This window comes from Cnephaeus nilssonii, assembly GCF_951640355.1.
Source record: "Cnephaeus nilssonii genome assembly, chromosome: 2".
NCBI classification, from domain to species: domain Eukaryota; kingdom Metazoa; phylum Chordata; class Mammalia; order Chiroptera; family Vespertilionidae; genus Cnephaeus; species Cnephaeus nilssonii.
Genome location: NC_137073.1, coordinates 15,376,800 through 15,444,704, shown reverse-complemented (window position 1 = coordinate 15,444,704; position 67,905 = coordinate 15,376,800). Strand labels below are relative to the sequence as shown.

Sequence of the window (67,905 nt, the reverse complement as noted above, 5' to 3'; positions counted from 1 at the left end):
ACCCAGGGGCCTCTTAGGGCGGGGCTGACGGGAAACCAAGGCTGTCTGCTCCACCTTGAGACTCCGCCTCATCCAAGCTGAGCACAGAAGCTCTCCCAGCGGAGACACTGCTGATCCTCACAGCCAATTGGCCTGGAGGTCAACTCCTCCCAGTGATACCAACAACAATCTAGGCTTAACTACAAGACTGTGCACACAGCCCATAAAGGGGTGCACCAAGAGTGTCCACCTCAGGTAACTGGGGAGGCTGAGCCACTGTGCCCTAGAGGACACCTAGCACACAAAGCTACCCTACCAACTCAGGGAAGCAGCGAAAATGCCGAGACAAAGAAACAGATCACAAATGAAAGAAATGGAGGAAAACAAATGACTGGACATAGAGTTCAAAACCACGGTTATAAGGTTTTTCAAGAATTTCCTAGAAAAGGCTGATAAATTTAGCGACACCCTCGAAGATATGAAAAAGGACCAACTAGAAATTAAGCATACACTGACTGAAATAAAAAATATTATACAGAGACCTAACAGCAGACTAGAGGACTACAAGAATCAAGTCAAAGATTTAAAATACAAAGAAGCAAAAAACACTCAACCGGAAAAGAAAAAAGAATCCAAAAATATGAAGATAGTGTAAAGAGCCTCTGGGACAACCTCAAGCGTACCAACATCCGAATTATGGGGGTGCCAGAAGAAGAGAGAGAGCAAGATACTGAAAACCTATTTGAAGAAATGATGACCGAAAACTTCCCCCACCTGGTGAAAGAAATAGACTTACAAGTCCAGGAAGCGCACAGAACCCCAAACAAAAGGAATCCAAAGAGGACCACACCAAGACACATCATAATTAAAATGCCAAGAGCAAAAAACAAAGAGAGAATCTTACAAGCAGCAAGAGAAAAACAGTTAGTTACCTACAAAGGAGCACCCATACGATTGTCAGCTGATTTCTCAACAGAAACTATGCAGGCCAGAAGGGAGTGGCAAGAAATATTCAAAGTGATGAACAGCAAGAACCTACAACCAAGATTACTCTACCCAGCAAAGCTATCATTCAGAATTGAAGGTCAGATAAAGAGCTTCACAGATAAGAAAAAGCTAAAGGAGTGCATCACCGCCAAACCAGTATTATATGAAATGCTGAAAGGTATTATTTAAGAAGAGGAAGAAGAAGAAAAAGGTAAAGATAAAAATTATGAACAACAAATACATGTCTATCAACAAGTGAATCTAAAAATGAAGTGAATAAAAAATCTGATGAACAGAATAAACTGGTGAATATAATAAAATCAGGGGCATAGAAAGGGAGTGGACTGACAATTCTTGGGGGAAAAGGGGTGTGGGAGGTGCGGGAAGAGACTGGACAAAAAGCATACTGTGGGGGCCAGAAGCAGTGGGGGCCATACATGGCGGGGATCTCCCTTTTCTGCGTCCGACACAAACCGGTTCTAAGTGGAGGCGGCCAGGGATTGAGAAATAATAGATATAAAGAAAACAAGACGCAGAAATAGATTCATAAAGCTGGGGCTAGGTGGACCGCCATTTTCTCTGATGGAGAGGCAGCATGACGACGACCCTGAGCCACAGCAGGTTTATTTTATATCCCAAAAATCCAGGAAGTAACACCAAAACTTAGCATCAAAGGAGCTTATTTGCATTCTTAACTAGGCCCTAGCATTACTGGATTTACATATCTAGACCCACCCCTGCTGACACCTGGGCTGCTATGAAGTCAGAACCGATTAACATGTCCAGCCTTATTGGGGAAGCATGTTCCCAGGGTGTGGCTCTGCCTACACCCTGAATTCAGATGATGACAATTAAAGAAATATGCCCATGTGTCTTCCCAGGCGGCCCTCTACAGCATACACCTATGGATGAGGACAGTGGGGGGGAGGTAAGGGCAGAGGGTGGGGTGGGAACTGGGTGGAGGGGAGCTATGGAGGGGAAAAAGAGGAACAATTGTAATAATCTGAACAATAAAGATTTATTAAATTAAAAAAAAAAAGTCATGACCTTGCCCTGGCTGATTTGGCTCAGAACATCGGCCTGCGTACTGAAGGGTCCCAGGTTCGATTCCGACCAAAAGCACATGCCTAGGTGTGCATCCCTTGGAATCAGATATTGGTGGATTTTGACAGGCTATGCCACAGGTTTCAAGTCAATCAGTACTGGGGCTTGGTCCTTGGCCAGGCCAGGGGGATTTCCTTCTGCCCAGAGCAGGGAATTCTTCCTCTAATCCAGGCTCTAATGGAGAGTCCTTTGACTGGGAGGTGTAAAGGCTCCATTCTTCCTCTCTGGCCTGGGTCCTTGTTGTTTCCCTTTCTTATCTGTCTGGGAGCTTGATTCCTTAATAGCCGCTGCTATCAAGGTTGCTTTCTTTTTCAATCTCTCCTCAGCTTCCTCCTTAGTTGCCCTGTCTCGGTTGATGAAAACCTTGTTTGCTATTTCTATCAGCTTGGTTGCATTTTCCCCCCTGCAAATCCTTTGAGCTTCTGTAGCTTTCTCCTTATATTGGGCTGAGCCTGACCTACAAGGCTGCATTGACCTTAGTTTGATTTTCTGGGGCTTCAGGGTCAAAAGGAGTGTAGATTCAATATGCCTCAAAGAGTCTCTCATAGAAGGCTGCTGGCCCTAGATGGTTTTTCTCAGTGGGTAGAGCATCAGCCTGTGAACTGAAAGGTCCAAGGTTCGATTCTGGTCAAGGGCACATGTAGAGAGCACCTAGGAAGGGACATGAGCATTTCTTTTCTTTTTTAAAAAAAATATATTTTATTGATTTTTTACAGAGAGGAAGGGAGAGGGACAGAGAGTTTCTAACTTGTCTTGAGAGTTTCTAACTTCTCCTTTGTCTTTTTTTTTTTAATATATTTTTATTGATTTCAGAGAGGAAGGAAGAGGGAGAGAGAGAGAGAGAGAGAGAAACATCAATGATGAGAGAGAGTCATTGATTGGCTGCCTCCTGCACAACCCCACTGGGGATCAAGCCCACAACCTGGGCATGTGCCCTTGACCGGAATTGAACCTGGGACCCTTCAGTCCGCAGGCTGATGCTCTATCCACTGAGCCAAACCAGGTAGGGCTTCTCCTTTGTCTTGACCTTTAGTAAAACTTCCTGTTTTTTTTCTGTATAAAATAAAATCAATGAGAGAGAAACATTGATCAGCTGCCTCTTGCACACCCCCTACTGGGAATGTGCCCGCAACCGAGGTACATGCCCTTGACCAGAATCGAACCTGGGACCCTTCAGTCCGCAGGCCAACACTCTATCTACTGAGCCAAACTGGTTAGGGCATGAGCATTTCTTTATTGTCAGCTGAATCCAGTGGTGTTGGCAAAGCCACATCCTGGAAACACGCTTTGCCAAAAGGCAGGAGTGTTGTCAGCTTGACCTTCAGCCCAGGTGCTAGGGGTTGGGTTTTGTTATTTAAATCCAGCCAAGCACCAGGAATGAATATGACTCTGGCCCACCCAAGAATGCAGGTAATCTCCTTTGTCATGACCTTTAGTAAAACTTCCTGTTTTTTTCTGTATAAAATAAACACACTGTATTGGCTCTGGGTCCCTGTCTCTCCATCAGAGGACAGCGTTCCCACCCAGCCCCAGCTTTTTCCTTCCATCTCTGTGTCTGTCTCTTTCTTTCATTTTCTCAATCCCCAACCACCCCTACTCAGGAACCGGACCACTCCTAGTTGCGTTGGACTCCGAGAAGAGAGAAATATTCACAGTCACATACTTGTGTTGCGGGCTCGATCCCCTGTAGGGGGCGTGCAGGAGACAGCCGATCAATGATTCTCTCTCATCATTGATGTTTCTATCGCTCTCTCCCTCTCCCTTCCTCTCTGAAATTATATATCCTATCTAATAAAAGAGTAATATGCAGATTGACCATCACTGCAACACACAATATAGCTGCCCCCATGTGGTCAAAGATCCTGCCCCCATGTGGACACAAGATGGCCACCACAAGATGGCCAGCAGGAGAGGGCAGTTGGGAGGCACTGGCCTGCAAGGGAAGGCAGTTGAGAAGGACCAGGCCTGCAAGGGAGGGCAGTTGAGAGGGACCAGGCCTGCAAGGGAGGGCAGTTGGAGGTGATCAACCCTGCAGGAGAGGGCAGTTAGGGGTGACCAGGTCGGCAGAGGAGGGAAGTTGGGGGCAAACAGGCTGGCAGCAGAGTGGTTAGGGGGTGATCAGGCTGTCAGGCAGAAGCAGTTAGGGGCAATCAGGAAGGCAGGCAGGCAAGCAGTTGGGAGCCAGCAGTCCTGGATTGTGAGAGGGATGTCCGACTAAACGGGCAGCCGGACATCCCTCAAGGGGTCCCATATTGGAGAGGGTACAGGCTGGGCTGAGGGACAACCCCCCCCCCCCGTGCACGAATTTCGTGCACCGGGCCTCTAGTATATATATATATATATATATATATATATATATATATATATATATATATTTAAATAAGGCTCCTGGACTTTCATCAGGTTTCTGGAAGACCTCAGAGGTCTTGGCCATGTTGGTGGGCTTCTTGGCTCTGGCCCTGAGCCCTTGGAGGAAGGCCAGTCGGTATCTCTCTAGCCTGGCCCTTCCATCTTCTGAGTTCAGGTCCCCTCTGGGCTCCTCATCTGGGAGGGCCTCCCTGGGCCCATCTGTCTGTGTCTAATATCCCTGGCGGGGCCTGGGTCTGGAGCCATTTCTGAGCTTCCATTACTATTCTCAAGCAGTCCTCAGTGTTAAAGAGCGTGAGAAGGAGTTGCTTGCAGTCAACCTAGGTGGGCTTATGGGTCTGGAAAATTGACTCTAGGAGGTCTACCATGGCCTGAGGTTTTTCAGAATAGGCAGGAGTGTGATGTTTCCAATTCAGGAGATCGGTCGTGGTAAAACGCTGGCAGTAAAGACCAATCCCCCCTCTTGTACGGCCCCATCTTCTCCAAGCACTTGGGGACCCCGAGTCTCCGGAAGAGGCGTCTGAAAAGCTGGAGGTGGCTTGGGTCTCTGATCATCTGAGAGGCTGGTTGGGGAGAGAGGGAGGAGGCGGTGTATCTAAGCTTCCCTGACCAGCAAAGGAGCACTGGGGCCACCTGAGGCCCATATGGAGGTGGTGACACTGGCGGGGCTTCCTCAGGGGGTTCCTGCAGGACAGGAGGCTTATCCTCCTCCTGAGGGGCCTGCTTCTCTTCTCCTGCTGCCTCGTTTTTTCTGCCCCTGAAACCTTACCCTGCCCCTTCTTACACACGCAGAGCCGCACCCAAGGTGGCTTGAGCTGAGCTATTTTCAGCCACTGATCTATGTAGGGAAACGGGTCGGGGTGACCTGGGTCTCCCGTTGTAACTCTGTAAACATTCCTGATTGTGGGGACATCCACTGTGCCCTCCGCTGGCCATCCTACCCCAAAAGATGGCCAGTCTATTTCACACATCTTTCTTAACTTCCAGGGAACTAACTTCACCCCATAATCCCCAGGAAACCTTCCTTAAAATTCTTTAACATACATTCTAAAACAGGGGGTTTGGAGGAACTACTTCCCATATTTGCAGTTAAACTGTGTAATCGCTCCCAGTTAACAGAGACACAGGACAAACACGAGGTAACTTTCGCTTCACACGGGCTCTTACATTCACACACCAGTCAGTCCGAGCTTTGACTTCCACCCACGGAAATGATGGGGAAAATAAGACATTTGGGGTGGGGTGGGAGGGGGGTAGCAATCTGAATTTGTGCTAGTAACCTAATGCACATTCTTGATAGCCTATAATTAAGTCACTGCCCCTTTCCTAGAATCTGGTCTTGCAAGACCTGAGGCCATAAACTGAACAACACACAGCCCTGGAGGGGGTTATCAGTGCTGACACCAGGCCAGGCCCGTAGGTGTGGTTTCACTGCCCCCATTCCAGCCCATGGGGCTTTTTGCAAAGCCCGTGAAAGGTCTGGAAGTCCCATTCCATATTTGGGGGACAAAGACACCACAAAGGTATAAAGAAGAGCTTCCACCATATTGGTTTGCTCAGACTTTGAGAGGCAACTCCTCTGAGACTGCCGGCGTAATAAACCTGTGTAACTCCATTTCTCTAAGAATGCTTGGGTTTCTTTGGTCTTCTAGAGCAAGTCCCTGAACTGAGGCAAATATTTTGCCTAAGTGGTGGTCAGCCGCTTTTTCTGTCCCGAAAGAGAGGCCTGAACTCGGACTGGTCCCCCGGGGGAAAACTCACCGGTCAGACGACTGGTTCCAGAAAGGGCTTTTCTGTCCTCCTTGGAGTCCACTGGGGCGCGAGCGGGGGTCCCGGTCACCCAGGCCCGATGAGGACTGGGATCTAGTAAATCACTGCAGGCGCACCGTTCCCGTCTTCAGGGGGGCCTGGGCGAATGGACCAGCCGTCGGCCTTTACCGGTGGTGCCCTAAGTAGGCAGCATGACTGGTATTTTCTCGGCCTATGCACCAAATTAATGTTGCAGATAAGCTGCCAGGCAGCGCAAGAGAATTAATCAGCCGGGCACTCAAGAGATTATTCAGAGGAGTAGCCTTTATTTGCAGATGCACTAGTGCTGTGACTCAGGGGAGTCGGTCTCCAAATCCTGAGTGATGAATATGGATGAAGCTTTCCCTTTATACCCTTAGTTCCTTTGTCCCCCAAATATGGGTCAGGCTTCCAGACTTTTCAGGGGCTTTGCAGCCTCCTGTGAGTTGGGATGGGGGAAGTGAGATTACACTCAGAGGCCTGTCTGGTGCCAGCGTTCGCCAACCCCCGTAGGGGGTTGTATATGGTTCATGGTTTATGGCCTCTGTACAATGGGAGTATTCTGGAAACAGGTTCTGCAAGGCAGGACAGATAAGAATGGAGTTTATCAGCAAGCAAGAGTGTGCATCACAATGCAGGTTACTGGCACAGATTCAGAGAGCTAGACCACCCCACCCCCCAATGTCTTATTTTCCCCTTCACTGGGACCGGAGAGTGGTCAGCATTCCTGAAAAAAACTCCCAGAATGGGTCAGGGTCAGGTTCAGGTGCAGCAACCATATCAAAACTTGTCATGAGTCTGTTCTCAAAATGTGTTTTTTTTTTTTCTTTGAGTAATGGGCCCATCTAGGCTCTGAGGTGTCTGGTCTTTCACAGGCCTGTTTCATCCTCCAGTTTCCAGGGTCTGTAAGAAAACTTCTCATGTATCATTCCTCAGACAACTGTGGCTCTATTCTTATTACATGCCCTTCCCCGCTAACACCAGGGCTGGAGGTAGTGGCGCTGGGTCTCAAGGACCCAGAATCCTGGGATAAAGAGTCTGGTTCTGGAAGAGTCAGGCACACAGTACACACTCAATAAATGTGTATTTAATTCATTTTTATTTTGCTCAAAAGTTGACTTTGTTGAGACTCAAAATATAAACTGTGTATAGCATGTTGCTTCACACATTGGCCAGGAAGGTGGAGCATTCTCCTTCCGGCCAGGAGATTGGAAAGGATTCCTGTCAATGCATTTTCTGGGTCTTGTTTTTGCTGGCCTGCAAAAGAAGGTGGGCGTGTCAGACAGGGCCCAGAGCTGACAATGGGAGGAGGGTATGGGCAGCCAGTTTAGAGGGGCTGCCAGACCTCCAGGCCAATGGAGGGCCCCACTACCTTCTGGGATCTGAACTGTGCCTCCTTCAAACCATCCCCAGCCCTCCCTCTTACTCATGTGCAGCCCCCATCCCCACCCCCAGCCAGCCCCAGACCTCCCCAGATGCTAATCCCAGGCTTGCTCTGACCTTATATCAGCATAATAGGCTGATTCCGCATAATAGTACTAAGCCCACGGATAGCACAAGGGCAGCATACCCGTTTGCCAGGACATTCAGAGTTACAGAACCCGTTACCTATATGGAGGAAGAAAGAGGCAGGTCATCCACAGAAATCTGCTCTGCGCCCCACCATAAGCCAGCTGCTTATATTGGGTAGAAGGACAAAGATTACAGGGGGAAGTAGGCAAGGGTATGCCAAATGGGCAGTTTACAGGTAATATTGCTGGAGATTTGCAAAGGCCTGTGGGTATGCAAAGGCTGGGGGGTTTTCAAAGGGCTGTGGTATGCAAAGGGCTACTAGGTTGTTAATCTTTCTGTGATAATAGGCAGCTCCCTGTAGTGAGCAACTGGGGGCCTCAAGGTGGCCCTTGGCCCTCTGGGTCCTGCCACCTCATAGGTCATGGGGGGGATGGGCTGCATTTCCAGGTGAACTCCCAGCCAGGCTAGAAGGTGCCTTCTTTCATCAGAACAAAACAATCACGGTTAACAGAGCATGATTAATATCTCTTACAGCCCTAGCTGGTTTGGCTCAGTGGATAGAGTGTGGGACTGCAGACTGAAAGGTCCCAGGTTCAATTCTGGTCAAGGACACATGCCTGAGTTGTGGCCTTGATCCTCAGTGTGGGGCGTGCAGGAGGCAGCCGATCAATGATTCTCTCTCATCATTGATGTTTCTACTTCTCTCTCTCTCCATCACTCTCTGAATTCAATAAAAATATTTTTTTAAAAGAAAAGAAATAGGGCTCTAACTTAGCAGAAACTAAGTTTGTTCTGCAAGCCTAAGCTTTGCAAAAACATATTCCCCTTGAGAATATCTTACAGGAACTTCTGAGACCACAACTCTTGCACAGCCCTGATACAGGGTCAACAGAAGCCGCCTGCCGCCCAGCCCAGATACTAGTGTCACCCGAAGCCACCTGCAGCTCTCCCTGAGCACATAAAAAGCCAGCGCCCTCCCCCATTCGCTGCTGACTTCTTTCTCAGACTCAGCCTCTCTGCACCCAGAGGCCTTGAATAAATATAATTTTGACTACACTGAGCCCTGAGTGGGTTCTGTGCGACCCTGGCCCAACTCGGAACCTTTCAACCCCCAATGTTCTATTTCTGCCCCTATCACCTGCGTCCTCTGAGAATTCCTGGCCTGTGGCTTGAGATGCCCCACCCCATGTGTCCTGGAGCCTTAGCCCAGGGGGAAGCACTGGGCCCCCTTATAGGCCCTCAGTTGTCCTGGGTGCACCCTCTCAGTGGGGGAAATGACCAGAGTCCTGTGTTTGTCCCAGTAACTGGTGGCTGGGCATGGCCAGGCCTGGCTGAATCTCACCAAATTGAAGGAGAATGTGGAACTTTCTTTTTCCGCCATCTTCTCAAAAAATCAGAGCTCACACCTGTGGGGAGAACACCCCAAGTCACCTTCCCACACACTTCAATTCCCCGAGAGCCTCTGGGATCTGCTCCTCCAAGGCGGAAGCCAGGTCCCAACCTCACAGGGATCCTGCCTAGAGGGGACCACCTGGCCAACAAGAGACCTGAGGGTTAATTGCCCTGGACCAGGGCCATTCTCTGGGGGTGGGGGGTTGTCTGTGGAGTCCCAGGGCCCCGACTTTGCCTTGGGCTCAGGAGTCTCCTCTGCAGGCCTGGGGGAAGAGCTCACCTACCCTCCCCCCATTGCCTCTAGGCTCCCCAGCCTGGGTGGGGCTTCCTGTTGTAGGAGACCTGGCCCTAGGGTACATCTTCATAGAAAAGAAACAGCATGTGGCCAGAGCAAACAGGATGTGGGAGGGGAGGTGGGGAGAGGATATGACAGCTGAGCTCCTGGCTTGGTAGCACATTTTCCAGGAAGATTCTCTAGACAAAGGGAGGTGGGGACCACTAGAAAAGGCCTCAGCCCTTAAAAAAACAAAACAAAACAAAAAAACAATAGGACACAATAAGACCTAGGGCTATGGGATAGTATGTAAACTCCATATACTCAGCCAAAGAGGAACTGGATGAGGGACTCTCACACAATAGGATAAACATTGCCTGTGCCAGCTAATTCAGGGGTGCCTGCACCAACAGACACCCGCTCTGGAGAAAGTTTTAAAGTCTCATTTTCGCCAGACTTCTGTCTCCGAGTCCGTTATTTGAATTCAGACAGGTGAGCCTTTCTCACACCGTCTCCCTACCCACCTTGGGAAACTGCTTTTTGAGGGAGCTCCTGTGAACACCAGCCCAGCTCTGCCCACCTCCTGCCCATCCTCTTCGCACCCTCCGGCTGTACCCCCCACACCTTGTAAACCCAGGCTTGGCTCCTGGGTCCCTGGGCCCCGCTCCTCTGCTCCCTGGGTCACATGGGGATACTCACCAGCAGCCCCGACCCCCTTCCCTGTCCACCAGGTATTTCATTTGGCTGCTCAGAATTCCTGACACCCCTCCTCCCCCAGCTCACCGCTCCCAGCAGGACACATGGGTCCTAAGAACCTGCCATGGGACAAATCTGGGGAGGACCTGAGGGGGGTGGTCATCTGACAGGTGATAGTGGGGTGAGTGGGTACAGAGAAAGGGACAGCTGGGGTCCTTGACCCACTGGCACTCCCTGCCCAACTCCCCCACACACATCCGAAGGCACACATTCCAAGGCCAGGCTCTCAAACTTTGTCCTCAGTCGCCCCTTCTGGAAGGAAGATCTGAGTCCTGCATGCAAATCACTTCCCTGCTGTATCTAGGCCTCCCTGGCTGAGGACCCCATTCCCTGAGGCTAAGCCGATAACGAACCCCTTGTTGGACTCCCACATCTTGGTGAGGCAGCTGTCCTACCCTGGTGCCCCTGCCCCTCACCCTGCTCTTACCTTCAGAAAGAGACCAACCGCTCTCCTCCTGCTCTAGCGGATCCAGACTCAGAAACAGCTGGACATTTAGTGCCAGGGTGTGGTAGGAAGTGAGGTCAAAGATTCCATAATTCTGAATCATTGAAGAGGACTGTGATTGGGTGTGTGAGGGGGCGTGTGTGTGTGTGTGTGTGTGTGTGTGTGTGTGTATGATAGAAAGACTGCTTTTACTTAACAGTTTACTTTTTATATTTATCTTCTTTGTGAAATGTTTACAGGATCTACTTTTCATCTGTTTGATAAACTGCAAAGACCTACACATGCAAAATTAAGGAGACTTCTTTTTGCCATTTTAACTATATTTAAGTGTGTGGTGTATAATTCAGTGGCACTAGTTACATTCTGTCAGAGCCAGCCAGAGCCCAACCGGGGCTCTGGAGCTCTGTGTTGTTCTGAGTCCATATAATTCTTCTAAATTCTTCCCGACTACGCCAGGGCAGGTTCCAGAACTGTTGGGAACGTAGTCCAAGTTCCTCCTTTATCCTCTGCTCATTAGTTACAGGTGGTGGGTCCGAGCCCCTCTGCCTAGGGACCGGACCTTCTTGGACGCCGGGTCTTAGACGGAGAAGCCATGAGAGGTTATGAGCATATTGCAGAAGCCAGCAGCCATATAGCCGTCAGACAAAACAGTTCTTCACAGCAAAGTTCAAACAGGCAGGCAGCCGGACAGCGGCTGGTTAACATGCACATCTCTCCCACAAAGCAGCATTAGTCTCTGTCCTCACAGCTATTATCTGAGCAGCCGCACGCTGCCTCCTACACTCACTGCCTCACATCGTAGCGGTCGGTACCTAAGCTCTCAGCCTCGGCAGCTTCTCCTGTCTCCCCTGCCCAGCACACTGGCTGTTCTCTGTAGCCTCACATAGTAACTACCTCTGAGCTTCCCTCCCAGCACACTGGCTGGTTAACCTGGTGGCCATATCTGAGCTCTCTATGAGCTCTCAGCCTTACATCGTGGCAGTACCAGCTCTCAGCTCCGTCTGAGCTCTCTAGCCTTTTCCCTTCCGAGCCTTCTCTTTCTCCCACTAGCTGGTCGGTGTGGACGAAAGGAGCCACATGCTAACCTGACAAGCTCAGGGGAGGCCTGCGTGGCAGTCTTGCAAACTCAGAGACCTGGAATAACCACAAAGGATGGTTTGAAAATTAAATATTTAACTACAAACAGGTTATAGTGGGTAGTCATGTCCTAGTCCGATATCTTCTCTGACAAAGATCAACTTAGATCTTCTTTACTGAGCCCATTTGCCTTTTTGCCTCTAAGATAACATATCTGTGAGATGTCTGTGAGATGTCTGGGTAACTTGTAACTTCCTTTACCCCGGACCCCTCAGGGCACAACAATGGCACCGGGACATTCCCTCATTGTTATCAAGTTAATTGTCAACTGTTAATTACGTTAAAGTATCCTGTATCCATCTCTGTAAGAGAAGCACATGTCCATCATTTCGCTTTTCACCCTATCCCAGAGGTTTCCCCGCTTTGCTTTGTCCCACCTCCCTAATCTGTCACCAATGGATTTCATGTAACTCACCTACGTCCCTTTCCTTTGATTTCAATGTATAAATATAGATGTAACCCTGCAGTCTACGGAGCATTATCTCAATTCATTGAGGTTTTGCTTCCCGGCATATGTCGACAGTTTGGCTCAAATAAACTCACAAAATTCTTTACAGGTTTCAATGTTGTTTTTTTTTCGTTAACATTACTTGGCGTAGTCGTGGCAGGATTCCAAAGAAAACTCACCCGGGATCATCCCTTGGACATGGACTTGGAGCTAGGATCCAGCAAAGGGCCCGTTGAAGCCCACCGGTCCTCCGCCCATTGGGTGAACGTGGGTGAGTCGTCTCTTGGATCCAGGACCTTCCCTTTGGTAGAGGGTCTGACTTTATTTGAGCTGTGTTTTAAAATCCTCGAGGTGGAACCAGGGTTGACAGAACCCAGGTTAAGGGTTGGCAGAACCCAGGCTAAGGCGGGACTGGAGGAAAAAAATGGGTGGCTGGTTTTGATTTTGGCTTTTTTAATTGGAATTGCTGAGAGTCTGAGCAAAAATAACCTTCGCCGTATAAATGAGCTGAACTCATTCAGCTCCGAAGATAAAGGGGCAACACTTGTTATTTTTAAAGAATAGTCCGATTCTGAGGTGTTCTTAGGTGACTAAGAATTTTGTGGAAGTGTCAGAAATGCAGGAGCCCCATCTGGAAGTTCCGACGCAACTGTAATTAACTAAATGGCTTTTCTAGGGGGCCACCATAAAGACTTGGTCTGCCCGGGCCCCAAAACTTTTTGTGGTTTTAGACAGCCGGGAGAGAAACTGAGGCCACATTTGACCCACTACATAACATATCTAAAGTTTGCTCAGACTACAGATATCCAAAAATAAAAAAAATTTAACATGGGAAATTGTGCCTCCAAGGCTAGAAACTCCCAAGACCCCAGCCCTCATTTAATACTCCTGATAAGAAGCCTTTACTTGCAAGTACTTAACAAATAATGAGTAAACTTAACTAGAAAATATTAACTGAGGAATGGCCAGAAAAAAAAAAAAAGGCAGTTTGTTTGGTGACCTATGTTAATATTTTGCATGCAGGAATTTAAAAAATGCCGGCTCTGAAATTAAAGTGAATGAGTATATGGGAAGCGTATCTTGATTTGGAAACTAGAAGCTTCTAAGAAAAAAAATTTTCTTCCAATAAGATGGAAATTAATAAAAAAGATTTTCAGAGACTGTTTCAGAACTATTTTGAAGTTAACAAATGTCTACATCCATTTTTGAATAGTCCTTTGGGAATGTACTGAAATTCTAGAGACGGGCAGTGCCCGAACCGGGGACAAAAGACACTGCTTTGGAAATGTTTAATGCTGGACATTCTCTGGTGTAAATTCTTAGTGTGTTTTCTGTGCGCCTGTATAAGAGTGTTGATGTTTTTGTGTCTCTTTGTTGTTGTTTAATTTGTTGAAAGGAGAGGCAAGTCCCGCTTTGGGGAAGCCTAGTTGTGTGTGGTGGGGTTGAAAGCGTGAGAGAGATTGCAAGAACGTCCCAGCAGCTGCCAAGAATTCTTATTAATCTTGGGGGCTCTTCTTGCTCTCCCTCTCAGGGTTCAGCCTCCAGAAACAGCTAGTGAGATTTGTGTCTGTTTGTCTGAAATATAATTGTGGCAGTCTATCTTTTAGGGATTTCGGTTTGCTCTTTCCTTATTTGTTGTGAGAATAAACAAATCATCTTCTCTGTCAAAGAATAGTTTAGACAGCCTCCATTTTGGACTGTGACTTGGCAGCCGCCATGTTGGCCGCATGGCTTGCTGCTCCCCTTGAAAGAGCAAGGGCCAACCCCTCCCTTTGAATTAGCCAATCGGGAAAGACCATGTGCCTGAGCTCCAATCAAGAGCAAGGACAGGTCACGTGCATCGTTAAGGCACTCTGCTTCAGAAAGAAACTTGCAAAGATTCTCAGCTAAGTTCAAACAGGAAACTTTAGGAGGGTAGCATGTGTCCAGCCAGGGACACTGGCAAGCCAAGGGTCATGATTCCCTGTGGGGGCGTCTGCCAGTGATACTCTGGGTATTTGCGTTTCACATATTGGGAGTTTATGTATTATTTTCAATGCTCAATACACTGCTTGCAATAAGCCATGTGCCTCATTTTAAACTCTTACATATTATTCTTTATATGTTGAAATTATAATTGAATCTAAAGGTATACAAATTTTATATTATTCTCTATGTCATTTTACAGGGATTATTACTTACCAAGAAGTTGTTGTCTTGGAATGTTATATTTTATAGAAAAGCAAAGTTTTTATCAAATCTATAACCATGCCACTTTTAAATTTTTGTCATTTGTGGACAGCTTTATTCTGATGCATTTGTAGGTATATATGTCTAGAAAAATCCATGAAAAGGACTCAGATTTACTCTAACTTGCAGGCTTCTAAGCAGGTCATATTTTGAACTGGATGAAGATTTATAGAACTTCAAGGAATAAATAAACAAAAACAACTATGGGACTAAGTGAATTGAAGATAATTATTCTTATGATTCTATTTAAAATATTGTTGACTCTTAAATCTCTTGTTTCCTGAATATAGGGAAAAGTAAAGAGCAGACATTCTGCATTATAGGAACTAACAAATTGGTAACAGATTCATTTCACAGTGCTCTCCCGGGAGACGAAGCGTTCAAAGATCATGGCTTACAACCAGGAGATTTGCTGTCTTGGAAAAGACACCAAATAAAAAACTCTCCAACCTCATTGGAGGGGACCTTACCAGGTATTACTAACTAACCCATGTGCAGCTAAGCTTAAAGGAGTTAGCTCATGGATTCACATTTCTCATTTAAAAAAGGCATCTGACTGTGAATGGACATCTACTCCCATCTCTGACACCATCTCCGTCTGCAGCGGAGATCACAGACTTTTCAAGGACGAGAAGTCGCTGACCACGGAGGCAGACAGCTATCCCAAGATGACGTCAACAAGGCCTGTATACTCACAAATTGATATTGCTTGTTTTATATCATCTGATTGATACTGATATTGATTGAATGTACATAAAATGATTTTCATATTATTATTATCCTTATGGTTCCCTAGTGGAAACAATGTCTACCTCCCCAGACCTCTTCCTTTATTAGATATGAAAAATTTAACTTAGATACCTGCTAACCTTTCCTACCTACTACGCAATGATGTTCTGGTTATCAGGTATGATAGTGAAATTAATGCCTTGTTAGCCACACATTGGTCTTCTGCTATCAATATAAGCTTTGGTTGTTGTTGTTGTTGTTTTCTGGCTCTATCTATTATAAAGGACCCACCTTAGGCAAATACCTCCAAGAATATCTCCCTGATAATTCCACTGGTAGAATTGTATATGGATGTAATCTGGATGAATATTGTATGGCTATAGAGATGGGTGATGAATAACTAAGAAAAACACCTGGATATGATGGCCAAAGGCTTGCAGCAGCCTGTGCTATCTGTCATAGCATTTCATGTCCTCAGACTCACCAGCCATGCTCTTATGGCTGGATGTCTGTGAAACAAGAGAGAATTCAATGGGTCCCCATTTCAGAAATTATTGACATCATTTGGTGGGTAGATATGTTTATAATTACCCCACTGTCCTTGTGTCCTGGATGTTTGAGGAGCCCTATGAATACTCAAACTCTAGCTCATTTGGGAGTCCCCTTCACCTATTTAACTATGGCATGGGAAACTCAACATTTTGGGCTCCACTCAGTATACCCTAACTGCTCCCAAGCCATAGCTACCCAATGGCAACAACATTCCTGGTGGATCCAACAACATTGGTCCCCTTAAAAGAAGCAAAAGGGGAATACTTAGAGCAGTAGGGGCTGGCCTTGGTATCCGGGACAAGCTGAACTTGTATGTAGCTAATGAAGAATGTCATTCATTAGAAAAAGATTTTTATCTCAAATAGGTCACATAGAGGGAATGCTGTTTCTGGAAGAAGGAAAAACAGTGGGAAGCAGCATGGAAAGATAATAAAGCCTTAGTTTAATGGATAGAACAGGCTCGACAGACTAAAAACTCATGCCCAAACCCAACAATGGGAACATGCTTGTGCCCTAATTCAACTGGGCCTGTTGTCTATGCTAATGCAAGGAATCTGAAGTGGCTATGAAACAATGGCCAACTATAATGGCTGCAGAAGCCCAGGCCAGACACTTATGGGACTCATATGGTTCCCCAGGCATTTGGAAAATTTTAAATGGGAAATGTGATCTACAATATTGTGTTTTTAAAAGCCCAGGTGAGAGTTAAATCCTAGGCTTAAATTCCCAGTAGTTCAACTGGCCGGCATAGGGACCATCCTCAATAATACTAGAATACTTCCAATGGGAAGTAGATGGGCCATATTTAAAAATAATAAACAATGTGAACCCATCTCACTGTCTGTGAAAATTGGAAAAGTGAATGGTTATGCCCTCAATCCATATGGAATACTGAATTTACCCAGTCCTGGCTTATTGTATCTACCCCAACAAATAACAATATAGTATATGGAAAAGGGGCGTTTTTGCTAGGAAGGGTTCAAAGCAATCTTTACTGTAATATCACCAAGTTTACATTAAATAATACTAGAATATGGTGTAATACTGAAATTATAGGCAGAATGACTTTGCCTGATGTTCATAAAATCTGTGATAATATTGATACTGAAAAAAAACCAATGCCCCTGGATCCGGGTGAGCCTGGCCCCGGGTCCGGGGGAGGCCGTGGGCCCCTGGATCCGGGTGAGCCTGGGCCCGAGTCTGGGTGAGGCCGTGGGCCCCTGGATCCGGGTGAGCCTGGCCCCGGGTCCGGGTGAGGCCGTGGGCCCCTGGATCCGGGTGAGCCTGGCCCCGGGTCCGGGTGAGGCCGTGGGCCCCAGGATCCGGGTGAGCCTGGGTCCCGGGTCCGGGTGAGGCCGTGGGCCCCTGGATCCGGGTGAGCCTGGCCCCGGGTCCGGGTGAGGCCGTGGGCCCCTGGATCCGGGTGAGCCTGGGTCCCGGGTCCGGGTGAGGCTGTGGGCCCCTGGATCCGGGTGAGGCCACGCGACCCTGGGTCTGGGAGATGCCACGCGTCCCTGGGTCCGGGTGAGGCCATGCGCCCCTGGGTCCAGATGAAGCTGAATCCTGGGTCTGGGAGAGGCCGTGTGCCCCTAGATCCGGGTGAGGCTGGATCCCGGGTCCGGGTGAGGCCGTGGGCCCCTGGATCCGGGTGAAGCCGTGCCCCTGGATCCGGCCGAGACCAAACCAGAGGGAGTCGGACCTGCATTACCACCATTTGTCCACCATACAGAGCTGAGGGGTCAGTGCCGACATGTACTCATAAGGAACTGGTGGACATTGATATTGGGTCTCAAAAGAACTGTTGGACCAGAAAGAAACTCACTACAGACTGATTCATTTGCCTGTCAGCATAACTATTATTGCTCGTCGCACATTCAATTCTTATAAGTATATCTCTAGTGACACATGATTTCGCTCATCTAGGGGAAATGATGAACAACATAGACTGATGAACAAGAACAGAACCAGAAACAAGGAGGCATCGATCGGACTATCGGGCCTCAGAGGGAGGATAGGGGAGGGTGGGGGGAGGGGGGAGAGATCAACCAAAGGTCTTATGTGCATGCATATGAGCCTAACCAATGCTTAAGTTCAACAGAGGGTTGGGGCATCCATGGGGAGGGGTGTGGGATGGGAATGGGGGGATGAGGACAAATATGTGACACCTTAATCAATAAAGAAATTAAAAAAAAAGAAAAAAAAAAGAAAAAAAACCAATGTATTGGGAAATTGAACTCCTCCCCATGAAGCCATTTTTATGGGAACTAATTGGCCAGAAGAAAATTAGAGCTTCTAGATAATGAAATAGTAGAGTCTTAATTCATTTGGCCAAACATATCACAAATGACAGTGGATGAAGGAGGAAAGCATAATTAGCTTAATAAAAAATTATGATAATACATGTAAAGGGTTTTTCGGTTGGCTGGGATGCTTGTTCCCCTTAGACTTTTCCTTGTCTAATATTAGACATTTTCTGTTCCTAATCACTGTTATTGGTTTACTATTGTTACTTTTGTTCTTGATATGTAAATGTTATATTAGATGCAGAAAAGCAAAACGTAAGACAAACAGCAAAAAGACTCGGATCATGGTGGCTCAAAATTAGAAATGATCCAGAATACTTTTTAACAAGGACATATAGGATTTGACTGCCTCCCATTTACCTGCCTTTTTAAAATATATAATTCGACCTTAAATGCCATCTAAGGTTATGGTCTTGCCCCATCCCCAGTGGTCCACCTGTTCAGCAAGACATGCTGACACTGAGACATCCTAGGAATGAGCCTTCCTAGCACCGTGGGACTCCATTATCCAACCAAAAGGTTGGTCATCAATGCATCCTTTGGATTGATTTATGACCAAAAGGGGAATGTGTGGACGAAAGGAGCCACATGCTAACCTGACAAGCTCAGGGGAGGCCTGCGTGGCAGTCTTGCAAACTCAGAGACCTGGAATAACCACAAAGGATGGTTTGAAAATTAAATATTTAACTACAAACAGGTTATAGTGGGCAGTCATTCCTAGGCTGCTATCTTCCCTGACAAAGATCAACTTGGATCTTCTTTACTGAGCCCATTTGCCTTTTTGTCTCTAAGATAACATATCTGTGAGATGTCTGGGTAACTTGTAACTTCCTTCTTTTGCTGGAGCCCCTGGGGCACAACCAAATGTGGTAGGCGCCAGGACAGATGCCTCAAATTCCTTCATTATCATGTTAACTGTTCCTGTACCCACCTAAGTATGTGTCCATCATTTTACTTTTTGTCCAATCCCAGGGGTTTCCCACCATTTGACTTTATCCAATGAATTTCATGTAGCCCACCTATGTCCCTCCTTTGATGGCAATGCATAAATACAGATGTAACCCACCATTCTTCGGAGCATAATCTCAATTCATTGAGGTTCTGCTTCCCGGCATATGTCGACAGTTTGGCTCAAATAAACTCACTAAAATTCTTTACAGGTTTCAATGGTTTTTTTTCGTTAACAACATTCAATAAATGTGTATTTAATTCATTTTTATTTTGCTCAAAAGTTGACTTTGTTGAGATTCAAAATATAAACTGTGTATAGCATGTTGCTTCACACATTCCCCAGGAAGGTGGAGCCTTCTCCTTCTGGCCAGGAGATTGGAAAGGATTCCTGTCAATACATTTTCTGGTCTTTTTCGCTGATCTGAAAAAGAAGGTGGGCGTGTCAGACAGGGCCCAGAGCTGACAATGGGAGGAGGGTATGGGCAGCCAGTTTGGAGGGGCTGCCAGACCTCCAGGCCAATGGAGGGCCCCACTACCTTCTGGGATCTGAACTGTGCCTCCTTCAAACGATCCCCAGACCTCCCTCTTACTCATGTGCAGCCCCCATCCCCACCCCCAGCCAGCCCCAGACCTCCCCAGATGTTAATCCCAAACTTGCTCTTACCATAATAAAGCAAAAGGTGCAGATTAATATTCCTATTACGATTCCTATTAATATGCCCTTGGCTAGTATACAGGACTCTCTTTCCTATATGGAGGAAGAAAGGGACAGGTCATCCACAGAAATCTGCTCTGCGCCCCACCATAAGCCAGCTGCTTATATTGGGTAGAAAGACAAAGATTACATGGGGAAGTAGGCAAGGGTATGCCAAATGGGCAGTTTACAGGTAATATCGCTGGAGATTTGCAAAGGCCTGCTGTATGCAAAGGCTGGGGGGTCTTCAAAGGGCTGTGGTATGCAAAGGGCTGGAGGCTCTGGTTTCTGCAAGTAGGTTGTTAATCTTTCCGTGATAATAGGCAGCTCCCTGTAGTGAGCAACTGGTGGCCTCAGGGTGGCCCTTGGCCCTCTGGGTCCTGCCACCTCATAGGTCATGGGGGGGATGGGCTGCATTTCCAGGTGAACTCCCAGCCTGGCTAGAAGGTGCCTTCTTTAATCAGAACAAAACAATCACGGTTAACAGAGCGTGATTAATATCTCTTACAGCCCTAGCTGGTTTGGCTCAGTGGATAGAGTGTGGGACTGCAGACTGAAGGGTCCCAGGTTCAGTTCTGGTCAAGGGCACATGCCTGGGTTGTGGCCTTGATCCTCAGTGTGGGGCATGCAGGAGGCAGCCGATCAATGATTCTCTCTCATCATTGATGTTTCTATCTCTCTCTCTCCATTACTCTCTGAAATCAATAAAAATATATTTTAAAAAGAAAAGAAATAGGGCTCTAACTTAGCAGAAACTAAGTTTGTTCTGTAAGCCTAAGCTTTACAAAAACATATTCCCTTGAGAATATCTTACAGGAACTTCTGAGACCAAAACTCTTGCACAGCCCTGATACAGGGTCAACAGAAGCTGCCTGCAGCCCAGCCCAGATGCTAGTGTCACCTGAAGCCACCTGCAGCTCTCCCTGAGCACATAAAAAGCCTGCTCCCTCCCCCAATCGCTGCTGACTTCTTTCTCAAACTCAGCCTCTCTGCACCCATACGCCTTGAATAAATATAATTTTGACTACACTGAGCCCTGAGTGGGTTCTGTGCAACCCTGGCCCAACTCGGAACCTTTCAACCCCCAATGTTCTATTTCTGCCCCTATCACCTGGGTCCTCTGAGAATTCCTGGCCTGTGGCTTGAGATGCCCCACCCCATGTGTCCTGGGGCCTTAGCCCAGGGGGAAGCACTGGGCCCCCTTATAGGCCCTCAGTTGTCCTGGGTGCACCCTCTCAGTGGGGGAAATGACCAGAGTCCTGTGTTTGTCCCAGTAACTGGTGGCTGGGCATGGCCAGGCCTGGCTGAATCTCACCAAATTTGAGGACGAGTATGGAACTTACATTACTCATCTTCTTCTCCTCAAAAAACAGAGCTCACACCTGTGGGGAGAACACCCAAGTCACCTTCCCACACACTCCAATTCCCCGAGGGCCTCTGGGATCTGCTCCTCCAAGGCGGAAGCCAGGTCCCAACCTCACAGGGATCCTGCCTAGAGGGGACCACCTGGCCAACAAGAGACCTGAGGGTTAATTGCCCTGGACCAGGGCCATTCTCTGGGGGTGGGGGGTTGTCTGTGGAGTCCCAGGGCCAGGCTTTGCCTTGGGCTCAGGAGTCTCCTCTGCAGGCCTGGGGGAAGAGCTCACCTACCCTCCCCCCATTGCCTCTAGGCTCCCCAGCCTGGGTGGGGCTTCCTGTTGTAGGAGACCTGGCCCTAGGGTACATCTTCATAGAAAAGAAACTGCAGGTGGCCAGAGCAAAGGAGATGTGGGAGGGGAGGTGGGGAAAGGATATGAGAGCTGAGCTCCTGGCTTAGTAGCACATTTTCCAGGAAGATTCTCTAGACAAAGGGAGGTGGGGACCACTAGAAAAGGCCTCAGCCCTTAAAAAAAAACAAAAAAAAAACAAAAAAACAATAGGACACAATAAGACCTAGGGACCTATGGGATAGAATGTAAACTCCATATACTCAGCCAAAGAGGAACTGGAGGAGGGACTCTCACACAATAGGATAAACATTGCCTGTGCCAGCTAATTCAGGGGTGCCTGCACCAACAGACACCCGCTCTCGAGAACGTTTTAAAGTCTCGTTTTCGCCAGATTTCTGTCTCCGAGTCCGTTATTTGAATTCAGACAGGTGAGCCTTTCTCACACTGTCTCCTTACCCACCTTGGGAAACTGCTTTTTGAGGGAGCTCCTGTGGCCACCAGCCCAGCTCTGCCCACCTCCTGCCCATCCTCTTCACACCCTCCGGCTGTACCCCCCACACCTTGTAAACCCAGGCTTGGCTCCTGGGTCCCTGGGCCCCTCTCCTCTGCTCCCTGGGTCACATGGGGATACTCACCAGCAGCCCCGACCCCCTTCCCTGTCCACCAGGTATTTCATCTGGCTGCTCAGAATTCCTGACACCCCTCCTCCCCCAGCTAACTGCTCTCACAGGGCCCATGGGTCCTAAGAACCTGCCATGGGACAAATCTGGGGAGGACCTGAGGGGGTGGTCATCTGACAGGTGATAGTGGGGTGAGTGGGTACAGAGAAAGGGACAACTGGGGTCCTTGACCCACTGACACTCCCTGCCCAACTCCCCCCCACACACATCCGAAGGCACACATTCCAAGGCCAGGCTCTCAAACTTTGTCCTCAGTCGCCCCTTCTGGAAGGAAGATCTGAGTCCTGCATGCAAATCACTTCCCTGCTGTAACTAGGCCTCCCTGGCTGAGGACCCAATTCCCTGAGGCTAAGCCGATAACGAACCCCCTGTTGGACTCCCACATCTTGGTGAGGCAGCTGTCCTACCCTGTTCCCCCTGCCCGTCACCTGCTCTTACCTTCAGAAAGAGACCAACCGCTCTCCTCCTGCTCTAGCGGATCCAGACTCAGAAACAGCTGGACGTTTAGGGCCAGGGTGTCGTAGGAAGTGAGGTCAAAGATTCCATAATTCTGAGTCATTGAAGAGGACTGTGATTGGGTGTGTGAGGGGGCGTGTGTGTGAGTATGATAGAAAGACTGCTTTTACTTAACAGTTTACTTTTTATATTTATCTTCTTTGTGAAATGTTTACAGGATCTACTTTTCATCTGTTTGTTAAACTGCAAAGACCTACACATGCAAAATTAAGGAGACTTCTTTTTGCCATTTTAACTATATTTAAGTGTGCGCTAGTTACATTCTGTCAGAGCCAGCAAGAGCCCAGCCAGGGCTCTGGAGCTCTGTGTTGTTCTGAGTCCATATAATTCTTCTAAATTCTTCCCGACTAAGCCAGGGCAGGTTCCAGAACTGTTGGGGCCTTAGTCCAAGTTCCTCCTTTATCCTCTGCTCATTAGTTACAGGTGGTGGGTCCGAGCCCCTCTGCCTAGGGACTGGACCTTCTTGGACGCCGGGTCTTAGACGGAGAAGCCATGAGAGGTTATGAGCATATTGCAGAAGCCAGTAGCCATATAGCCGTCAGACAAAACAGTTCTTCACAGCAAAGTTCAAACAGGCAGGCAGCCGGACAGCGGCTGGTCAACATGTACATCTCTCCCACAAAGCAGCATTAGTCTCTGTCCTCACAGCTATTATCTGAGCAGCCGCACGCTGCCTCCTATACTCACTGCCTCACATCGTAGCAGTCGGTACCTAAGCTCTCAGCCTCGGCAGCTTCTCCTGTCTCCCCTGCCCAGCACACTGGCTGTTCTCTGTAGCCTCACATAGTAACTACCTCTGAGCTTCCCTCCCAGCACACTGGCTGGTTAACATGGTGGCCATGTCTGAGCTCTCTATGAGCTCTCAGCCTTACATCGTGGCAGTACCAGCTCTCAGCTCCGTCTGAGCTCTCTAGCCTTTTCCCTTCCGAGCCTTCTTCCTCCCACTAGCTGGTCGGTAACCTGTATATTACTCCAGAGACTAAGTAGGCTAGTTGCCAACAGGGACATCAATCCTTTTTTTGGCTACAGAAGGGCACAGCTTACCGTGAGATCGCCGTGGCCTTGCAGCTGTTTATGGTATCTTGGCCTAGGCGCAGAGTGGCCTTGGACATTTGGTGTATTGACAACAAGGCCTCTGTGCTTTAATCGGCCTTGACTATGAGGCGTCTCTGGTGTGGTTCCCACACATTCAGTGTTGTTCAACCATCACCACTATCTAGTTCCAAAACTTTTCCACCACCCCAAACAGAAACTCTATTTAATACACAATCATTCTCCATTCTCACCCCTGCCCCCCGCCACCCTCCACCAGCCACAGAACTACAAGATAGTAAATCTGTGTTCTTGTCTTAAGCCAGTAAGTGTGTGCTAATTTGTTATGGCAGCAATAGGTAATTAATCTAAACTCATTCATTCACCCATCCATTCGTTTATGGGGCACCTGCCTTGGAAACCAACCTGACACAAATCCCTGCGCTCCTGGAGAGTCAGATGGTGCCTCTGTAATGCAATGGTGATACAGGGGGTGGGGGGTGAGTGGGTGGGTGGGGAGAGGCGAGGGGTGGGGGGGAGGAAGGACCAAGTCCTGAGGGAAGACAGGGAAGTGGCCAGGCAGTGCTCAATCTCTGTTGATTCTTTATTTTATGCTAAGGCAGATCCAGAATCTCATTACATCTTCCCAACGGCCAGGAGGTAGCTGTGCTGTGACTCCCATCATATAGACAGTCCCAAAGAGGTTAAATAATTTGCCCAAAGCCACACAATAAGTTGCAGAACTGGGATTTGAACTGGCTCTATAATGCTCCCCTTACAGCTGCCAGGCACCTTCCTGCTTGTTCTGCCCAGCCTGGCTAATGAACGGCAGCTTCCACCATGGGGCTCTCTTGGCTGTGGGGCCAAAGCTATGTTTCTGCAGGTTCCTCAATGGTCCTTGGGAGTTGCCATGGCTGATAGTTTATTGTGGATTTGCCTTTGGGGAGTGAAGCAAAGAGGGCCATTGGGGGAGCTGGCAAGGCTGTGCCCAAGAGGCCGTGGGGTGAACGATGAGAGGTAGAGGACCCAGGCAGGTGGGCCGCCCTCACAGGTGCCTAAGCCATGTGCTCATCTAGGAGTGATATTCCCCAGGCCCAGGGTCAGTCTTTGCTTTGGCAGCACAGACCCCTCAGCTTCCTCGGAGTCCCAGAGGGCTGTGGGCTGTGATGTAGCATCAACGAAGCAACAATAATGATGGGAAGATAAGTTCAAGGAGACACAGCCAGAGTCAGCTGGATGCTCCGTCTCTGTCCCCCAGGCAAGCACAGCCTTGTCCTCTCAGGCCTGGTCTCTTCCTGCCCTCAATCCAGCCTCTACCTCCACCCCCTGTCTCCTCCCTGTGTTGCCTTTGGGGTACAAACTCCACCCTGCATTCCTTGCGTTGAACTTTGAGTGCCATTATCGAGTGGTCTATAAAACCCCATAGCACAGCTGTTGGGGCCAAGCCTGGAGGTGACGTGGCAGCCCAGTGTCCAGCATTTTGGACCTTGAGTACCCCACCAGGCTCTGTGAGCCCCTGCTATGTGCTCAGGCCTGACCTGGGCACTGGGTGGACAGCAGCAGGCCGGGGGAAGGGATTCCGGGCATCTGGACGCTGGTTCAGTGTGGGCTGTTATGACTGGGACGGGGCAGGAAGGGGCACACCTTGCTTAAGAGAGGCAGAATATGGGGAGGGGAAGTGGCCAGATGATATGAGAAGAGAACTCTGACTCCAATCCCTGCAACCGCTGTCCCAGGACGCCAGGCCAGTCTCTGCAGCAGTTGGCCCTGTCAGTCAGAACTCTGCCAGTGACCACAGCTTCTCTATTTTTGGCCTCTGCTTCCAACTCAGGATCAACAGAGAAATCCCAGTGTGCTCCTTAACCAATCACACAGGAGGCGCGCCGCTTCTAGTCAGCCGCCCCAGCCTCCAAGCAGGGTGGGCCCAAGGCCGGCCCTTTTTCCACAGGAAAGGTCTCCCACTGCGCTGGATGCAGATGGCGTGGCTGAGCCCCTTGCTATCTGGCCCATCTGGGCAGGGGGACAGGACGGTGGAGAGTGCTTGCCTACCTGGGGCTGGAGGTTGCCCTGCCTGGCAGGTGCAGGGCTAGAGACCCCTGAATCAGCTGTGTCTGCATCTGGAGGGTCGGGTTTTATCCTGAGGCCAGTGTGTAAGCGTGTGTGTGTGTGTGTGTGTGTGTGTGTGTGTGTGTGTACCATTGGACTGTCTTATGAACTGAAAATTGATAAGCGGCAGTGATGGCCAGAGAAGAGGACACCGGGTGGAGGTGATGGTGGCCTTGTCCATGGTGGAGGTCCCACGCTCCCTTTCAGGTCAAGGGCGCCAGGAAGGGGAAACCTTAGGAACACCATCTAATGAACATGCTAGTGGCTGGCTTTCCAGGCTGAGGGGGCCAGGAGGTATGAGAACCCTGTGACATAATGAGAAATATCTATTTGGTCTGTGCCTGTGGTTCCTGACACAGAGCTCCTAAAGCCCCTGTAATTTCCTGAGTGATAGGGGCACTGGGATAAATTTTGGTTCTAATATTTGCTCTTTGGCTCCAGATCCTGACACAGTTTCTAAACCCCTTGGAATTTCTTGGGTGACAGGAATGTCTTTTGTTCTCATGTGGTAACACTGGATGGGGGCTGGTCACCTGATAGAGCAAGGCTTGGTTAGATCTTGAAACTTTTGCCCAGCCAGCATGGCTCAGGGGTTGAATCTATGAACCAGGAGGTCACAATTCAATTCCCTGTAGGAGGTGTGCAGGAAGCAGCTGATCGAGGATTCACGCTCATCATGGATGCTCCTATCTCTCTTCTTCTCTGAAATCAATAAAATGTATTAAATAAAATATATTTTAAAATATGTATATATAAAGAACTTGGAACTTTCAACTCCATCCCTTGGGGTTGATGGTGACTATGGGTTGAAGCTGCCATTAAAGTCCTTGAACTACAGGATCTGGAGAGCATCCAGGTTGGTGAACATGTGGAGGTGCTGGGAGAGCATGGAAGCTCATGTCCCTTCCCCCATACCTTGCCCTGTACATCTCTTTCACTATTTCATTTTTTTAAATCCTCACCCAAGGATATGTTTTTGTTGATTTGAGAGAGAGAGGAAGAGAAACAGAGAGAAACATCGATGTGAGAATCATCTACATCGATTGGTTGATTCCTGTATGTGAAAGATCAATCGGAGAGCATTGCTGGGTTAAGTGATAAACATCTAAATATTTAAAAATAGCATACAATACTGAAACATTGATTGCTAGACATGTTCTAATTCGCCTGACAGAAGGTCTCTTGTACTTTGTTGAATGTATATTTTCTTGAAAATAAGATGCGTTTAAGTTTAAAAGTAAAAACAGCCAGGATTAAGTTCAGTAAAAATAAGAAGTTAAGCCAGCGAGCGGCAGCTCAGCCCGTCTGTCTGACTTCTTATCCAACCATCCAGGTCCCTGGCTTCCACGGCTCCTTTCCTTCCCTTTCCCTTTTCCCTTGGATAACAGCCCATTCTAACATCCCCTGCCACTTTCACTGCAGCAAAATCTCAACCACCCATCTGTCACCCCTTCTTGGTAGTACCATGGCGACTACCCTCTCAGCCTGGAGTGCGGAACTAGAAAAAGGAACCTCGTACCCTTTAGTCCACCTCTTATCCTTACACCTATCAGCTTGTCTCCGTGATCAGGGATTCTTCTTCCTCTGTGAGGAAAACACATACATCTGTCTCCCCATCAGCTGGACAGGAACCTGTACTCACGTCTCTCACCCAATGTAGATGCAGCCCCCAATAATCAGTCTTTACCTGTCCACGTGACCTATCATATCTGACACAAAAGAGGAGTCCAGATCATCCCTCTCCTCATAACCCTGGGCATCACAGCAGGGTTAAGAGCCATAGGGAGCTTAACTACTGCTCTACCTATTTTGAAACCCTGTCTCAGGACCTGCAACAAATATGTGGATGCCCAGCAAGGGGCAAAACTGGGAAAACAACCACCTCACCCCCTGGGTAACCTATTCTCCCCTTTCATATCACTAGTGAGGCAACTGAAACCCCTACTCTTTTCCCCCCCTAAAAATAACATCTAAGCTTCAGTTGTCTTTCAGCTCCAGGCCCAGAAAAGCAGCAAAACCAGACAAGTGATGCTATGGCAGCCTCAGGACCAGCTTTTACCTCCCAAGTCACTCAACAGGATCGCTCTTGAGACTTCACCAACCAGTCTCTTGGGGAAATCATGCTGCTGCGACCCTCGTCCAGCCCACTACTATCAAAGTCCGCTCTCCTGTGAATCTCTGCCCCCGAATTCACAGTGTATCTTGGAGGACTGGTCCTGGTGGAGACCGAGATCTGCTTCCCCGGAAGACTTACATTCATGGCTAGTGCATCTTACCTGGCAAGGGACCCTCCAATTCTTTACTCCAGAAGAAGCTCAGGTTTTCAAATTCCTTTTTATATGTCTTGTCTCCTCACCATAGTCCTCCTACAAGCGACTAACAATGAATACACCAATGTAGGTTTCTGGTCTTTTCAGGTAAAACGGGCCTGGGATGATGAGAGGGTCATCAATTCTACTGTCTGGGATGGGAAATCCTCCAGTGTCACTCTCTATGTCAATGCCTGTGTGGCCATGGCCCCGGGGTGGTCTAGCTGCGGTGGGTGGCATCGGAGCTATGCCACCAACCACAAATGTCTATGTATGAAATACCACCAGAAAGGGGAATTGTGACAACATAGGGGAGTTTTACTGTCCATATTGGCCTTGCTCCTACTACCACTCTGGTGCTTTACGTAGCCTGCTAGTAAACCTCAGACCCCCTCCGGACTGTGATCCCCTTACGTGTAACCCTGTCAGCTTGACCATATCAAACCCAGCAGACTCACTCTGGAACCAGGCTCAGCCAGCAGGAATTAGAATAGATGGGGGAGGTAGGGATCCCGGGGGTATAATTGTCTTTATCAAAACCTATATTAATCCCCGACCTATCCCTCCCCCACTAAAGGACATTCTCTCTCGCCCTATGAACTCTGGACCTACTCCTTTGCCCACCCTCATCAACACAACTTTCCATCTACTCTCTAACATCAATCCCTCCTTCTCTACATCCTGCTGGATTTGTCTGTCACTGGCTCTAACCCTCATCATAGCCACTCCAACCCCAAACTATTGGATCACTAACGTAACTCTTACCTATACCAGACCTCAACGCACCCTGTACAACATCTCTCTCTTTAATACGGATAATACTACCTGTTTAACAAACACTTCTCAAACTACTACCTCAACTACCCCTGCACCTTACTACTGTGCACAGTCTATAAATTTACCCCCTCCCTTAGCCTGCCCTCCACCGGGTATTTTTCTCCTCTGTGGGACTACAACCTACACCAGTGATGGGCAACCTTTTGAGCTTGGTGTGTCAAACTTCGCCAAAAAACTGAGCATAACTCGGGTAGTGTGTCACTTTGAGGAAAAAACTAACTGCAAGACTCTAGTCGCAAATGTTTCATCCTCAGGAGCAGCAAATGTTTCATCCTCGGCATGCGGCCGCGTGTCATCAGAAATGGCTACGCGTGTCAGTGCTGACACGCGTGTCATAGGTTCGCCATCACTGCACAGCTTCCCTCCCAGGTAGCCATCGTGCACTGCCGAGGCCATCACACTGACTCCTCGATGGTTACGCGGGGAAATGCCCGAGCAGACGCGGTGGCCAGAGGTTTAACTCAGGGTGAAGGGTCCCCAGCTCTGGTCCTGTATCTTTCCCTTCCCTCCATTACCCCTCAGGATACAGAAGAAGAAAAAAAATAAACTCCTACAAAGGGGAGGCTCTTCTGGTCCTGAGGGATGGATCTTCATAAATAACAAGATCGCCCTTCCCAAGGCTCAGGTAGGAGCCATTGCCCAACAGGTCCACCAGTCATTGCACATTGGACCACTGGCACTTTGGAGGTTCCTCGAACCCCTCTTCACCTCGCCCACACTGCGAGAGGCAGTCATGAGCGTCTGCTCCTCCTGCTCCACGTGTGCAGCTGTCTCACCCCAGGGAGGAATGCGCCCCAACTCTCCTACCCATCAAATGAGGGGACACCTACCAGGGCAGGACTGGCAGGTAGACTTCACCCATATGCTTCCCCACAAGAAGACCAAATATCTGCTTACCATGGTAGACACCCTGACAGGGTGGGTAGAGGCCTTCCCTACCCGCAAGGAAACTGCTGACGTAGTGGCTGAGACCCTAATAACACACATAATCCCAAGGTTCGGTCTCCCCACCTCCATACAATCAGACAACGGCCCGGCTTTTATATCAAGGGTCGTTCAGCAGGTTAGCATCTCACTTGGCATCTCCTGGAAACTGCACATACCCTACCACCCACAATCATCGGGTAAGGTCGAGAGGGCCAATGGCCTCCTTAAAGACCATCTAACAAAACTCTCTCTAGAAATTCGCAGCTTCTGGCCGGATCTCCTGCCCATGGCCCTGACCAGAATCTGGGCTTCACCAAGAAGCCCCACCTTCTTAAGCCCTTTTGAACTCCTATATGGGAGACCCTTCTTGCTCAACCATCGTCTCCCTACTGACCCTCCTCTCCTGGCTACTTATCTTCCATACCTGTCTCTACTCAGGCAGCTGCTCCAGGAACACACTGACAGGTTTCTGCCCAGGCCCGAACCAGCCGACCAAGGCTCTCAAGGATCACCCCTCCAGCCCGGGGACTCAGTTCTCCTTAAGAATCTACATCCCAAGGCCTTGGAACCCAGGTGGACGGGACCTCACACAGTAATCATCACAACCCCCACCGCAGCCAAACTACTTGGAGATCCATCGTGGCACCATCTCTCCAGACTCAAGAGGACCCCGGAGCAGCATGACTTCTATAAATGTGAGGTGTTGGGCCCCACTAAGGTCCGCCTTAGCTGCCCTCCCCCTCCTCCTTCTCCTCCCAGCCCTGGGCAACCTACACCCACCCCCACCTGCTTATGTGTGGAGGTTCAAGGTCCATAAAACCTACTACCAGGACAGCACACAGGTCACCCGGCAGTGCGAGACATTGGGCAGGGTGTGGGTCTCGTTAAGGAATAGTAGAGTGTGTTGGATAAGTTGGAGCCAAGAAGACAGGACTTCTACCCGGGCGGAATCAGGCAGCTTCCCTTTAAGGGAATGTTCGGCCTGTAGGATGCTGTTGGAGACCTGGATTTGGGTCTCCTGGACCATGACATATTCCCGGGAGATGTAGATGGTCCCTGAAGGGGTCGAGCTCCAACCACCCCCATATAGTTTTCCCATAACGCCCGCAACCCATCGCTGGTCCCAGGGGTCCTGGACCCTGATGTTGAAGGTCCTGTCCTTCCAGAAAATCAGGATCTCCGCCTGGCATCCAACCAGAGGGCAGTCCTAATAGGATCTCAGGACTGCCCTCTGGTCGGATGCCAGGTGGAGATCCTGATTGCTGTTGACCTCCAGTCAGTGTCCAATGGTGGCCGACCATATGCCTGCTTTGCTTACGACCAGCGGAACCCAGACAGGTGTAATCGAGACGTCAACACCTATGGGGGTTGCCGCTGGTCAGGCTGTGTCATCCATGATGCCTACAATGAGGTCAGGTCTGTTCCCTTTTTTTGGAAGGACAGGACCTTCAACATCAGGGTCCGGGACCCCTGGGACTAGCAATGGGTTGCAGGCGTTATGGGAAAACTATATGGGAGTGGTTGGAGCTCAACCCCTTCAGGGACCAACTACATCTCCCGGGAATATGTCATGGCCCAGGAGACCCAAATCCAGGTCTCCAACAGCATCCTACAGGCCGAACATTCCCTTAAAGGGAAGCTGCCTGATTCCCCCCGGGTAGAAGTCCTGTCTTCTTGGCTCCAACTTATCCAACACACTCTACTATTACTTAACGAGACCCGCACCCTGCCCAATGTCTCGCACTGCTTTTTATGTGTCTCTCTCCAAAGACCTTTGCTGGCTGCCATCCCACTCATGACTCCTCCGGGAACCCAAGGACAAGGTGAATGTCAACCTCCCCTGGCTGGCATTCCCCTCTAGGAACCCGAAACTCCAGAACCCACCTTGCCCCCTGGATATGCTACCAGACCAGCAACCCGGTAACTGTGGGACAGGTCACTTGGAACTGTACCAAAACCACACTGCAGCCAGTCCCACCAAGGCCAGCCCGGGTACCTTCTTTTGGTGCAATGGCACCTTAAGCAACTGCATAAACTCCTCTGACCCCGGGCCTTGCTTCGGGGTCACAGTAGTTCCCCAGCTAACCTTGTATGGAGAGTCGGAGCTTGCCTGGTTGCTCCCTTCATCCCACCCCTGGGCCCGCAGGGCCGCCTTCCTCCCTGTCATGTTGCGGGTAAGTATCGCTGCCTCAATAGGCCTCGCTGAGGGGGCCCTCGGGAACAGCGTAATCTCTGCTCAGGATTTCAATGACAGACTCCAGATAGCCCTGGAGTCTACTACTACCTCCTTAGCCTCCCTGCAGCGGCAAGTAACATCGGAAGTCCAAATAGCCCTGCAGAACCGAAGGGCCTTAGACCTTCTTTCTGCTGAAAGAGGAGGAACCTGCATGTTCCTTCAAGAAGAGTGCTGCTACTACATCAACGAGTCCGGAGTGGTGGAACAGAACGTGCAGACCCTGACTAAGCTGAGTGAAGAATTACGTGCAAGACACTCCCAGGACAACTCTCTTTTCGGCTGGCTCCAAAGCGCTTTAGCTACCTGGATCCTACCGCTGATAGGGCCCCTAATTCTCATCTGTGTCTTTTTTCCCCTAGCTCCCTGCCTCCTCAAATTCATCTGCTCCAGGATCGCGGAAATATCTTGGGTGACTGTAAACCAGCTCCTGCTCCATCCCTACACTCGGCTGCCCTCTGACCCGCCTCTGCCTTACCCTAGCCAGCAGGAAGTAGACAGGACGATTTCGGCGCCCCTTTCACCAAAAGGCCAGGATGTTAGGTCGAGGCAGGGGGGAAGTCCAGAGCCCATGCAAGCATCTGCAAGGTAGAAGGTGACAAAGATAACTGCCTTCCTAGACCCCTGGCCTGAGGCAGTAATTCCACACCTCTCATGGCCGCCCCCCTCCCCCCACTAAACAGCTGTATAAAAGAAGTACCTATGCCCCCTTTTTGGCGGGAACTTCCCTGGCCCACCTCGGACCAGCGAGTTTCGCCCGGGAGCGCAAGATTAAAACCTCCCACCTTTTAATCGCCTGGACTCTGTCTTGTTTCCAGCGGTCGCAAACCTCTCACCTCCCTTTCTCTAGGAAGCGTGCTTGGTATTTCTTTGGTCTTCTGTAACACTGTGACTCTGGGGAGTCGGTCTCCAAATCCTGAGTGATGAATAGGGATGAAGCTTTCCCTTTATACCCTTAGTTCCTTTGTCCCCCAAATATGGGTCAGGCTTCCAGACTTTTCAGGGGCTTTGCAGCCTCCTGTGAGTTGGGATGGGGCAAGTGAGATTACACTCAGAGGCCTGTCTGGCGCCAGCTTTCGCCAACCCCCTTAGGGAGTTGTATATGGTTCATGGTTTATGGCCTCTGTAAAATGGGAGTGTTCTGGAAACAGGTTCTGCAAGGCAGGACAGATAAGAATGGAGATATCAGCAAGCAAGAGTGTGCATCACAATGCAGATTACTGGCACAGATTCAGATAGCTAGCCCCCCCACCCCCATCCCTACCCCCCCAATGTCTTATTTTCCCCTTCACTGGGACCGGAGAGTGGTCAGCATTCCTGAAAAAAACTCCCAGAAAGGGCCAGGGTCAGGTTCAGGTGCAGCAACCATATCAAAACGTGTCATGGGTCTGTTCTCAAAATGTGTTTTTTTTTCTTTGAGTAATGGGCCCATCTAGGCTCTGAGGTGTCTGGTCTTTCACAGGCCTGTTTCATTCTCCAGTTTCCAGGGTCTGTAAGAAAACTTCTCATGTATCATTCCTCAGACAACTGTGGCTCTATTCTTATTACATGCCCTTCCCCGCTAACACCAGGGCTGGAGGTAGTGGCGCTGGGTCTCAAGGACCCAGAATCCTGAGATAAAGAGTCTGGTTCTGGAAGAATCAGGCACACAGTACACACTCAATAAATGTGTATTTAATTCATTTTTATTTTGCTCAAAAGTTGACTTTGTTGAGACTCAAAATATAAACTGTGTATAGCATGTTGCTTCACACATTGGCCAGGAAGGTGAAGCCTTCTCCTTCTGGCCAGGGGATTGGAAAGGATTCCTGTCAATGCATTTTCTGGGTCTTGTTTCCGCTAGCCTGCAAAAGAAGGTGGGCGTGTCAGACAGGGCCCAGAGCTGACAATGGGAGGAGGGTATGGGCAGCCAGTTTGGAGGGGCTGCCAGACCTCCAGGCCAATGGAGGGCCCCACTACCTTCTGGGATCTGAACTGTGCCTTCTTCAAACCATCCCCAGCCCTCCCTCTTACTCATGTGCAGCCCCCATTCCCACCCCAGCCAGCCCCAGACCTCCCCAGATGTTAATCCCAAGCTTGCTCTTACCTTAATCAAGCAATAGGTGCCGATTCCTATTCCTATTACGAGTCCTATTGCAAAGCCCACAGCTACTATAAGTGCACCGGGCCCTGCTGCCAAAAAACTCACACCATTTGCTCCCTATATGGAGGAAGACAAAGGCAAGTCATCCACAGAAATCTGCTCTGCGCCCCACCATAAGCCAGCTGCTTATATTGGGTAGAAGGACAAAGATTACATGGGGAAGTAGGCAAGGGTATGCCAAATGGGCAGTTTACAGGTAATACAGGCTGGAAATTTGCCAAGGCCTGCTGTATGCAAAGGCTGGGGGGGTTTTCAAAGGGCTGTGGTATGCAAAGGGCTGGAGGCTCTGGTTTCTGCAACTAGGTTGTTAATCTTTCTGTGATAATAGGCAGCTCCCTGTAGTGAGCAACTGGTGGCCTCAGGGTGGCCCTTGGCCCTCTGGGTCCTGCCACCTCATAGGTCATGGGGGGATGGGCTGCATTTCCAGGTGAACTCCCAGCCTGGCTAGAAGGTGCCTTCTTTATCAGAACAAAACAATCACGGTTAACAGAGCATGATCAATGATTCTCTCTCATTCATGTTTCTATCTCTCTCTGAAATCAATAAAAATATTTTTTAAAATACATATATTTCTTACAATTATAGTTGGTCTCTGAAGGGGTTAATCAAGAAATAGGGCCTAGCCAGTTTGGCTCAGTGAATAGAGTGTTGGCCTGCAGACTGAAGAGTCTCAGGTTCGATTCTAATCAAGGGCACATGCCTTTGTTGCGGGATCGATCCCTGGTGTGGGGCATGCAGGAGGCAGCCGATCAATGATTCTCTCTCATCATTGATGTTTCTATCTCTCCCTTCCTCTCCCTTTCTCTCTGAAATAAATAAAAATATATTTAAAAAAGAAAAGAAATAGGGCTCTAACTTAGCAGAAACTAAGTTCATTCTGCAAGCCTAAGCTTTGCAAAGACATATTCCCCTTGAGAATATCTTACAGGAACTTCTGAGACCAAAACTCTTGCACAGCCCTGATACACGGTCAACAGAAGCCGCCTGCCGCCCAGCCCAGATACTAGTGTCACCCGAAGCCACCTGCAGCTCTCCCTGAGCACATAAAAAGCCAGCGCCTTCCCCCATTCGCTGCTGACTTCTTTCTCAAACTCAGCCTCTCTGCACCCAGACGCCTTGAATAAATATAATTTTGACTACACTGAGCCTTGAGTCTGGTCTGTGCGACCCTGGCCCAACTCGGAACCTTTCAACCCCCAATGTTCTATTTCTGCCCCTATCACCTGGGTCCTCTGAGAATTCCTGGCTTGTGGCTTGAGATGCCCCACCCCATGTGTCCTGGGGCCTTAGCCCAGGGGGAAGCACTGGGCCCCCTTATAGGCCCTCAGTTGTCCTGGGTGCACCCTCTCAGTTGGGGAAATGACCAGAGTCCTGTGTTTGTCCCAGTAACTGGTGGCTGGGCATGGGCAGGCCTGGCTGAATCTCACCAAATTGAGGAGGAATATGGAACTTGCTGCTGCCGCCATCTTCTCAAGGAATCAGAGCTCACACCTGTGGGGAGAACACCCAAGTCACCTTCCCACACACTCCAATTCCCTTAGGACAGTGGTCGGCAAACTGCTGCTCGCGAGCCACATGAGGCTCTTTGGCCCCTTGAGTTTTTAGCGAAGGCCAGCTTAGGAGTACCCTAATTAAGTTAATAACAATGTACCTACCTATATAGTTTAAGTTTAAAAAATTTAGCTCTTAAAAGAAATTTCAATCATTGTACTGTTGATATTTGGCTCTGTTGACTAATGAGTTTGCCGACCACTGCCCTAGAGCCTCTGGGATCTGTTCCTCCAAGGCAGAAGCCAGGTCCCAACCTCACAGGCATCCTGCCTACAGGGGACCACCTGGCCAACCAGAGACTTGAGGGTTAATTGCCCTGGAGCCAGGCCCATACTCTGGGGGTGGATGGATGGGAGGTTGTCTGTGGAGTCCCAGGGCCCCGACTTTGCCTTGGGCTCAGGAGTCTCCTCTGTAGGCCTCGGGGAAGAGCTCACCTACCCTCCCCCCATTTCCTCTAGGCTCCCCAGCCTGGGTGGGGCTTCCCATTGTAGGAGACATGCCTCTATGGTTCATTTTCTTAGAAAAGAAACAGCATGTGGCCAGAGCAAACAGGATGTGGGAGGGGAGGTGGGGAGAGATTATGAGGCTGGGCCCCTGGCTCATAGCACATTTTCCAGGAAGATTCCCTAGACCAGTGGTTCTCAACCTTCCTAATGTCGTGACCCTTTAATACAGTACCTCATGTTGTGGTGACTCCCAACCATAAAATTATTTTCGTTGCTACTTCATAACTGTAATTTTGCTACTGTTATGAATCATAATGTAAATATCTGATATGCAGGATGTCTTAGGTGACCCCTGTGAAAGGGTCGTTTGACCCCCAAAGGGATCATGACCCAGAGGTTGAGAACTGCTGCCCTAGACAAAGGGAGGTGGAGAAAACTAGAAAAGGCCTCAGCCAATTTAAAAACAAACAAACAAAAAACAAACCCAATAGGACACAATAAGACCTAGGGCTATGGGATAGAATGTAAACTCCATCTACTCAGCCAAAGAGGACCTGGAGGAGGGACTCTCACACAATAGGATAAACATTGCCTGTGCCAGCTAATTCAGGGGTGCCTGCCCCTACAGACACCCGCTCTCGGGAAAGTTTTAAAAGTCTCATTTTCGCCAGACTTCTGTCTCCGAGTCCGTTATTTGAATTCAGACAGGTGAGCCTTTCTCACACTGTCTCCCTACCCACCTTGGGAAACTGCTTTTTGAGGGAGCTCCTGTGGCCACCAGCCCAGCTCTGCCCACCTCCTGCCCATCCTCTTCGCACCCTCCGGCTGTACCCCCCACACCTTGTAAACCCAGGCTTGGCTCCTGGGTCCCTGGGCCCCTCTCCTCTGCTCCCTGGGTCACATGGGGATACTCACCAGCAGCCCCGTCCCCCTTCCCTGTCCACCAGGTATTTCATTTGGCTGCTTAGAATTCCTGACACCCCTCCTCCCCCAGCTCACTGCTCTCACAGGGCCCATGGATAAGAACCTGCCATGGGACAAATCTGGGGAGGACCTGAGGGGGGTGGTCATCTGACAGGTGATAGTGGGGTGAGTGGGTACAGAGAAAGGGACAGCTGGGGTCCTTGACCCACTGGCACTCCCTGCCCAACACCCCCCCACACATCCGAAGGCACACATTCCAAGGCTAGAATGTCGGCTAACCCTGGCTCTCACCCTTTGTCCTCAGTCGCCCCTTCTAGAAGGAAGATCTGAGTCCTGCATGCAAATCACTTCCCTGCTGTATCTAGGCCTCCCTGGCTGAGGACCCCATCCCTGAGGTTAAGCCTGCCTCTCTGTTCCGGATAACGAACCCCCTGTTGGACTCCCACATCTTGGTGAGGCAGCTGTCCTACCCTGTTCCCCCTGCCCGTCACCTGCTCTTACCTTCAGAAAGAGACCAACCGCTCTCCTCCTGCTCTGGCGGATCCAGACTCAGAAACAGCTGGACATTTAGGGCCAGGGTGTGGTAGGAAGTGGGGTCAAAGATTCCATAATTCTAAGTCATTGAAGAGGACTGTGATTGGGTGTGTGCTGAGGGTGTGTGTGTGTGTATGATAGAAAGAATGTTTTTACTTAACAGTTTACTTTTTATATTTATCTTCTTTGTGAAATGTTTACAGGATCTACTTTTCATCTGTTTGTTAAACTGCTAAGACCTACACATGCAAAATTAAGGAGACTTCTTTTTGCCATTTTAACTATATTTAAGTGTGCGCTAGTTACATTCTGTCAGAGCCAGCAAGAGCCCAGCCAGGGCTCTGGAGCTCTGTGTTGTTCTGAGTCCATATAATTCTTCTAAATTCTTCCCGACTACGCCAGGGCAGGTTCCAGAACTGTTGGGGCCTTAGTCCAAGTTCCTCCTTTATCCTCTGCTCATTAGTTACAGGTGTTGGGTCCGAGCCCCTCTGCCTAGGGACTGGACCTTCTTGGACGCCGGGTCTTAGACGGAGAAGCCATGAGAGGTTATGAGCATATTGCAGAAGCCAGTAGCCATATAGCCGTCAGACAAAACAGTTCTTCACAGCAAAGTTCAAACAGGCAGGCAGCCGGACAGCGGCTGGTTAACAAGTACATCTCTCCCACAAAGCAGCATTACTCTGTCCTCACAGCTATTATCTGAGCAGCCGCACGCTGCCTCCTACACTCACTGCCTCACATCGTAGCGGTCGGTACCTAAGCTCTCAGCCTCGGCAGCTTCTCCTGTCTCCCCTGCCCAGCACACTGGCTGTTCTCTGTAGCCTCACATAGTAACTACCTCTGAGCTTCTCTCCCAGCACACTGGCTGGTTAACATGGTGGCCATATCTGAGCTCTCTATGAGCTCTCAGCCTTACATCGTGGCAGTACCAGCTCTCAGCTCCGTCTGAGCTCTCTAGCCTTTTCCCTTCCGAGCCTTCTTCCTCCCACTAGCTGGTCGGTAACCTGTATATTACTCCAGAGACTAAGTAGGCTAGTTGCCAACAGGGACATCAATCCTTTTTTTGGGTACAGAAGGGCACAGCTTACCGTGAGATCGCCGTGGCCTTGCAGCTGTTTATGGTATCTTGGCCTAGGCGCAGAGTGGCCTTGGACATTTGGTGTATTGACAACAAGGCCTCTGTGCTTTAATCGGCCTTGACTATGAGGCGTCTCTGGTGTGGTTCCCACACATTCAGTGTTGTTCAACCATCACCACTACCTATTTCCAAAACTTTTCCACCACCCCAAACAGAAACTCTATTTAATACACAATCATTCTCCATTCTCACACACACACCCCCACCAGCCACCGAACTACAAGATAGTAAATCTGTGTTCTTGTCTTAAGCCACTAAGTGTGTGATAATTTGTTATGGCAGCAATAGGTAATTAATCTAAACTCATTCATTCACCCATCCATTCGTTTATGGGGCACCTGCCTTGGAAACCAAACTGACACAAATCCCTGCACTCCTGGAGAGTGAGATGGTGCCTCTGTAATGCAATGGTGATACGGGGGGTGGGGGGTGAGTGGGTGGGTGGGGAGAGGCGAGGGGTGGGGGGTGGGGGGAAGGACCAAGTCCTGAGGGAAGACAGGGAAGTGGCCAGGCAGTGCTCAATCTCTGTTGATTCTTTATTTTATGCTAAGGCAGATCCAGAATCTTATTACATCTTCCCAACGGCCAGGAGGTAGCTGTGCTGTGACTCCCATCATATAGACAGTCCCAAAGAGGTTAAATAATTTGTCCAAAGCCACACAATAAGTTGCAGAACTGGGATTTGAATTGGCTCTATAATGCTTCCCTGGCAGCTGCCAGGCACCTTCCTGCTTGTTCTGCCCAGCCTGGCTAATGAACGGCAGCTTCCACCACGGGGCTCTCTTGGCTGTGGGGCCAAAGCTATGTTTCTGCAGGTTCCTCAATGGTCCTTGGGTGCCCAGCAGCCCTGGAGTTGCCATGGCCGATAGTTTATTGTGGATTTGCCTTTGGGGAGTGAAGCAAAGAGGGCCATTGGGGGAGCTGGCAAGGCTGTGCCCAAGCGGCCGTGGGGTGGATGATGAGAGATAGAGGACCCAGGCAGGTGGGCCGCCCTCACAGGTGCCTAAGCCATGTGCTCATCTAGGAGTGATATTCCCCAGGCCCAGGGTCAGTCTTTGCTTTGGCAGCACAGACCCCTCAGCTTCCTCGGAGTCCCAGAGGGCTGTGGGCTGTGATGTAGCATCAACGAAGCAACAATAATGATGGGAAGATAAGTTCAAGGAGACACAGCCACAGAGTCAGCTGGATGCTCCGTCTCTGTCCCCCAGGCAAGCACAGCCTTGTCCTCTCAGGCCTGGTCTCTTCCTGCCCTCAATCCAGCCTCTACCTCCATCCCCTGTCTCCTCCCTGTGTTCCCTTTGGGGTACAAACTCCACCCTGTATCTCTTGCCTTGAACTTTGAGTGCCATTATCGAGTGGTCTATAAAACCCCATAGCACAGCTGTTGGGGCCAAGCCTGGAGGTGACGTGGCAGCCTTGTGTCCAGCATTTTGGACCTTGAGTACCCCACCAGGCTCTGTGAGCCCCTGCTATGTGCTCAGGCCTGATCTGGGCACTGGGTGGACAGCAGCAGGCCGGGGGAAGGGATTCCGGGCATCTGGACGCTGGTTCAGTGTGGGCTGTTATGACTGGGACGGGGCAGGCAAGGGCACACCTTGCTTAAGAGAGGCAGAATATGGGGAGGGGAAGTGGCCAGATGATATGAGAAGAGAACTCTGACTCCAATCCCTGCAACCGCTGTCCCAGGACGCCAGGCCAGTCTCTGCAGCAGTTGGCCCTGTCAGTCAGAACTCTGCTGGTTCAGCAGGTTAGCATCTCACTTGGCATCTCCTGGAAACTGCACATAGCCTACCGCCCACATTCATCGGGTAAGGTCGAGAGGGCCAATGGCCCTCCAAGGCGGAAGCCAGGTACCAACCTCACAGGGATCCAGCCTAGAAGGGACCACCTGGCCAACAAGAGACTTGAGGGTTAATTGCCCTGGAGCCAGGCCTATACTCTGGGGGTGGATGAATGGGAGGTTGTCTGTGGAGTCCCAGGGCCCGGACTTTGCCTTGGGCTCAAGAGTCTCCTCTGCAGGCCTGGGGGAAGAGCTCACCTTCCCTCCCCCCATTTCCTCTAGGCTTCCCAGCCGCTATGATTCATCTTCATAGAAAAGAAACTGCATGTGGCCAGAGCAAACAGGATGTGGGAGGGGAGGTGGGGAGAGATTATGAGGCTGGGCCCCTGGCTCATAGCACATTTTCCAGGAAGATTCCCTAGACCAGTGGTTCTCAACCTTCCTAATGTCGTGACCCTTTAATTCAGTTCCTCATGTTGTGGTGACCCCCAACCATAAAATTATTTTCGTTGCTACTTCATAACTGTAATTTTGCTACTGTTATGAATCATAATGTAAATATCTGATATGCAGGATGTCTTAGGTGACCCCTGTGAAAGGGTTGTTTGACCCCCAAAGGGGTCATGACCCAGAGGTTGAGAACTGCTGCCCTAGACAAAGGGAGGTGGAGAAAACTAGGAAAGGCCTCAGCCAATTTAAAAACAAACAAACAAAAAACAAACCCAAGAGGAGACAATAAGACCTAGGGCTATGGGATAGAATGTAAACTCCATCTACTCAGCCAAAGAGGACCTGGAGGAGGGACTCTCACACAATAGGATAAACATTGCCTGTGCCAGCTAATTCAGGGGTGCCTGCACCTACAGACACCCGCTCTCGGGAAAGTTTTAAAAGTCTCATTTTCGCCAGACTTCTGTCTCCGAGTCCGTTATTTGAATTCAGACAGGTGAGCCTTTCTCACACTGTCTCCCTACCCACCTTGGGAAACTGCTTTTTGAGGGAGCTCCTGTGGCCACCAGCCCAGCTCTGCCCACCTCCTGCCCATCCTCTTCGCACCCTCCGGCTGTACCCCCCACACCTTGTAAACCCAGGCTTGGCTCCTGGGTCCCTGGGCCCCTCTTCTCTGCTCCCTGGGTCACATGGGGATACTCACCAGCAGCCCCGTCCCCCCTTCCCTGTCCACCAGGTATTTCATCTGGCTGCTCAGAATTCCTGACACCCCTCCTCCCCCAGCTCACCGCTCCCAGCAGGACCCATGGGTCCTAAGAACCTGCCATGGGACAAATCTGGGGAGGACCTGAGGGGGGTGGTCATCTGACAGGTGATAGTGGGGTGAGTGAGTACAGAGAAAGGGACAGCTGGGGTCCTTGACCCACTGGCACTCCCTGCCCAACTCCCACACACACATCCGAAGGCACACATTCCAAGGCCAGAATGTCGGCGAACCCTGGCTCTCACCCTTTGTCCTCAGTCGCCCCTTCTAGAAGGAAGATCTGAGTCCTGCATGCAAATCACTTCCCTGCTGTATCTAGGCCTCCCTGGCTGAGGACCCCATTCCCTGAGGCTAAGCCTGCCTCTCTGTTCCGGATAACGAACCCCCTGTTGGACTCCCACATCTTGGTGAGGCAGCTGTCCTACCCTGTTCCCCCTGCCCGTCACCTGCTCTTACCTTCAGAAAGAGACCAACCGCTCTCCTCCTGCTCTGGCGGATCCAGACTCAGAAACAGCTGGACATTTAGGGCCAGGGTGTGGTAGGAAGTGGGGTCAAAGATTCCATTATTCTAAGTCATTGAAGAGGACTGTGATTGGGTGTGTGTGTGTGTGTGTGTGTGTGTGTGTGTGTGTGTGTATGATAGAAAGACTGCTTTTACTTAACAGTTTACTTTTTATATTTATCTTCTTTGTGAAATGTTCACAGGATCTACTTTTCATCTGTTTGTTAAACTGCTAAGACCTACACATGCAAAATTAAGGAGACTTCTTTTTGCCATTTTAACTATATTTAAGTGTGCGCTAGTTACATTCTGTCAGAGCCAGCAAGAGCCCAGCCAGGGCTCTGGAGCTCTGTGTTGTTCTGAGTCCATATAATTCTTCTAAATTCTTCCCGACTACGCCAGGGCAGGTTCCAGAACTGTTGGGGCCTTAGTCCAAGTTCCTCCTTTATCCTCTGCTCATTAGTTACAGGTGGTGGGTCCGAGCCCCTCTGCCTAGGGACTGGACCTTCTTGGACGCCAGGTCTTAGACGGAGAAGCCATGAGAGGTTATGAGCATATTGCAGAAGCCAGTAGCCATATAGCCGTCAGACAAAACAGTTCTTCACAGCAAAGTTCAAACAGGCAGGCAGCCGGACAGCGGCTGGTTAACATGCACATCTCTCCCACCAAGCAGCATTACTCTGTCCTCACAGCTATTATCTGAGCAGCCGCACGCTGCCTCCTACACTCACTGCCTCACATCGTAGCGGTCGGTACCTAAGCTCTCAGCCTCGGCAGCTTCTCCTGTCTCCCCTGCCCAGCACACTGGCTGTTGTCTGTAGCCTCACATAGTAACTACCTCTGAGCTTCCCTCCCAGCACACTGGCTGGTTAACATGGTGGCCATATCTGAGCTCTCTATGAGCTCTCAGCCTTACATCGTGGCAGTACCAGCTCTCAGCTCCGTCTGAGCTCTCTAGCCTTTTCCCTTCCGAGCCTTCTTCCTCCCACTAGCTGGTCCGTAACCTGTATATTACTCCAGAGACTAAGTAGGCTAGTTGCCAACAGGGACATCAATCCTTTTTTTGGGTACAGAAGGGCACAGCTTACCGTGAGATCGCCGTGGCCTTGCAGCTGTTTATGGTATCTTGGCCTAGGCGCAGAGTGGCCTTGGACATTTGGTGTATTGACAACAAGGCCTCTGTGCTTTAATCGGCCTTGACTATGAGGCGTCTCTGGCGTGGTTCCCACACATTCGGTGTTGTTCAACCATCACCACTATCTAGTTCCAAAACTTTTCCACCACCCCAAACAGAAACTCTATTTAATACACAATCATTCTCCATTCTCACACCGCCCCCCCCCCCCCACCAGCCACAGAACTAGAAGATAGTAAATCTGTGTTCTTGTCTTAAGCCACTAAGTGTGTGCTAATTTGTTATGGCAGCAATAGGTAATTAATCTAAACTCATTCATTCACCCATCCATTCGTTTATGGGGCACCTGCCTTGGAAACCAAACTGACACAAATCCCTGCGCTCCTGGAGAGTGAGATGGTGCCTCTGTAATGCAATGGTGATACGGGGGGTGGGGGGAGGGGGGAGGATTAAATCCTTAGGGAAGACAGGGAAGTGGCCAGGCAGTGCTCGATCTCTGCCGATTCTTTATTTTATGCTAACGCAGATCCAAGATCTCATTACATCTTCCCAACGGCCAGGAGGTAGCTGTGTTGTGACTCCCATCATATAGACAGTCCCAAAGAGGTTAAATAATTTGCCCAAAGCCACACAATAAATTGCAGAACTGGGATTTGAACTGGCTCTATAATGCTTCCCTGGCAGCTGCCAGGCACCTTCCTGCTTGTTCTGCCCAGCCTGGTTAATGAACGGCAGCTTCCACCACGGGGCTCTCTTGACTGTGCCCCAAAGCTATGTTTCTGCAGGTTCCTCAATCGTCCTTGGGAGTTGCCATGGCTGATAGTTTACTGTGGATTTGCCTTTGGGGAGTGAAGCAAAGAGGGCCATTGGGGGAGCTGGCAAGGCTGTGCCCAAGCGGCCGTGGGGTGGATGATGAGAGGTAGAGGACCCAGGCAGGTGGGCCGCCCTCACAGGTGCCTAAGCCGTGTGCTCATCTAGGAGTGATATTCCCCAGGCCCAGCGTCAGTCTTTGCTTTGGCAGCACAGACCCCTCAGCTTCCTCGGAGTCCCAGAGGGCTGTGGGCTGTGATGTAGCATCAACGAAGCAACAATAATGATGGAAAGATAAGTTCAAGGAGACACAGCCAGAGTCAGCTGGATGCTCCATCTCTGTCTCCCAGGCAAGCACAACCTTGTCCTCTCAGGCCTGGTCCCTTCCTGCCCTCAATCCAGACTCTACCTCCAACCCCTGTGTTCCCTTTGGGGTACAAACTCCACCCTGCATCCCTTGCCTTGAACTTTGAGTGCCATTATCGAGTGGTCTATAAAACCCCATAGCACAGCTGTTGGGGCCAAGCCTGGAGGTGACGTGGCAGCCCAGTGTCCAGCATTTTGACCTTGAGTACCCCACCAGGCTCTGTGAGCCCCTGCTATGTGCTCAGGCCTGACCTGGGCACTGGGTGGACAGCAGCAGGCCAGGGGAAGGGATTCCGGGCATCTGGACGCTGGTTCAGTGTGGGCTGTTCTGACCGGGACGGGGCAGGCAAGGGCACACCTTGCTTAAGAGAGGCAGAATATGGGGAGGGGAAGTGGCCAGATGATATGAGAAGAGAACTCTGACTCCAATCCCTGCAACCGCTGTCCCAGGACGCCAGGCCAGTCTCTGCAGCAGTTGGCCCTGTCAGTCAGAACTCTGCCAGTGACCACAGCTTCTCTATTTTTGGCCTCTGCTTCCAACTCAGGATCAACAGAGAAATCCCAGTGTGCTCCTTAACCAATCACACAGGAGGCGCGCCGCTTCTAGTCAGCCGCCCCAGCCTCCAAGCAGGGTGGGCCCAAGGCCGGCCCTTTTTCCACAGGAAAGGTCTCCCACTGCGCTGGATGCAGAAGGCGTGGCTGAGCCCCTTGCTATCTGGCCCATCTGGGCAGGGGGACAGGACGGTGGAGAGTGCTTGCCTACCTGGGGCTGGAGGTTGCCCTGCCTGGCAGGTGCAGGGCTAGCGACCCCTGAATCAGCTGTGTCTGCATCTGGAGGGTCGGGTTTTATCCTGAAGCCAGTGTGTGTGTGTGTGTGTGTGTGTGTGTGTGTGTGTGTGTGTGTACCATTGGACTGTCTTATGAACTGAAAATTCATAAGCGGCAGTGATGGCCAGAGAAGAGGACACCGGGTGGAGGTGATGGTGGCCTTGTCCATGGTGGAGGTCCCACGCTCCCTTTCAGGTCAAGGGCGCCAGGAAGGGGAACCCTTAGGAACACCATCTAATGAACATGCTAGTGGCTGGCTTTCCAGGCTGAGGGGGCCAGGAGGTATGAGAACCCTGTGACATAATGAGAAATATCTATTTGGTCTGTGCCTGTGGTTCCTGACACAGAGCTCCTAAAGCCCCTGTAATTTCCTGAGTGATAGGGGCACTGGGATAAATTTTGGTTCTAATATTTGCTCTTTGGCTCCAGATCCTGACAGTTTCTAAACCCCTTGGAATTTCTTGGGTGACAGGAATGTCTTTTGTTCTCATGTGGTAACACTGGATGGGGGCTGATCACCTGACAGAGCAAGGCTTGGTTAGATCTTGAAACTTTTGCCCAGCCAGCGTGGCTCAGGGGTTGAATCTATGAACCAGGAGGTCACAATTCATTCCCTGTAGGAGGTGTGCAGGAAGCAGCTGATCGAGGATTCACGCTCATCATGGATGTTCCTATCTCTCTTCTTCTCTGAAATCAATAAAATGTATTAAATTATATATATATATATATATATATATATATATATATATATATATATATATATATATATAACTTGGAACTTTCAACTCCATCCTTTGGGGTTGATGGTGACTATGGGTTGAAGCTGCCATTAAAGTCCTTGAACTACAGGATCTGGAGAGCATCCAGGTTGGTGAACATGTGGAGGTGCTGGGAGAGCATGGAAGCTCATGTCCCTTCCCCCATACCTTGCCCTGTACCTCTCTTTCACTATTTCGTTTTTTTTAAATCCTCACCTAAGGATATGTTTTTATTGATTTGAGAGAGAGAGGAAGAGAAAGAGAGAGAAACATCGATGTGAGAATCATCTACATCGATTGGTTGATTCCCGTATGTGAAAGATCAGTCGGAGAGCATTGCTGGGTTAAGTGATAAACATCTAAATATTTAAAAATAGCATACAATACTGAAACATTGATTGCTAGACACGTTCTAATTCACCTGACAGAAGGTTTCTTGTACTTTGTTGAATGTATATTTTCTTGAAAATAAGATGCGTTTAAGTTTAAAAGTAAAAACAGCCAGGATTAAGGTTCAGTAAAAATAAGAAGTTAAGCCAGTGAGCGGCAGCACAGCCCGTCTGTCTGACTTCTTATCCAGCCATCAGGTCCCTGGCTTCCACTGCTCCTTTCCTTCCCTTTCCCTTTTCCCTTGGATAACAGCCCGTTCTAACATCCCCTGCCACTTTCACTGCAGCAAAATCTCAACCACCCATCTGTCACCCCTTCTTGGTAGCACCATGGCGACTACCCTCTCAGCCTGGAGTGCGGAACTAGATAAAGGAACCTCGTACCCTTTAGTGCACCTCTTATCCTTACACCTATCAGCTTGTCTCCGTGATCAGGGATTCTTCTTCCTCTGTGAGGAAAACACATACATCTGTCTCCCCACCAGCTGGACAGGAACCTGTACTCACGTCTTTCACCCAATGTAGATGCAGCCCCCAATAATCAGTCTTTGCCTGTCCCCGTAACCATCATATCTGACACAAAAGAGGAGTCCAGATCATCCCTCTCCTCATAACCCTGGGCTTCACAGCAGGGTTATGAGCCATAGGGAGCTTAACCACTGCTCTACCTATTTTGAAACCCTGTCTCAGGAGCTGCAAGAAACATGTGGATGCCCAGCAAGGGGCAAAACTGGGAAAACAAGAACCTCACCCCCTGGGTAACCTATTCTCCCCTTTCATATCACTAGTGAGGCAACTGAGACCCCTACTCCTTTCCCCCCTAAAAAATAACATCTACCGGAGGATGGCTGGTTAGCCAGAGACGGGTAAGATTCCTCAGGGAAGGAACAACCTAAGACAGGCACAGTCGCATAGGGGCCATCAGGAGAGAACTTGGGGGTCAACAGAGGTGGGGCACAGACCTTCACCCCCCCAAGTTTGCAGGGGCCTGAACCCTCACCCCTGCTGAGGGAGATCTCCTGCCCCCATGGCTGCTCAGCTTCACATGCCCAGCTCAAATCGGGACCCAGGTAACAGAGACTTGGCCGACAGCAGATGCCCTCTCACTGCAACAAGACTTGATGGAGATGTCTTGCACCCATGATCCGGGGAACTGGGGTCTAGGATATCTAAATCCAGCCTAGCACCAGGAATGCTCAGGGTCTACTCAAGAAGACAAAAAATCCTCTCCACTAATATTTACAGTGTAAAACAAGATGGTTGTTAGAGTATTAAATTTGACAGTAAAATAGTAGTCAAGTTTTCAGACTAATTTAAATTGGCCAATCAAAATAAGCAAATGCTCTAGAAAAATCAATTGTACTGGACAAAAAAGCTGTTCCTAAAGTGTTAACTAAAATTTTTATTGGTAGTTCATCTCATGGTAAAATTGCATAACATATAATGAACCTAAAGCAGTCACATTTTAGTGCAAAAAAGTAAAATTTAAAAGCTATCAAGATTACAGCATAAAATTTCCAAAAGCCTCCCAATATTTAAACCAAAAAAGGGGGATAGTAGAAGAATATCATGTAAGGAAAAATATCCTGTAAATAAATTACATCTAGAAAATTTTTACTTTAGAAAATTAACTTTCATTTGTAATGCTAACAGCAAGACACCCAGGTAAAACATACATGGTGTCAAAACAAGCCAAAGGAAAATAATTTGGGCAAAAAAATGAAAAAGGATCGCAAGTCAAATTTATAGAAAATATTCCTTTATTAACTTTTGGTCGAGAATATGTTTGTATATTTTCAGAAAACAACTCTGATACCATGTGGATTCCTGCAACAGAGAGGAATTGACAGGAGTGCTCCAGCCATGAAGACAGAAGAGAAACAGTCCAGAGATGGAAGACGCTGACCATGCCTTGCCATACTAGCAGTCAGCAGATGTGCGTCACTGCAGATTGCCCAGGACCAAACCAGAGAGGGTCGGACCTGCATTACCACCATTTGTCCACCATCCAGAACTGAAATATCATTGCTGTTATGTACACATAAACAACTGTTGGACATAGAAATTGGGACTCAAAAGAACTGTTGGCCCAGAAAGAAACTCACTATAGACGGATTCATTTGCCTCTCAGCATAACCATTATTGCTTGTCTCATTTTCGGTTCCTATAAGTGTATTCCTAGTATCACATGAGCTCACTCATCTAGGGGAAATGATGATCAACATAGACTGAAGAACAAGAACAGCATTGATCAGACTGTCAGACCTCAGAGGGAAGGTAGGGGAGGGTGGGGACAAGGGAGATAGATCAACCAAAGGACTTATGTGCTTGCATATGAGCCTAACCAGTGATCACAGACAACAGGAGGATGGGGGCATGCTTGTGGGGGGGGGTTGGGATGGGAAGGGGGGGTGATGACAAATATGGGATACCTTAATCAATAAAGTAATTTAAAAAAATAAAAATAAATAAATAAATAAATAAATAAATAAAAATAAATAAAAAATAACATCTAAGCCTCAGTTGTCTTTCAGCTCCAGGCCCAGAAAAGCAGCAAAACCAGACAAGTGATGCTATGGCAGCCTCAGGACCAGCTTTTACCTCCCAAGTCACTCAACAGGATTGCTCTGGAGACTTCACCAACCAGTCTCGGGGAAATCATGCTTCTGCGACCCTCGTCCAGCCCACTACTATCAAAGTCCGCTCTCCTGTGAATCTCTGCCCCCGAATTCACAGTGTATCCTGGAGGACTGGTCCTGGTGGAGACCGAGATCTGCTTCCCCGGAAGACTTACATTCATGGCTAGTGGATCTTACCTGGCAAGGGACCCTCCAATTCTTTACTCCAGAAGAAGCTCAGGTTTCAAATTCCTTTTTATATGTCTTCTCTCCTCCTCACCATAGTCCTCCTACAAGCGACTAACAATGAATACACCAATGTAGGTTTCTGGTCTTTTCAGGTAAAACGGGCCTGGGATGATGAGAGGGTCATCAATTCTACTGTCTGGGATGGGAAATCCTCCAGTGTCACTCTCCATGTCGATGCCTGGGCGGCCATGGCCCCGGGGTGCTCCAGCTGCGGTGGGTGGCATCGGAGCTATGCCACCGACCACAAATGTCTATGTATGAAATACCACCAGAAAGGGGACTGTGACATCATAGGGGAGTTTTACTGCCCATATTGGCCGTGCTCCTACTACCACTCTGGTGCTTCACGTACCCCGCTAGTAAACCTCAGACCCCCTCCAGACTGTGATCCCCTTACGTGTAACCCTGTCAGCTTGACCATATCAAACCCAGCAGACTCACTCTAGAACCAGGCTCAGCCAGCAGGAATTAGAATAGATGGGGGAGGTAGGGATCCCGGGGGTATAATTGTCTTTATCAAAACCTATATTAATCCCTGACCTATCCCTCCCCCACTAAAGGACATTCTCTCTCGCCCTATGAACTCTGGACCTACTCCTTTGCCCACCCTCATCAACACAACTTTCTTTTTCTTTTTTTTTACTTTTATTTTATTTTATTTTATTTTATTATTTTTTTTTTGTGTGTGTGTGTGTGTGTGTTTATTTTATTTTTTTTGAGTTTTTTTTTCTTTTTTTTATTGAGGTATTATATGTGTACATATCTTACCATTACCCCCCCCACCCCACACCCATACATGCCCTCACCCCCCAGAGTTTTGCGTCCATTGTTTATGCTTATATGCATGCATACAAGTCCTTCGTTTGATTTCTTATCTCCCCCCCCTCCCTAACTTTCCCCCTGTAATTTGAAAGTCTGTTTGTTGCTTTACTGTCTCTGTATCTATCTTTTTGTTCATCAGTTTATAATGTTCTTTATTATCCATAAATGAGTGAGATCATGTGGTATTTTTCTTTCATTGACTGGCTTATTTCACTTAGTATAATATTCTCCAATTCCATCCAGGTTGCTGCAAATGATGAGAATTCCTTCTTTTTTATGGCAGCATAGTATTCCATTGTCATCAACACAACTTTCCATCTACTCTCTAACATCAATCCCTCCTTCTCTACATCCTGCTGGATTTGTCTGTCACTGGCTCAAACCCTCATCATAGCCACTCCAATCCCAACCTATTGGACACTAACTTAACTCTTACCTGTACCAAACCTCGGCGCATCCTCCTATACAACATCTCTCTCTTTAATACGGATAATACTACCTGTTTAACAAACACTTCTCAAACTACTACCTCAACTACCCCTGCACCTTACTACTGTGCACAGTCTATAAATTTACCCCCTCCCTTAGCCTCCCCTCCACCGGGTATTTTTCTCCTCTGTGGGACTACAACCTACACCAGTGATGGGCAACCTTTTGAGCTTGGTGTGTCAAACTTCGCCAAAAAACTGAGCATAACTCGGGTAGTCTGTCACTTTGAGGAAAAACTAACTCCAAGACTCTAGTCGCAAATGTTTCATCCTCAGGAGCAGCAAATGTTTCATCCTCGGCATGCGGCCGCGTGTCATCAGAAATGACTATGCGTGTCAGTGCTGACACGCGTGTCATAGGTTCGCCATCACTGGCCTACACCTGTGTTCCCCAAGACCTGTCACACTCGCTCTGCCTTTATGTCTTCCTCTCCCCCAATCTCTCCATCAGAACAGAGGGAGAACTCGAATCCTCTCTGGGTCTTCTCAGACCTCGCCACAAGAGGGCGGCCCTTGTTCCCCTCTTAGTGGGTACGGGAGTCCTCACTGCAGTAGGGACAGGAGTGGGAGGCATTTCCTCCTCTGTTCATTTCTACCACAAACTGTCTGCTGAATTTTCAGAAGATATCTCCATCATTAGCAATTCCCTTGAATTCCTTCAAAGGCAGGTAGACTCCTTAGCAGTGGTAGCCCTACAGAACCGGCGTGCTTTAGATCTCTTGACAGCAGAAAAAGGGGGCACCTGTGTCTTTCTTGGGGAAGAATGCTGCTACTTTGTAAATGAGTCAGGAATTGCCAAAGATCACATTAAATCCCTGTGGGACAGGATTGACCAAAGAGGACATAACCAGATAGAAGGGGGGGTATGCCATTTTGGCTCACTTACTCCATGGCTCCTCCCACTCTTTTAGTTTTGCTCTTTGGCCCTTGTATCATGTGCTGTTTCACTAGTTTCTTGCAGAACAGAATGCAGGCGTTCACCAACCAGAAGGTGGGAGAGATCTATCTGGCCTTGACTTCAGAACCTGGAGACACCTATGTCACTAGAATCTTTGAGACCCCGGGTAGATGCCCCTGATGACGTCCCTTCTCAGCAGGAAGCAGCTATGGAAGAAGGACCTTCACCCCCTGACCTTGCCCCGACTCTCAATTTTTTTTACTATTACCAAAACCCTGGAATGATAGATCATCCCTTCCCCGACTTGACGCAGCCTACAGCTCGGAAGTACCTTATATGGACTATTCATTGAATTCTGAACTGGCGGGCAGAGTAACAGTAACATGATGTAACCTGCAACCCGGAAATACCTGAGTACCTAACTATGTACCTTACATAGACTATACATTGAATCACCAATCAGCATCTGCCCTTGTTCCTAAGTACCTGAGTGCCTAACTATGTGCCTTATATGGACCATACATTAAGCCACCAATCAGCGCCCGCTGAGTACCCGAAGCCCAATCCCTTCCCCTTCCTCCCCTCAAAAGGAGTGCTCACCCCTGCACGGGTTGCTGCTCTCTTCATGCGAGACAGCCCAGCAGGTTTCTCCTCTAATAAAGCCTGTGTCACCTGGTTTTCGGCCTCCAAGTGATCTTTCAGTATGCACCCCAACCAGGGATGGAACTCACAACGTAGGTATGTGCCCTGACTGGGATTTGAACCCTCAGCCTTGTGGTGCATGGGGTGACGCTCCAACCAACTGAGCCACCCAACCAGGGCCTGCGTCATATCCTTTATAATAAATTAATGATCTAATAAGTGAACCATTTTCCTGGGTTCTGTGAGCCCTTCTAGCAAATTATTGAACCCAAGGAGAAGTTGTGGGAATCCCTGGAAAGAAATTTGTGGGTAACCTGGGACCCATTATCTGGGACTGGCATCTGAAGTTGGGGCAGATTGGTGGGACTGAACCCTTAATCTGTGGGGTCTTCAATAACTCCTGTTGGTGTCAGAATTGAGTTAAATCAGAGGAAACAAAGTTGGTGTCCCCAGAGAACTGGAAATAGCTTGGTGGGGGAATCCCACACAGCTGGTATGTGACTGTGAGTGTTGCAGAGGAGAAACAGAGCTGACTTTCCCTTTTCAGGTACTGAGGAAACCCCAGAAGAACTAGCGGCCCTGGGTCTGAAAGATGAATCAGATCAGGCACCCTGGGGAAGGGCCAGGTGGGGGCTGATTGGGTGTGTGGAGGCCCCAGGGCTGGGTCTCAAAGGAGCCAAAATCATGGGATAAAGATTGTGGTTCTGGAAGAGTCAGGCACACAGTATGCACTCAATAAATGTGTATTTAATTAATTTTCATTTTGCTCAAAAGTTGACTTTGTTCATACTCAACATATAAACTGTGTATAGCATGTTGCTTCACACATTCACCAGTAGGGTGGAGCCTTCTCCTTTTGGCCAGGGGATTAGAAAGGATTCGTATCAATACATTTTCTGGATCTTGTTTTCGCTGGCCTGCAAAAGAAAGTGGGCACGTCAGACAACGGGAGGAGGGTATGGGCAGTCAGTCTGGAGGGGCTGCCAGACCTCCAGGCCAATGGAGGGCCCCACTATCTTCTCAGATCCCCAACAATCCCCAGCCCTCCCTCTTACTCATATGCAATCCCCACCCCCACCCCCAACCAGCCCCAGACCTTCCCGGTTGTTAATTCTAGGCTTGCTCTGACCTTATTCCAGCAGAAGACTCCAATTCCTACGAGTCCTATTGCCACCGCGCCCACGGCTAGCACTAGCGCACCGGGCCCCGTTGAATATGCTAGGAATTTCATACTACCTGTTCCCTATATGGAGGAAGAAAGGGGAAGGGTGACCTGTGAGCCCAGGCTCAGCCCGCAGGATGGAGACAATGAGGGGACTATGGGGCTCAGGGTCCCGGCTGACAGGATGGGTGGAACCAGAGGGAAGAGGAACACTCAAGATGGCCCCATCACTGAGCTGAGTGGGAAGAATGGGCTTCAAGGCAGATGCTGGCTCTGCTCCCCCCTCTGTAGTGAGCAACTGGTGGCCGCAGGACAGCCCTTGGCCCTCTGTGCCCCGCCACCTCATAGGTCCTGGGGATGGCACTCTCCAACCCCTGGGCTGGAGGGAGAACGCAAGTGGCCGGTGGAACTGCTCACAGGGTGAGCTGGGCACACTGCAGAGGGTCCCTCAGGCTCTGGAGGAGGGGGGCTTTCTGGCTCCCCCAGCTGGGGACGGAGGCTGAGGGGTCCCCGTGTAAACGGACAATCAGTGGGTCCGTGCTGCTGTCACTCCTTGAGCCGAAGCAGAGACAGGATTGAATCATGAGCGTTTATTCCAATACTGCTGGCAGTGTTGGTGAGAAGCAGGTCATCCACAGAAATCTGCTCTGCGCCCCACCATAAGCCAGCTGCTTATATTGGGTAGAAGGACAAAGATTACATGGGGAAGTGGGCAAGGGTATGCCAAATGGGCAGTTTACAGGTAATACAGGCTGGAGATTTGCCAAGGCCTGTGTTATGCAAACACTGGGGGTCTTCAAAGGGCTGGCGATATGGGAAGGGCTCCAGGCTCTGGTTTCTACAACCAGGTTGTTAATCTTTCCATGATAACAGGCTGCTCCCTGGTGGGGATGGAGGGCTGCATTTCCAGGTGAGCTCCCAGCCATGATAGAATGTGCCTTCTTTCATCAGAACAAAACAATCACGGTTAACAGAACATGATTAATATTTCTTACAATTTTAGTTGGTCCCCAATATTCTATTTCTGCCCCTATCACCTGGGTCCTCTGAGAATTCCTGGCCTGTGGCTTGAGATGCCCCACCCCATGTGTCCTGGGGCCTTAGCCCAGGGGGAAGCAGTGGACCCCCTTATAGGCCCTCAGTTGTCCTGGGTGCACCCTCTCAGTGGGGGAAATGACCAGAGTCCTGTGTTTGTCCCAGTAACTGGTGGCTGGGCATGGCCAGGCCTGGCTGAATCTCACCAGCAAGAGGAGGATTTCAGGACCTTTTCTTTCCATCTTCTCAAGGAATCAGAGCTCACACCTGTGGGGAGAACACCCAAAGTCACCTTCCCACACACTCCAATTCCCCGAGGGCCTCTGGGATCTGCTCCTGCAAGGAGAAGCCAGGCCCCAACCTCACAGGGATCCTGCCTACAGGGGACCACCTGGCCAACAAGAGACCTGAGGGTTAATTGCCCTGGACCAGGGCCATTCTCTGGGGGTGGGGGGTTGTCTGTGGAGTCCCAGGGCCCCGACTTTGCCTTGGGCTCAGGAGTCTCCTCTGCAGGCCTGGGGGAAGAGATCACCTCCCCTCTCCCCGCTTTGCCTCTGAGCCCCCCAGTTGGCTGGGGCTTCCCATTGTAGGAGACATGCCTCTATGATTCATCTTCATAGAAAAGAAACAGCATGTAGCCAGTCAGTTACTGAATTTCCCCAGAGCAGCAGGATGAAGGAGGTGAGGTGGGGAGAGGATAAGAGAGCTGTGCTCCTGACTGGTAGCACATTTTCCAGGAAGATTCCCTAGACCAGTGGTTCTCAACCTTCCTAATGCCGCCACCCTTTAATACAGTTCCTCATTGTTGTGGTGACCCCCAACCATAAAATTATTTTCGTTGCTACTTCATAGCTGTAATTTTGCTACTGTTATGAGTCGTAATGTAAATATCTGTTTTCCGATGGCCCCTGTGAAAGGGTCGCGACCCACAGGTTGAGAACCAATGTCAGGGTCGCCTAAGACCATCGAAAAACACAGATATTTACATTACGATTCATAACAGTAGCAAAATTACAGTTATGAAGTAGCAACGAAAATAATTTTATGGTTGGGGGTCACCACAACATGAGGAACTGCATTAAAGGGTCGCGGCATTGGGAAGGTTGAGAACCACTGCCTTAGACAAAGGGAGGTGGGGACAACTAGAAAAGGCCTCAGCCAATGAAAAAAAAAAACAAACCCAATAGGACACAATAAGACCTAGGGACCTATGGGATAGAATGTAAACTCCATATACTCAGCCAAAGAGGAACTGGAGGAGGGACTTTCACACAATAGGATAAACATTGCCTGTGCCAGCTAATTCAGGGGTGCCTGCACCTACAGACACCCGCTCTTGACTAAGTTTTAAAGTCTCCTTTTGGCCAGACTTCTGTCTCCGAGTCCGTTATTTGAATTCAGACAGGTGAGCCTTTCTCACACTGTCTCCCTACCCACCTTGGGAAACTGCTTTTTGAGGGAGCTCCTGTGGCCACCAGCCCAGCTCTGCCCACCTCCTGCCCATCCTCTTCGCACCCTCCGGCTGTACCCCCCACACCTTGTAAACCCAGGCTTGGCTCCTGGGTCCCTGGGCCCCTCTCCTCTGCTCCCTGGGTCACATGGGGATACTCACCAGCAGCCCCGTCCCCCCTTCTCTGTCCACCAGGTATTTCATCTGGCTGCTCAGAATTCCTGACACCCCTCCTCCCCCAGCTCACTGCTCTCACAGGGCCCATGGGTCCTAAGAACCTGCCATGGGACAAATCTGGGGAGGACCTGAGGGGGGTGGTCATCTGACAGGTGATAGTGGGGTGAGTGGGTACAGAGAAAGGGACAGCTGGGGTCCTTGACCCACTGACACTCCCTGCCCAACTCCCCCACACACATCCAAAGGCACACATTCCAAGGCCAGGCTCTCACCCTGTGTCCTCAGTCGCCCCTTCTAGGAGGAAGATCTGAGTCCTGCGTGCAAATCACTTTCCTGCTGTATCTAGGCCTCCCTGGCTGAGGACCCCATTCCCTGAGGTTAAGCCTGCCTCTCTGTTCTGGATAACAAACCCCCTGTTGGACTCCCACATCTTTTTTTTTTTTTTAATATATTTTATTGATTTTTTACAGAGAGGAAGAGAGAGGGATAGAGAGAAACATTGATGAGAGAGAAACATCGATCAGCTGCCTCTTGCACACCGCCTACTGGGGATGTGCCCGCAACCAAGGTACATGCCCTTGACCGGAATCGAACCTGGGACCCTTGAGTCCGCAGGCCGATGCTCTATCCACTGAGCCAAACCGGTTTCGGCTGGACTCCCACATCTTTTTTTTTTTTTTAATTTCTTTATTGATTAAGGTGTCACATATTTTTTCCTCATCCCGCCATTCCCATCCCACACCCCTCCCCACGAATGCTCCAAACCCTGTTGATCTTAACCATTGGTTAGGCTCTTATGCATGCACGCAAGTCCTTTGGTTGATCTCTTGGACTCCCACATCTTGGTGAGGCAGCTATCCTACCCTGTTCCCCCTGCCCGTCACCTGCTCTTACCTTCAGAAAGAGACCAACCGCTCTCCTCCTGCTCTAGCGGATCCAGACTCAGAAACAGCTGGAAGTTTAGGGTCAGGGTGTCGTAGGAAGTGAGGTCAAAGATTCCATAATTCTGAGTCATTGAAGAGGACTGTGATTGCGTGTGTGAGGGGGCGTGTGTGTGTGTGTATGATAGAAAGACTGCTTTTACTTAACAGTTTACTTTTTATATTTATCTTCTTGTGAAATGTTTACAGGATCTACTTTTCATCTGTTTGATAAACTGCAAAGACCTACACATGCAAAATTAAGGAGACTTCTTTTTGCCATTTTAACTATATTTAAGTGTGTGGTGTATAATTCAGTGGCACTAGTTATATTCTGTCAGAGCCAGCAAGAGCCCAGCCAGGGCTCTGGAGCTCTGTGTTGTTCTGAGTCCATATAATTCTTCTAAATTCTTCCCGACTACGCCAGGGCAGGTTCCGGAACTGTTGGGGCCTTAGTCCAAGTTCCTCCTTTATCCTCTGCTCATTAGTTACAGGTGGTGGGTCCGAGCCCCTCTGCCTAGGGACCGGACCTTCTTGGACGCCGGGTCTTAGACGGAGAAGCCATGAGAGGTTATGAGCATACTGCAGAAGCCAGTAGCCATATAGCCGTCAGACAAACAGTTCTTCACAGCAAAGTTCAAACAGGCAGGCAGCCGGACAGCGGCTGGTCAACATGTACATCTTTCCCACAAAGCAGCATTACTCTGTCCTCACAGCTATTATCTGAGCAGCCGCACGCTGCCTCCTACACTCACTGCCTCACATCGTAGCGGTCGGTACCTAAGCTCTCAGCCTCGGCAGCTTCTCCTGTCTCCTCTGCCCAGCACACTGGCTGTTCTCTGTAGCCTCACATAGTAACTACCTCTGAGCTTCTCTCCCAGCACACTGGCTGGTTAACTTGGTGGCCATATCTGAGCTCTCTATGAGCTCTCAGCCTTACATCGTGGCAGTACCAGCTCTCAGCTCCGTCTGAGCTCTCTAGCCTTTTCCCTTCCGAGCCTTCTTCCTCCCACTAGCTGGTCGGTAACCTGTATATTACTCCAGAGACTAAGTAGGCTAGTTGCCAACAGGGACATCCATCCTTTTTTTGGCTACAGAAGGGCACAGCTTACCGTGAGATCGCCGTGGCCTTGCAGCTGTTTATGGTATCTTGGCCTAGGCGCAGAGTGGCCTTGGACATTTGGTGTATTGACAACAAGGCCTCTGTGCTTTAATTGGCCTTGACTATGAGGCGTCTCTGGCGTGGTTCCCACACATTCGGTGTTGTTCAACCATCACCACTATCTAGTTCCAAAACTTTTCCACCACCCCAAACAGAAACTCTATTTAATACACAATCATTCTCCATTCTCACACCGCCCCCCCCCCCCGCCACCCTCCACCAGCCACAGAACTACAAGATAGTAAATCTGTGTTCTTGTCTTAAGCCACTAAGTGTGTGCTAATTTGTTATGGCAGCAATAGGTAATTAATCTAAACTCATTCATTCACCCATCCATTCGTTTATGGGGCACCTGCCTTGGAAACCAAACTGACACAAATCCCTGCGCTCCTGGAGAGTGAGATGGTGCCTCTGTAATGCAATGGTGATACAGGGGGTGGGGGGTGAGTGGGTGGGTGGGGAGAGGCGAGGGGTGGGGGGGAGGAAGGACCAAGTCCTGAGGGAAGACAGGGAAGTGGCCAGGCAGTGCTGGATCTCTGTTGATTCTTTATTTTATGCTAAGGCAGATCCAGAATCTCATTACATCTTCCCAACGGCCAGGAGGTAGCTGTGTTGGGACTCCCATCATATAGACAGTCCCAAAGAGGTTAAATAATTTGTCCAAAGCCACACAATAAGTTGCAGAACTGGGATTTGAACTGGCTCTATAATGCTTCCCTGGCAGCTGCCAGGCACCTTGCTTGTTCTGCCCAGCCTGGTTAATGAACAGCAGGTTCCACCACTGGGCTCTCTTGACTGTGGGCCCAAAGCTATGTTTCTGCAGGTTCCTCGATCGTCCTTGGGTGCCCAGCAGCCCTGGAGTTGCCATGGCTGATAGTTTATTGTGGATTTGCCTTTGGGGAGTGAAGCAAAGAGGGCCATTGGGGGAGCTGGCAAGGCTGTGCCCAAGAGGCCGTGGGGTGGACGATGAGAGGTAGAGGACCCAGGCAGGTGGGCCGCCCTCACAGGTGCCTAAGCCGTGTGCTCATCTAGGAGTGATATTCCCCAGGCCCAGGGTCAGTCTTTGCTTTGGCAGCACAGACCCCTCAGCTTCCTCGGAGTCCCAGAGGGCTGTGGGCTGTGATTTAGCATCAACAAAGCAACAATAATGATGGGAAGATAAGTTCAAGGAGACACAGCCACAGAGTCAGCTGGATGCTCCGTCTCTGTCCCCCAGGCAAGCACAGCCTTGTCCTCTCAGGCCTGGTCTCTTCCTGCCCTCAATCCAGCCTCTACCTCCACCCCCTGTCTCCTCCCTGTGTTCCCTTTGGGGTACAAACTCCACCCTGTATCTCTTGCCTTGAACTTTGAGTGCCATTATCGAGTGGTCTATAAAACCCCATAGCACAGCTGTTGGGGCCAAGCCTGGAGGTGACGTGGCAGCCTTGTGTCCAGCATTTTGGACCTTGAGTACCCCACCAGGCTCTGTGAGCCCCTGCTATGTGCTCAGGCCTGATCTGGGCACTGGGTGGACAGCAGCAGGCCGGGGGAAGGGATTCTGGGCATCTGGACGCTGGTTCAGTGTGGGCTGTTATGACTGGGACGGGGCAGGAAGGGGCACACCTTGCTTAAGAGAGGCAGAATATGGGGAGGGGAAGTGGCCAGATGATATGAGAAGAGAACTCTGACTCTAATCCCTGCAACCGCTGTCCCAGGACGCCAGGCCCGTCTCTGCAGCAGTTGGCCCTGTCAGTCAGAACTCTGCTGGTTCAGCAGGTTAGCATCTCACTTGGCATCTCCTGGAAACTGCACATAGCCTACCGCCCACATTCATCGGGTAAGGTCGAGAGGGCCAATGGCCCTCCAAGGCGGAAGCCAGGTTCCAACCTCACAGGGATCCAGCCTAGAAGGGACCACCTGGCCAACAAGAGACTTGAGGGTTAATTGCCCTGGAGCCAGGCCCATACTCTGGGGGTGGATGAATGGGAGGTTGTCTGTGGAGTCCCAGGGCCCGGACTTTGCCTTGGGCTCAGGAGTCTCCTCTGCAGGCCTGGGGGAAGAGCTCACCTACCCTCCCCCCATTTCCTCTAGGCTTCCCAGCCGCTATGATTCATCTTCATAGAAAAGAAACTGCATGTGGCCAGAGCAAACAGGATGTGGGAGGGGAGGTGGGGAGAGATTATGAGGCTGGGCCCCTGGCTCATAGCACATTTTCCAGGAAGATTCCCTAGACCAGTGGTTCTCAACCTTCCTAATGTCGTGACCCTTTAATTCAGTTCCTCATGTTGTGGTGACCCCCAACCATAAAATTATTTTCGTTGCTACTTCATAACTGTAATTTTGCTACTGTTATGAATCGTAATGTAAATATCTGATATGCAGGATGTCTTAGGTGACCCCTGTGAAAGGGTTGTTTGACCCCCAAAGGGGTCACGACCCAGAGGTTGAGAACTGCTGCCCTAGACAAAGGGAGGTGGAGAAAACTAGGAAAGGCCTCAGCCAATTTAAAAACAAACAAACAAACAAACAAACAAACCCAATAGGAGACAATAAGACCTAGGGCTATGGGATAGAATGTAAACTCCATCTACTCAGCCAAAGAGGACCTGGAGGAGGGACTCTCACACAATAGGATAAACATTGCCTGTGCCAGCTAATTCAGGGGTGCCTGCCCCAACAGACACCCGCTCTCGGGACAGTTTTAAAGTCTCATTTTTGCCAGACTTCTGTCTCCGAGTCCGTTATTTGAATTCAGACAGGTGAGCCTTTCTCACACTGTCTCCTTACCCACCTTGGGAAACTGCTTTTTGAGGGAGCTCCTGTGGCCACCAGCCCAGCTCTGCCCACCTCCTGCCCATCCTCTTCAGCACCCTCCGGCTGTACCCCCCACACCTTGACCACCCAGGCTTGGCTCCTGGGTCCCTGGGCCCCTCTCCTCCGCTCCCTGGGTCACATGGGGATACTCACCAGCAGCCCCGACCCCCTTCTCTGTCCACCAGGTATTTCATCTGGCTGCTCAGAATTCCTGACACCCCTCCTCCCCCAACTCACCACTCCCAGCAGGACCCATGGGTCCTAAGAACCTGCCATGGGACAAATCTGGGGAGGACCTGAGGGGGGTGGTCATCTGACAGGTGATAGTGGGGTGAGTGGGTACAAAGAAAGGGACAGCTGGGGTCCTTGACCCACTGGCACTCCCTGCCCAACTCCCCACACACATCCGAAGGCACACATTCCAAGGCCAGGCTCTCACCCTTTGTCCTCAGTCGCCCCTTCTAGAAGGAAGATCTGAGTCCTGCATGCAAATCACTTCCCTGCTGTATCTAGGCCTCCCTGGCTGAGGACCCCATTCCCTGAGGCTAAGCCTGCCGCCCTGTTCCGGATAAGGAATCCCCTGTTGGACTCCCACATCTTGGTGAGGCAGCTGTCCTACCCTGGTCGCCCTGCCCGTCACCTCCTCTTACCTTCAGAAAGAGACCAACCGCTCTCCTCCTGCTCTGGCTGGTCTGAACCAGAAACAGTCTTGGGAGTTTGCTTCCTGCTCTTCCCCGCTATGTATCAAGTGGTTTCACTGAAATCATGTGATGTTTTTCCTGAGGTTATTATGTTTCATTTTATTTTGTTTCCCTTTCACTTGCTCTGCAGAAAAAGCAGTTAAAACATAGCTTTTTGGGAGTCAACTAAGGACAGCTGAGGGTGAGGGACAGAGAGAGAAAATTAATGCCTGGGCAGGCTTTCCGCATGGCTGGTAGAGGAGAAATACACTGAGTGGCCAGATTATTATTATTTTTAAAAATATATATTTTATTGATTTTTTTACAGAGAGGAAGGGAGAGGGATAGAGAGTTAGAAACATCGATGAGAGAGAAACATCGATCAGCTGCCTCCTGCACACCCCCCACTGGGGATGTTCCCGCAACCAAGGTACATGCCCTTGACCGGAATCGAACCTGGGACCTTTCAGTCCGCAGGCTGACGCTCTATCCACTGAGCCAAACCGGTTTTGGCAGGCCAGATTATTATCATCTCTGAAGGCATAATAATCTGGCCACTCAGTGTATATCCTATATAATAAAAGGCTAATATGCAAATTGTCCCCTCAACCAGGAGTTCGACCAGCAGGCAGGCCGGCCAACCGCCCATGTCCCCTTCCCCTGGCCAGGCTGGCTGGACCCCACCCATGCATCAATTCATGCACCCGCCCCCCCTCTAGATAGATAGATAGATAGATAGATAGATAGATAGATAGATAGATAGATATACACACTAGTGACCCAGTGCACAAAATTCATGCACGGAGTGGGGGTTCCCTCAGCCCAGCCTGCCCTGTCTCACAGACTGGAAGCCCTCAGGGGATGTCCTAATCACAGCTCCCCAAGGGGAGCGGGCCTAAGCCTCAGTCTGGCCACCCTCTGCGAGAGGCGACAAGGCTGATCAAGGGAAGGCACCAGCCCCATCACCCCGCTGCTGCAGCCACTGCCAGCCCCCGCAGCCACCAAGGTGTTTTCATCAACACGGACTCTAGTCCCTTCACTGTGAAAAAATGACAACTTTCTTTAGGCATTTTCAAGATGTGTCTTTCATAGGATATGACATTTCTTTTTTTTCTTTTTTTTATCCTCACCTGAGGGTATGTTTCCATTGACTTTTAGAGAGTACAGAAGAGAGAGGGAGAGACAGAGAGAAACATCAATGTGAGAGGGACACTTTGGTTGCCTTCTGCATGAGCCCTGACCTGGGCCCCGGCCAGGGAGGAGCCTGTAACCTAGGTATATGCCCTTGATCAGAATTGAACCTGGACCCTGTGGTTGGCAGGCCAAGGCTCTATCCACTGAGCCAAACCAGCTAGGGCAGGATATGACATTTTTTAGCCCCATCCCATAGTGGACCTTCATTTTTTCCTTCAGCAGTGCGGTGGAAAAACCTAGATTACCTTCTTGGATTCTTATAACCCAAGTTACCAAGAATACTGTAAGTGGTAGCGTACAGGGAGCTTAGCCAATGAGCAATCAGAAAAGGTATTTACGCTCAAAGTGGTTTGGCTCAGTGGATAGAGCGTCGGCCTGCAGACTGAAGGGTCCCAGGTTTGATTCCTGTTAAGGGCATGTACCTTGGTTGGAGGGACATCCCCAGTGGGGAGTGTGCAGGAGGCAGCTAATCGATGTTTCTCTCTCACTCATATTTTCGACTGTCTCTCCCTCTCCCATCTTCTCTGTAAAAAAATCTATAAAATATATATTTTTAGAGACTTCCCAAAAGCCTCCTCCTTACAGCTCGGCCACCAACATACCATCCAGACTCAGGAAGACCCGAAAACTTCGGGGCTACGTGAGCCACGGCCACGGCCGCATCGGCAAGCACAGGAAGCACGGGGGGGGGGGGGGGGGGTGGGTGGGTGGGGAGGGCGAGGTAATGCTGGTGGCTTGCATCATCACAGGATCAACTTCGACAAATATCACCCAGGTTACTTTGGGAAAGTTGGTGTGAGGCGTTACCACTTAAAGAGGAACCAGAGCTTCTACCCAACTGTCAACCTCGATAGGCCGTGGACCCTGGTCAGTGAGCAGACACAGGTAAATGCTGCCAAGAGCAAGACTGGAGCTGCTCCTATCATGGATGTGGTGTGATCGGCTACTACAGAGTTCTGGGGAAGGGAAAGCTCCCAGAGCAGCCTGTCATTGTGAAGGCCAAGTTCTGCAGCAGAAGAGCCGAGGAGAAGATGAAGGGTGTTGGTGGGGCCTGTGTCCTGGTAGCTTGAAGCTACATGGAGGGAAGTTCATTAAAATGTCCAAGTACTTTTGTCTTCTGGTCTGAGTGCAGGTCCTTTGGCATCTGTATTTCCCTACCTGTAATTCCAAAACCTCCCTAACAGGTTCTAGGAGTTAGGGTATCAAGGCCTGGGGTCCTCTGCACACTTCCCTGAGGAAGAAAGAGGCCTTTGGACCGATAGCTGATTTGAACTTTTCGTTTATAAAGTGAGGAGGATACCTGTTGGTAAAGTGTGTGTAGATGAGTATTAAATAGTTGAAAGGTCTGTTTGCGTTGTGTACTCACAATTCACAATGAGTGGAAGAATGTGTCCTTAACTGTTCCATGGATTCCATGGGGCTCAAAAGGACTCAGTTCTGATGGGGCATGGTCTACAGAAGGGAAAAAAGAGGGATAGGACTGAGGCTGTTCCTAGGGAGATAATTCCTGAGCCCAAGATTTTTTCCCACTGGGCTCCCTCATGTTGGACTTTGGACTATTCTAGTCATAACCAAAATCTGGAGATGGGCTGCAGCAATCTGAATTTTAAACATACCAGGGGTTTTACATATCAAACTGGCTTGTATTAGAGAAAGCAGCGGTAAGGATGCATGGGTCCTTGTGCATAGAAGGCTTCATGTTCAAAGAAATCCTCTCTAATGAAATGGTAATATGCAAATTAACCATCACTCCGCTACATAGGCCATGCCCACCAGCCAATCAGGGTGAGTATGCAAATTAACCCCAATCCAAGATGGCTACAGCCACAGAGAGCAAGGTTTCCCAGGTAACAGAGCAAGCCAAGCTTTCCATAGCCGTTGCAGGCCTAAGCCTCCACTCAAGCTACAAAGTTTCAATTATAGAAGGTAAACAAATTCAAACAAATGGCGGCAGAATGAAACTTGAGAGAGCAGGTCAGGGTTGCCGGCGGCAACAGGGGAAGCAAAGCTTTCCGCACACCCTGGCCGGGCTCACCCGCTTAAGGCTACAAAGTTTCAATTGTAGAAGGTGAATTAACTGCCACAGAAATGGCTTCCGGAGCCCCAGGCTTGGCTCTGCTCCAGGCTACAAAGTTTCAATTGTAGAAGGAAAATAAATTCCAGATACCAGGGCCTCCACTTGGGTTGCCAGGGGGCGTGGCCAGCCTGCAAACCACCACAGGCCCCTCGCTCAGGCCGCCCCACACCCCAAGGGAACCCCCACCCTTATCTGTGACACCCTTCAGGGCAAACAGCTGGCCCCCACCCGTGCACCAGGCCTCTATCCTATCTAATAAAAGAGTAATATACAGATTTATCATCACTGCAACACACAATATAGCTGCCCCCATGTGGTCAAAGATCCTGCCCCCATGTGGACACAAGATGGCCACCACAAGATGGCCAGCAGGAGAGGGCAGTTGGGAGGCACCCGGCCTGCAAGGGAGGGCAGTTGGAGGTGATCAACCCTGCAGGAGAGGGCAGTTAGGGGTGACCAGGCTGGCAGAGGAGGGAAGTTGGGGGCAAACAGGCTGCAGGGGAGCAGTTAAGCATCAACCAGGCTGGCAGCAGAGTGGTTAGGGGTGATCAGGCTGGCAGGCAGAAGTGGTTAGGGGCAATCAGGAAGGCAGGCAGGCAAGCAGTTGGGAGCCAGCAGTCCTGGATTGTGAGAGGGATGTCCGACTGCCCGTTTAGGCCCGATACCACCAGGATCAGGCCTAAACGGGCAGTCGGACATCCCTCCAGGAGTCCCAGATTGGAGAGGGTACAGGCTGGGCTGAGGGACAATCCCCCGCCGTGCACGAATTTCATGCACCGGGCTTCTAGTATATCATGAAAACCTAGAAATAAATAAATAAATACATAAATAAATAAATAAATAAATAAATAAATAAATAAATAAATAAATAAAATATATTTTTTTTTTTTAAAAGAAAAGGTATTTCCTCTGCAGCTCATGTGGCAGAGAACCTCCTGCATTGTGTCCCCTGGGCCAGGGCATGTCCCCACCACCCGGGGGGTAGGGGGGGCACGCTCCCGAGGCCAGTAGCCAGCCCCACATCTTGGGAGCCGGGCGGGGGGGTGTTCGGGGACCCCTCACCGCTGCTTGGCGCCAGCGCACATGCAAGCATCTGGGAGCAGGGTGTGAACATCCCCCAGCCGCTTGTGCGTGGCCATGCGGGGATGTTCCCGCCCTGCCCCCCCGCTGCTTGGTGCCTGCACCCATAGGCCCAGAGTAGCAGGGAGGCATTCTGGGACCTCTGCTGCTCAGGGCCTAAGGACAGGCCTACAGGCTAGGAGCGGCCTGGGTCCCAAGGATGTTCCTGGGACTCAGGCCACTTGGTGCCTGAGTATTCAAATTAACCACCATCTTTGTTAGGTTAATTTGCATACTTGCAACTGATTGGTTTTTGAGTGTAGCAGAGGTACGGTCAATTTACATGTTTTTCTTTTGTTATATAGGACTAGAGGCCTGGTGCACGAAATTTGTGCACGGATGGAGTGGGGGTGTCTCTTAGCCCAGCCTGCACCCTCTCCAATCTGGGACATCCCTCTCACAATCCAGGACTGCTGGCTCCCAAACGCTCGCCTGCCTGCCTGCCTGATTGCCCCTAACTGCTTCTGCCTGCCAGCCTGATCACCCCCTTACCACTCCCCTGCCAGCCTGATTGATGTCTAACAGCTCCCCTGCCAGCCCGATTGCCCCCAACTTCCCTGCCCTGCTGGCCTGGTCCCCCCCAACTGCCCTCCCCTGCTGGCCTGGCCGCCCCTAACTGCCTTCCCCTGCCAACCATCTTGTGCTGGCCATCTTATGTTTACATGGGGCAGCCATCTTGTGTGTTGGATTGATGGTCAATTTGCATATTACCCTTTTATCAGTAGAATACTGAGTGGACAGATTATTATGCGTTCAGAGATCATAATAATCTGGCCACTCTGTATAGTTGAAGCCCCAGACAGTAGGGGCAGTGCCTGGGGGTGGTGGGGAGTGAGGCCAAAGACTCCATAATTCTGAGTCATTTGAAGAGGACCCCGAGCCTGTTATGTAAACAGAGCTTCAGGTCCAGTCCCTGCCCCAGTCTGCAGCCCCATCCCGTACTCAGAATCCCCGGAGCCAACATTTTTGACAAAGGCCCTTCCCCTGGAAGCTCACAGTGTTAGAAATGCTCTCAACGATGTTGCAGGAATGAGGCAAACACTCACAACTGGATCGGCAAGGCCAATTTACCCCTGCACAGAAGGGTGCTCTGGCCAGCTGGAAATCAAGGGCAAAGCACATGGAAAGGGAAATCCAATCGGTTTAATTTCATGACCCAGGTTCTGCCCTGCCCCTCACTTTGAACTCTGACTTGATTGGTCAGGGCTCAGAGCTCAGCTTCCCATTATTGCGAGATTGGCTAATTCAGAGGAAGGGGAAGGGGAAGACAGAGGCCAAGATGGTGGCCTCCAGGGAAGCTGCAAGTCATGAGGGCCAAATTACTGGCACCAAGTCACTGGAACCAAAATGGCAGCTGCCTAAACTGTTCTTTGACAGAAAAGATTACTTGTTTATTCTCACATCAGCCAGAAGCCTTCAGTCCTGGGAGACTTTCTGGAGGAGGTAACACTTGGGCCTGGGAGGGCAATGACCAAGGGGCATCTGGGGAAGGCCAGCAGGAAGGGGTCTGAGGCCTCCTGGGGAAAGTCCTGCAGTGGAGGACCCTCAGGGAGGGCCCCCGACACAGACAAAATAACAATCAAGCTCACCACCCGCCACCTACCCACCCACCACCCACCACCCAGCACCCATCATCCCTGTGTCTGCATCTGCCTACCTAGCTAACCTTGCTGAGCAAGCAGCCTGCCTGACATGTGTGCCTTGAGAACCACGAGGATACAGAGTTTCTGTTTTAATGCCTAATTATTTCAGGTCATTGAACTAATAGCCTATAGATGGGCATTTAGTTTTTTTTCTACTTTTTTTTATATTATGAAGTTGTGCCAATATTATATGTACATGAATGTATTAACATAAAGACATTCAAACCTGTAAAGAATTTTTGTGAGTTTATTTGAGCCAAACT

The 67,905-nt window shown here is 49.8% G+C and overlaps 3 long non-coding RNA genes and 1 pseudogene across 5 annotated transcripts; 1 reads left to right on the top strand and 3 right to left on the bottom strand.

Moving 5' to 3' along the window:
* Nucleotides 1–7,305: 7,305 nt before the first annotated feature.
* On the bottom strand, nt 7,306–37,619 carry LOC307105979. 2 transcript variants are annotated; one of them, XR_013814074.1, is made up of 4 exons: nt 37,562–37,619; nt 9,080–9,143; nt 7,726–7,833; nt 7,306–7,482 (listed from the first exon to the last, which is right to left on the bottom strand). It is a non-coding gene; the product is annotated as an uncharacterized lncRNA (long non-coding RNA). The 2 variants fall into 2 exon arrangements; XR_013814075.1 differs by lacking the exon at nt 37,562–37,619 and adding an exon at nt 10,587–10,669.
* On the bottom strand, nt 19,203–22,552 carry LOC307105986. The gene is made up of 4 exons (XR_013814077.1): nt 22,475–22,552; nt 20,991–21,029; nt 19,618–19,701; nt 19,203–19,374 (listed from the first exon to the last, which is right to left on the bottom strand). It is a non-coding gene; the product is annotated as an uncharacterized lncRNA (long non-coding RNA).
* A 15,338-nt stretch (nt 37,620–52,957) lies between the features above and the next one.
* On the bottom strand, nt 52,958–57,015 carry LOC307105989. The gene is made up of 4 exons (XR_013814078.1): nt 56,949–57,015; nt 54,634–54,694; nt 53,360–53,473; nt 52,958–53,147 (listed from the first exon to the last, which is right to left on the bottom strand). It is a non-coding gene; the product is annotated as an uncharacterized lncRNA (long non-coding RNA).
* Nucleotides 57,016–60,397: 3,382 nt separating this feature from the next.
* LOC307110335 (large ribosomal subunit protein uL15-like) lies at nt 60,398–64,007 on the top strand (annotated as a pseudogene). The gene is made up of 2 exons: nt 60,398–60,405; nt 63,389–64,007. The product of its transcript is annotated as a large ribosomal subunit protein uL15-like (transcript).
* Nucleotides 64,008–67,905: the final 3,898 nt, after the last annotated feature.